Consider the following 68,899-nt stretch of genomic DNA (forward strand, 5'->3'; position numbering starts at 1 on the left):
TGCACAAAAGGCTAAAACAAGTTTACATAAGTTTACAGAGCTGATTACAATGCAAAAACTTGGCTTCCAGAATCTGTAAGTCAAACTGATGAAGCATGAAGCCATTAATATAATTATAAACTGTTAATTAGTAATTGTTTTTGTTATTTTCTATTCTTAAATATTTAATGTACAACAATACAGAATTATCCTCAAATGCACAAGAAGAGAAAGTTAACAGCTGTAACATCATCAGGATAAAAGTGATTCAACACCAGCCATTGGCAATGGTGGAAGAGAAAGCTGTAAGTTATTTTCTTGCTTTTCTTCCCCAAAAAAGTCACTTTGGGTGTGACTATCAAAAAAAAAAAAAAAGCATCAACACTGGCAATTGACAGTGTCTAATAAGAGAGGAACAGCTAGTACTGAGACTCAACACACTCACAGATTTTGAACCAACTCCAGGCTGGTTCTGTGGACTAAGTCTGCACCAGTGCTGGATAACACTCTTGGACTCTTCTAGGTGACTCTCATTAAAAAAGAATTCTGTTTAATTGCACCAAACTGCCTCAAGATATGAACTAAAGCGTGATAAGTAGGGATATTTGCAAGATTTAATTCAAATCACACTCTCACACTGATGCAAACTAAACCACTAATCATAACATACTTGACACATCATAACTGAGCTAAGTTAAACTCTGAAGTGTATCACAGAATCACAGAATGGTTTGGATTGGAAGGGACCTCAAAGACCATCCAGCTCCAACGCCCCCTGCCATGGGCAGGGACACTTTCCACTACACCAGGTTGCCCAAAGCCTCATCCAACCTGGTCTTGAACACTTCCAGGGATGGGTTATCTACAACTTCTCTGAGCAACCTAGTACAGTGTTTCACCACCCTCATTGAAAAAAATTTCTTCCTTATATCTAATCTAAATCTCCGCTCTTTCAGTTTAAAGCCATTGCCCCTTGTCCTATCACTACATGCCCTTGTAAAAAGTCCCTCTCCAGCTTTCCTGTAGGCCCTCTTTGGGTACTGGAAGACTGCTGTAAGATATCCCTGGAGCATTCTATGATAGATACTGACTGCCTTCTCAGAAGGCATGCGTGTTACAGAGCCATGTTTGGAATGTGCTGCTTTCAATGTTAAAACCATTTAATTCTTTGCCGACCAAATTAGTTACTAGCAATGTGGGGCCACAATAATGTCCATGTTTTCAGCAGACATTTTAAACTCTCCTCTCAGGTAACTCTCCATATAAAATTAACCAATTGAGAAATAAAATTGACAACTTGATCCACAGAAAACAAGACCACAGAAATGAAGTATTTTTCCAATATTAAAAAAAGTTTAGGAAGAACAGAAAGACTGTAACTATTAGCACTGTACAGCCAGACTTCCAATACCCAAATCCAGAAAATGTAAAGAAAGTATGTTTTTCAGGCATGTCTTTAGTCAAAATCACAAATTAAAGAAGAGTTAATTTAGAGTGTGAAATTAGATCATTCTAACCCTACAAACGTTAAGGGTCTAAGGACATAGACGTGATCATTACATCAGAGTCCTACCTGAATGAGTTCTCCTGTGCCTTTTCAGTTTATATGCATCTTTGCTAGCATAACTGCAAAGGTCACACGCATAGGGACGCTCTCCTGTATGTGAGCGAATATGTCGTTTCATTTTGCCTGCCTAGTACAAAAATCAGAAGTTTTCTGCAGTAACATTTACATTAGAGACATAATCAATTAAAATATAGGCAATTTTACAAAATACATTTATTGCAATTTTAAATATTGCATCAATCCCAGAATTAGTGCTCTCCTGCCCCTCACCTTTTTTCCTGTACAATCAGCCTGTTTTAGTTTTAGGTTACATTTCTGTACTCTTTCCCTAGACGATCTTCCTTTCATGTTTAGTGTCAACATAAACAAAAGGAGAAATTTTCTAAGAACATAAAAGCTGGAATTTTTAAACCAGCTGAAGAGGATACCTACTACCTTTAGGCTACTGGATATGTCCAACAAAATTCTTTGAAAATACTCAGGAAAATAAATGAAAGACTAAACTCATTAACCAAAGGCTTTATTCAATTTCAAGTCCCAATGAAGCACTTCAATTGCAAAAGTTTAATTCATTCTACTTTTTTATACTGTTCTTGTGGTATGTTCTACATAAATATTGTAGGTATGCAAGCTAAAATGAGGAGTTACCTAATGTTCTATTCCTCATTTATAAACATACTTAATGCATTAATTGCTAGATCAATTAAAATCTACACTGTTCACTTAAATAAAATTAAACATGATTGCCAATCTTTGCTATACAAAAGTCAAATTATATGCGTGGTATTACTAGGGGGGCTCCTTCAGTTCTCCTCATTCAGGTAGAGCTTACAGCAATATTAGGAAGAGTTCTGTAACAGCAATGAGTTAAGGAACTGAATACCTCCTTATCGAAACAAGGAAAATAACAGGATACTTGAATATAAAGTGACAAGGCTTTTAAAGATATAAGCTATCCAAAATCTAGTAAGATAAGGTGCATGGAATAAAGTTCAGGCTTGCTTACAGCTTTAGATCTGGACATAGCACATAAAAAATTTAGATACTGAATATCCACTAAACTGTGACAGTGATTCAATCATAGGTGCATGATTGAAAGCCTATTTTTTCCAAGTGAACCCTTAAGGCAGTCTCTAACGTTTTTATTTCTAGATTAAGAAAATTTCAATCCTGTTTAAAAAAAAAATCAATCATCATCAAGCATATGAACACAATACACAAGCTTCATTTCAGACATTAGCCAGTCTTGTCCTACAGTATCACAGAACGTTAGGGATTGGAAGGGACCTCAAAGGATCATCTAGTCCAATCCCCCTGCCGGAGCAGATCAAATCACACAAGAACGCGTTCAGGTGGGTTTTGAACATCTCCAGAGAAGGAGACTCCACAACCTCTCTGGGCAGCCTGTTCCAGTGTTCTGTTACCCTTACGGGGAAGAAGTTCTTCCTCATGTTTAAGTGGAACCTCCTATGTTCCAGCTTATATCCATTTCCCCTTGTCCTGCCATTGGAAGCCACTGAGAAGAGCCTGGCTCCATCCTCATGACAGTCACCCTTTACATATTTATAAACATTAATGAGGTTCCCCCTCAGTCTCCTCTTCTTCAAGCTAAAGAGACCCAGCTCCCTCAGCCTTTCATAGATTTCATAGATTTTCTAGGTTGGAAAAGACCTTAGAGATCGTCCAGCCCAACTGTCTCTAATCTCCCATTAAACCATATCCCTAAGTAGTTCATCCACCCTTTTCTTAAACACATCCAGGGATGGGGACTCAACCACCTCCCTGGGCAGCCTATTCCAGTGGCTGACAACCCTTTCAGAGAAGAAATTCTTTCTAACATCCAATCTGAATCTCCCCTGACTAAGCTTATACCCATTTCCTCTTGTCCTATCACCCATCACTAATGTAAAGAGCCCTTCCCCCACCTCCCCACCATCCCTTCTCAAGTATTTGTAGGCCATAATCAGGTCTCCCCTCAGCCTCCTCTTCTCCAGGCTAAACAGCCCCAACTCCCTCAGCCGCTCCCAGTAAGTTTTATTTTCCAGCCCCTTGACCAGTTTAGTCGCCCTTCTTCTTTCCTCATAAGGGAGATGCTCCACTCCCTTAATCATCTTTGTGGCCCTGCGCTGGACTTGGAGGACCAAGCATGCTTTTGTAGGATCGAATTCACGCAAACACATTGCATAGCAGCAATTTTAGTATCATTAAAAACACCCTTAAAATGTAACTAGTTTTAAAAACCTAAATAATTGTATAAATATTAATTTGAAGCAACTAATTTATAAATATTACATGGACAAAGTAAGGATTCAAGGAATTGAGATTACTTGTTCCTTTTTTGAGGAGCGATGGGGACGAGAAGATGCGCATACAAATGAAATGCACATCATCACAAAGTTTTAGTGATCAGCTATCTCACAGTAACACTGAAGTAACACAGCAGACAAATTCAACCCACCAGCGTGGTCCGAGGCCATTAGCAGAGCCTGGTGGTCCTTGCTTCGATGCTGTTATACACAGGCCACTGATTCCTGGGATCCAGCAGATCTCCCTACCTTCATAGTCTCTATAGTCCTCTTGCACAGCATTGCAGTATGATGGCAACCACAAGTTTGACCATTTCTCCCAGTTCAGAAAGCATATATACATCTGCATCACGAGCCAAGTATTAACACTGTAGCTTGACATCTGCATCTACCACTGTAATGGTTGAGCTGATCTCCCATAGAAATCTGACAATAACCAAGGATGATACAGACAGCACGATAACGCACAGGTAGGTCTCAATTTAGCAGAAACTTCTCAAGGCTAAAAATCTGTGCAAAAATGTTGTAACTTGACAGTCCATTAAAATTTTAGTATGTGAAAGCCTACGAACCCTTCCAAAAGATTCGGTAAGGCTGTACTTACTTCTACACTAGAATATTTACACACTGGACACTTGAAAGGTTTTTCTAAAGTATGCTTGTAACGCCGATGTCGTGAAAGCTCACCGCTGGTCACAAATGCCTTATCACAGTCACTGCATTTATAGGGTCTGGTCCCTGTAGGAATACACTGTTAGAATTTTATTTAACAATACAATGGTATGATTTGTCTGCCTTAAATCAACATGTGCATTTTTTTAATAGAACCCTTTCTGAGATTCTGGATTTTTATATTCAATAAAAATACCATAAGTTTATTATAAACATGATTTATCAGTTTGCTTCATATGGTCATACAGCAAAATGACAACATCACAAAAAATTCTATTATGCACGTAGGAATCAGACACAACTGAAACCAATATTCAGTTGACAAAACTTTTAGAATGGTGTTTAACAACATAAATTAATACATAAACAGAGTTACTAACTATAGACCATGTCTTTTCTGCGTGGAACTCCAAACAAAATCAGAGAAACTTCTGAGCACAAAATGATCACAGAACATAGCTCTAAGACAAAGTCATTTATTAATTAAATTTTGCAGACAATATGTAAAATCAAGTATTTTCACACATTAGATACCTGTATGTGTATTCAGATGGTTATGCAGGAGAGTAGTCGTACGAAAAGCCTTAAGGCAGAGGTGACACACATGAGGTTTCTCATCAGAATGGGTTTTCACATGACGATTAAGATTTGATATTCTGAGGGAGGTGAACGTGCACAAACCACAGCTGAAAACTGCTTTTCCTCCTGTGGGAACAAAGACACATTTAACTCATACAAGCCACAAAATAATGACTTTATTTTTTCAAGAAATAGAACCAATTTCAATGTAGCTCCTCTACTTTGGGTAAAACTACTTCATTCTTCTGCATAAAAGAACTTCAAAATACATTACAAAAAAATCAAGCTGTCAGACAGGAATTATTGTTACCTATTTAAGACTGAAGTGATTTGCCCAAAAACAATGCCATGGGTTAGTGATACAGTTTAGAACCTATTCCCAGGAAACCAAACCACTAGCCTAGCTCTCACCTCCAAGATAGGGTGAAACTTCCTCTCTCAATAACTTCATTAAGACATGGTTCACCAAGGCACTTGGCCTGTGCAACACACTTCTTGATGACAACTGTATGATTAGTACTAAGTAAGCTTGTTCAAAGATTTGGAAATGGCAGGTTAAGCTATTCTCAGCTTTCTGGTAGTCCTGAATCCATAATGTGTATGTAAAAAACATGGTGATGTAAAAGCCTCTTTAAAATTATTAGTTGAATTTGAGGGAAGATAGACCCATTCCTTGAAGAAGTCATAGAATAAAGTTATGCTTTCTGAATTACATAACATTTACAAGTTCATGGCACAGCAGTAATGAATTTCTTTTGAGCTTAACAAGTTAAATGTGCAACACTTTCAGTTTTGAAGATTTGAAACTGTGAAATGGCAAATACATCATATTTGAAGAGCCTTTCCAGAACAGTTGTCTCAGCTCCCAAGTGCACTCTCTGTAACGATTTTCATGCTGAGACCAAAAGGTATTTTATACAATGCTTTATACCACACAGAGATGTGCAGCTAACACTTCACTTCAATAACAGCAAACAAAACCACTTTACTGTTATTTATTCATTGTGGATTCATGCCCACACAAAAGAACAGTGTTAGCTTTGTTAAAGCTGCTCAGATGTGCTTCCTATAAACACAGTAACTAAAACAAGGGACATTAACAATTTGTACAACATCCATAGCTTAAACAACCTCGGCCAAGAAATTTTAATTACTGCAACACGCACATTTACACTCCGATTACTGATATCATCCAGCTTTTACAGTACATACATACAGTTTCTAGGGAAACAGTTGCTTATCCATTCCCTTCTAAGTCAGTCCTTAACTTCTACAACATACTTTTACATTCCTAAAATCTAAAATCAGCCATTTTCTGTGCTTTACTTAGGTTCTGGGAGATGCCTTGCTGACAGACATGGACACTTGCCCACCACCTTCAGCCAGCAACTTGGAACCACTCTGAACTCATCCAAAAGCCCCTGAACAAGCACATCTTGAAGCTGAATGAGGGAACTAAGAAAGATTAAGTAAATTAATAGATTTATTCAAAGGCATTTACACAATACTAACTTTGAAATCTCCCTGGAGGTTTCAAATACCACATACTGTTCAAAAGACCATTAATTTCTAAATGCCATCCAAAACGTCTCTCCTGAACACAACACAGATGACATCAGCCTGAACAAGTATTTTTTATCACTTAAGGCTGAGGGGTTTTATTGCTTCTTCCAAATTTCCACAGAATGTTAGACTTAACCTAATCTAAATGTAATAATTAACACTGTGAATATTTAATATGAAATTTCAATCTCACTTCAAAATCTAACTAAACATATGTTATCCAAAAATGAACTACAAAGATTATTAACTTTTTACCCTTTTTCCGATGTGGAGCACAGATCTGAAATTTTAGATTCTTGGGACTTCTTACAACTGTTTGTTCTGATGGAGTTGCATATTCCTGCTCTTTACCTTCATCACAGGAGTCTGGAAAATTGTCACTGGCTTTGCAGCTCCGGTTCTTTGTTTCTCCAAGACTAAAAAAAAGTTCCTTTCCTCCCCTCTTTTCAGATGGGGTCAGTTGTTGGACCTTATTTTCAAACACAACGACATCATTATCTCTGTCGATCTATTTAAAAAGAATAAGTTTTAAAACTTCCCTAATCTAAGGTAGTCACTAGCAGCAAAACAACTGAGCTATCAACAAGATGCAAGCTACTAACTCATTTTCAGCTTTAAATGTGATGGATAAAACCGCAACAAAAAATTTGCATTTAACACACATCAGCCTAACTGGGAAGCGAACAATTACTAAAACTGAGCCCTAGCTCCTCAAAATTTTAGATGAAATTTCACAGCGTCATTTTAAGATTACAGCACTGAGAACACAGAAACTTGTATCCTCATTTTTAAAAAATATAAATTTAATTTCATTACATTTACCTTTTAAAAGGTAACAACAAGAAAGTATGTTCTCAATTTTTTACTAAACTAATACAGGACTTTTGCAGCCTAATTGTAATGCTTTCTTTGTCATACGGCAATTAACAAGGTCATAATACTTTTTGCATTACATAAACTTAAATATGACCATACCTGAGAAATTATCTAGAGTGGCATATGAGTTTTAAAGGGGAAAAAAAAATTATTATAAAACCATTATAACAAGCAAAGGATAAATACCAATGTTTGCATGTCCTTTTAATAAAATGCATTTCAAATGAGACCATATTACACATGTAGCTTTAACGACAACTGCTGTATTGTACTAATGCAAGAGAAGAAAGGAAATTGTCTAATGCTACTTAAGAGATCCAAGCTGTCAAACCAAATACCAGCAAACCAGAGAACTGAATTAGAAGCTTGTCTGAATTTCAACAGGTTGGTTAGTCATCTAGAAAGGTTCAATTTTTAAGTTTACCATTTTAAACATGGCATGAGATTCTAAAAAGCTATACAAACGGTTAGATACTTAAGTCCAACAAATTTGAATGCCTCAAAAAAAAAAATATTGAAGTCAGCACTGACTCAGTGTGATAGTACAAGGTAACAGCTAACATGCTGCAATCTTCACCACACCCAGAACTTGTACCTCAGTCAGTAGTGTATCTGGTGGTTTCTCCATTGGCTTGCTTTCTGAACTCTTTGCTTGCCCTTTTTCTGGCAAAACGTTAATCTGCGTCAGCCCTAAGTCATAAAAATCACAGAGACCTTCCCGCACGCTCACCGCCATGCCTGCTGGCACATTGTGCAGCACACCCTGCCCGTGCTGCACCACCACTGCCCCGGCCACCACTGCCATCGCCACCCCATCCTGCGGGTGGGCGGCCATCTGGCAGACTCTCTCCCAGTCCTCTTCCTCTGCCCTCAGACACACCGTCTGTAGTGTCAGCAAGTGTTTTTCACCCTCTTCAGGAGAAAGGGACCACTCTGGGGGAACACCTGCCGCCATTCGCGTGTCGAGTCCAGCACTGCAGTCACTGGCGCTGCTCCTCTCCTTCACTTGGGCCATCTTGTCCTCGTCACACTCTTCTCCTCTCCTGTCCCTGTTTTCTTCTGCACCTTTGATTTTAGTGAAAGGCTCCAGCAGCCCTAAGGCCACGCACACTGCTGAATGAACCTGTTCAAAAGAGGAGGTTAAAAACAAGGGCAAACCACAGTCTTCCAGGACAATCCCCTGGCCTTGCTCGGCACTCCATTCCTGAACCGCCTCGCGGGCCTGCTGCAGCCCACGCTGCAGCCCACGCTGCCTACCGCGGCACACCGGCTGCCCCTGAGCCCGCCGCCTCACCGACAGCCGCCGCCCAAGCCTGCCAGCCAGCCTCACCCTCCCCACCCCACTCCCTCACACTCTCCCTGCTCCTTGGCCAGGGGCTCTCCCCACCCCAATCCGCCTCACGGCCCCGCAGCTCAAAGGCTCCCACCTCCCGGCTGCCACTCTCTGTGCCCCATCCATGCCCACACCCGCGGCAGGGGGCTGAGCCCCGGGGTGCGGCAGGCTGGGCAGTGCCGGCAGCCCGTTGGCAATGGCGTGAAGAAGACCCCGTCTCCTCCCAGTGACAGCGCGGCAGACCCCGGCTGCTTGCGGCAAGGCTGCCTGTGAAAGCAGCCCGCCGTCTTGTCGAGGGTCTCTCAGCCTTAATTGTAAGCCCTTAACCTTCTGCTCCCATTTGGCTGGAGACTCAATCGGTGTCGCCGCTTGTGAACTATGTGAAGCACTTCCCATGTTTCTGACGGAAAGGCTCCAGCCCGAGTGCGGTGCAGCCGGAGTGCTGCTGGGGAGCGGGCGGGCGGCGGGAACCATGGCGTCTCTGACCCTGGGAGCTGAAGGGCTTCACAGAATGGCTGAAGCGTGTTTGCAGAGGCAGTGCAGCCATACATAAGAACCGTTACACTCAACTTTAGGCCAGAATTGGTTATTCAAAGAGAACAAGAGGTTTTAGACTTAAGAGTTCTCCAAAGACATTGTAAAAATGCCTTTGAGGTAAACTTGTATGATTTGAGAGACTTAACGTTTAATCTTGTGTACCCTTCTAGACTAGCAATTTCCAACCGTCAGACATTTTAAGGCTCACTTACTATTAATACTCTATTATACACCAGAGCAAAGGACGGATTTGGAGCTTTATCTCTAAATATTAGTTCAGCACGTTGCAAAGTACAGTACATTGCAAAGTGACTATAGCCCAGCATGGTCCAGGTCCTGCCAAATGGCATACTGAACTTTAAACAAAACGAGATCCCTAACCGATTTGTAGCTTTCCTTCCCTGTGTAAGTAACCCATTAAAACTGGCATTTGTGAAATATCCGCAGCACAAAACAGCAGCAAATGCCGCTGACCTGTTTAGCTGTACCGTTCCATCAGACGAGGTGGTGTTTTGCACAAAGCCAATATTATACAGTGTGTTTCTGAGTACAGTTAACACTGCTGGATTCCCAGGAACCACACATCCACTTTTCCACTGAATTTGGCAGGGACGTTATTACTATTTCTGGGGTTTAGGTGCCTGCGATAACAGGTGCTATGCAGTGCTATTGGAAAAGCCAGTAATTCTGATTACTGTATAAAGGATGTAGCTGAGAAAAGAACATCGGTGGGACCACTGTAACAAGTTGTAAGAATGAAAGATTAAAACCTTCACATCTTGAAAAATGAATCTCATTACAAGCCTGATTTTAGGTCATTGACCTTACTGGGCCTTATCTTCAGAGACAGCAAGTTCCTGTAACTCCCATAAATACCTTTGACAACAGCTACTCCTATGCACAAATCTGCAGAATCCTAAATGTAAAAATAATTTTTTTACATTTATTAACTGCAAATTAGTCATAACTATTATGTTACTTGGAATCGACACAAATCTAAAGCAATTGTTTAAGGTTGAATATGTATTCCAGCAATTTAAGGCTGATATTTTACTTAGATACCACATTATTCATCATCCACAGAATCTGTGGGCTCTCAAAACCAAAGAACAGGATGCAGAATACACAATATATTCATATAATTATGCTACTGGTGACTGTAGCCAGAGATCAGACTTCTTACACATTTCCAAATCTTTTCAAGTTGCTACATATACTGTGCAATTATGATAGTTGAAGGGCACTGAGGAAGAAAGTTGTTATAATAATATATCCTCCCTTAGGTCCTTTTAATGAGTTTTTCTGCACTTGAACAGTCATCAGCATCCAAGAGCTGTCCTGCCTTGTACTTCTGCATTATTAATACCAGCACCATCCATGCAGCTACAGTTAAAGGTCTGTCATTATTTCCATTATAAACTGATGTTTTCAAGGATTTATAACTCAAATGCAGAATAGCCCTTCAGTTCAATTTTGTTGAATTTAAAGGAACCACTTGGATCAGCAATCTACAAATTCAACCACTTTCTGATTACATTTTGACACAATAGAGGTTAACAGCTCCATAATGGCCGTTATGGTCTATTGTGTATACAATCTCCAGTTACCACTACTGCATCATCTATCTCTAACTGCAATCAAGCTTCTACCCACCCCTCTACAGAGTCTATTTCTTTCTACAAGATCAACAGTCTGCATGAAAAATCTATCATGAAAAGAATAGAGGACCTTTTAGGGTTTTTAAGTCACATTTTGGGGGGTAAACATACTCAATAGGAATTCCTGTTGATTAGAAGTATTTTATAAGATGTATAAGAATTTAATGTTATGCACATTCTCTTGTGCTAAAGTAATGTTACATAAAGAAACAAAATTCAGTTACAGAAGTACAGATAAATTGCTGATAAGAATCTACCAGTGCATCAAAGTGAATACACAGATAACTAAAATCCTAAATCAGCGTGGTAAAATCTACCCTTGGCTGCACTAAGGAAACAGCAAACTTTGCTCTGATTGGCATTTTCCCCTCGAGTATAAATAGTGCAGGTGACTTTCTTGATGAGTAAAATATTGAATTCTCTGTTCGGATTGTCAGTTTTAAATCTGAATAATGTCTTTTATAATATTTGAGATGCTTAATGCTTGTTAGATGAAGCTGACTTTTTTAAAAGCTCCATTACCATGTAACATAAAGCATACTTGACCTTGAAGGTAGTTCAAAGTCTTCAATTTCATTCCCTTCCTGTGTTTTAGAAAATCACCTTAGATGACTGCAGAGGCTGCAATAACCAGCCTTTACTGTGTATGCCTTGCATCTCCATCTTCCTATCACAGGACTGATTTAAATGGGTTTGAATTTAGGCCCAGGATAGATAACTATGTGAAGCAATAACAGCGTGATTTATTTACACACATTTGACCTGTCCACAAAACTCAGAGTAAACGAGGACAGTTGCAGTACATGGGGTGAGGGGGGAGAGCTCAAACAAAAAAGCCAAACAAATAAGCCCCAATTTAACCTCCAATTGTTTCAGTTTCATTTATGATATTCTGTCTTGTAGTTGAAAACTCTGTTCTTTTCCAGAACATGGCTCCTGTTAGTCTATGAGAAAACCCAGTCTTTGTTGTGACTTATTTTGACAGCTTTAATACCATTTTCCACCTGGCATCTGGAAAGTTTTCCATTTTCACTTTCCTCCAATGTCTCACTTTTGTTTCCAAGTATATGTCGTATTCACACTGCACCTGTCATAGTGGTATCTACATGCCTTAACGCTGGTCTGAAAACATACATGCCTTTACTTTTGCTCTTACACCAGGGACAATTGCTACCTTCATCACCTGTTTTGCAGTGAGATCTTACCCCTCTTAATAATGACAGCAGTAGATAACCTCCTTCGCACCATCACCTGTTTCAGAGAAAGCAAGTATATTTTATAAACTTCTAATTCATGGGCTCCTCTAAATATTTTTCAGTTTATGAAGTCCTTTCAAGTCTTTTTGTTGTACTTTCTGGTGCTGTTGTCAGCTTGTTCTTTTAGGGTCCCACTTTCACACAGATAAAGTGCTTCTTCAGAGACGACCAAAAACCTTAACTGGAAAAAAGAAAACAAAAAAGAAAACATGTCAGCTAATAAGTGAGATAAAAAAAAAAAAAAAGATTATATTCTTTTCGATGCTGTTCTAAGCAACTGAAGGTTGCAGATTCAGAATTAGCTTAGTGCTTCAGTGCTGGCCTAGAAGATTCTTACGAGAAATTATACAGTCTGAATTTCAGAAAAGATACTGATCACTTGGAAAGAAGAATTATTAAAATATTTTTGTTTCCCCCTTTCTGAGATGAGAGCTGCAGCTTATTTTAGCAGCCATCATTCGGGATTCAGATCTGACTTGGATTTCTTGTCTACCCAAAAGAACACAGTTCTCCGGTCCCCATCTCTACAGTCATATAAAAGCTAGTCAGACCCAGGATCTTGAGAATATACAGTCCTACTTGTTTCCTTACTTACTCCCCAAAGCAAAGGGAAGATGGGAGCATGCAAAGCAAAGGCAGATGAGAGTCATCCTGGAGGGTATTGATTGACTAGAGTCTAGCCTGACTATAAATTTCCACTTCTCTTTTGCAGTACAAAGACAAGGGTGAGGAGAGCTGCAGAGCTGTCTCGGAGGCACAGTGCTCGCTGGGACTGCGCGGTTCGTGCACCATTGGCTAGATGTGGGCTGTGCCTAAGGTGTGGGGGAAATTCTTACTTTGCTCGCTCTCCAGTGCTTCTCTTGATTTTGAGAAGACAAATAAGCTCTTTAAATAGGAGTGGTTCTTGTAGAAGAACCAGAGCAACTTCTATCAAGTTAAAACACTTTATGCTTTTAAAATCCTGCTCCGTACTGTTAATGATTATAATTATATAGCATGACGAGAAAACAGGGCATAATACTGTACAGATGTGGGATATATAAAAGGGGAAGTATTTAACATAAGCTTACTGGAGCTGAAAGTACCAGGAATGATTGATTGCTCAGACACAAGTCAGGGAAGTGGCCTAAAAAATATTAACCGTAATTGTAATTTATCTATTAACAGTTCCATCTAACATCATGATATATTTAGAAACAGTTCTGCCATCCAGTAAGGCACCGTTGGCTGCTTGTGGCAGCTTGCATGCCTGGTTCTGCTTGGAAAAAGGATGTTTACTTGAGAAGCCTATTACTTCTTCCATTTCAAAAGACATTAGCATGGTTATACAGTTAAATACACCTCAGTGACTTCCACTGTTTTTACAGAATACTCTTTAATCCAAGAGATAGCAAAGAAAGTTTTAAAGACAGTTCCCCTTAGTTAGCTAGTAAAGGTTTCTGCTGGTGTTTGTACAAGGGTCAAAGAGTTAAAAGTTTAAAAGGCAGAAAGTTTTCCTCTTGTTTTGACTAAACTGGAGGAAACGTGCTAGAGCTGTGCAGATTTTGGTTGCCAAACACAAAGTGAAGATACACAGTGAGAAAAGATAGTAAAGGTTTAACCCAACTGATGTAAGAAACAAACTCCAAGGATGCCTGTGTTTCCTTGCTTTTATTGCATTGTTAATCTTTAATCAGGAAAACAGCTCTGAGAACAGCTCTTTGCACACAGCTAAACAGGCACCATTGCTTGGAAGTTAATAGGATCACCAGAGAATGAGACTATTAAATCATTGTCCTAATAAATCAATGAGTGAGATGTACAAACCAAAGGAGTTCAAATTCTGCTTCCACGTGGATATGCAGCAAGTGCACATTAAACTTTGGAAAACCAGTGGTAAGGAGTTTGTTGGTGGGTTCAGAAAAGCAGTGTCTTGATGCGCAATTTTTTTCCAGCTCAGATCACAAATTAGCATGGGTGCTAAAGATTCCGAGGAGTCTGAATCAAGGTTCTCAATGCAAAAATCCAAAGAAATCAAGAATGAGCTACAAAATTTAAGGACATGTTTAAAGACACATGTATTAGTGTGACTTCACTGACAGCAGGTGATCTAGTCCTTGATATTTATCAGCAGAGATACCTTAAATCTTAGTCTTCCTCCCTGCTACAGTGACAAATCATCACTTTTAAGATCGAAACCACATAGCCTCATGCCTCTCCATCAGGAACTGGTAAGAGAAATACGGTATAGCGGGCGTAGTTGTACACCTTTTATGCTCCTATAAGAATAAACAAAGTCAGCCTTGTAATCCTCAGTCTTTTTAAACAGCAAGATGATGAAATGGCTAGAGAGCAAATGAGAATAGCTAAGTGATTTGTTTTGTGAATAATAGTTGTTACTCTGTTCAGAGCTGCCTCTACAAACTTACAGTCTCTTGATCTGCCGTTCACACACTTCTTTTGCTCTGTCTTAAACAGTAAGATCTGGGCAGAACGCATTTTTACTTCACCTAAAATAACAAGGTACTGCCTTAGCACTATTGCAACGCAAATACCTCAACTATACAAGACTAAAAAGTGGGTTATTGTTTTATTTTATTTACAGAATGCCAGTTGGTTGCTATTCCTTTGTACATATTAGTTTAAGCTCATGTATAAGAGGTTCCTCTTTAAGTAAACAGTATTCATATGGGTATGAATCACCCTGAATCAGTAAATTTGGAGACAGGTACAGATGGTCAGTCAACAGAAGCACGGTCAGCAGAGTCAGAATTCTGTCTTCCTAAAAGCGTAAGAAAAAAGTATGATCTCCATGGCCCAGTTGAACCTCTGACCTCTTTACTGAGTGTTGTTTGTAGCAATAATCATACTTGTGGCACTTGTCTGGTAGGAACAGTTTACACTGGCAAAACAAAAATGCTTTTACATTGAAAAAATCCCATTGTGGTCCACCTATGTTGTCTTCTTCCTATTAGAAACGTGCTAAGCATATGCATACAGTATGTAGGATTTCACCTGACCTGTTAACACTTACATCAGGGTTTTCCAGTAAACATAGAATCTGTTACAGAGGTAACTGTTTTTTTGTAATGCTGGTTTTCCTACACTGGTCAGGTTCAAAAACCGAAAGGTATGTAGTGCTTGACATAGGCACATTTGCCTTCTGACCTTTAGATGTAGCCTGGATTTTATTTCTGCCAAGTCAGCTTCTCTATCCTGTTGTTGTCACTTCCAGTGTTACAAAATGCTTGAAATATTCATCAAAGCTATTTTCCTGGGGAAAAAAAAACAACATAGAACAAATCTCACTTGAAAGAGAAAACATGGTTCAGCCCAAGTTGGTGCTTTGTGTTGCTATCAAAGGAGAAAACAGGTTACAGTAAATGCTTTTCATTTCAAATAAGACTGTACTATTTGCATTGCATTAATCCAGAGAGAACCAGAAAGGACTATCTATGGCACAGATATAAAGATGAGAAGAGATAGTAATCTTGTCTAACTAGATTTTAAACTCTTCCAGCCAGGAACTATCAACAAAACTCAGAAGAATGCATAAGAAAAGAGGGAACTTGGCATTATCGCCTCCCAGCCCCCTTCCCATGGAGAGGATAAAGGCCTGGGGGTGTAAAGTTACACGTCCAAAGTCAAATGGGAAATCCATAGCAGAGGAAGAAACAGAACTTAAACCTTCTGAATCTGCACCCATGCTTACTGGTTAAAGCCATCCCCTTTAAAGAAGACAGCTTATGGAAGACATATAGAACTGTGTCCAGTGGGTCAGAGTGCATGTAATCAGAGATAAAAATGATGAGAGGCACAAAAGATAAATGAAAGCATTTAAATAAATGAGAAAAAAACACCTTGCCAGTCAGATAGACAGAGCTGTGTAACCCTGAAATGACAACTGGCAACAGAGTGCTGTTAGCAAGCAAAGGATCACAGAAATAACAAATGATGTACAAAAGGAAGGAGCAAGAGGAGCCAGGGTTATCTCATCCTAGAAAAAGTTAAACAAGTTTAAATTTTAAAAGGTGCTGCCATGTCATTTCTTAAGGCCTGAGGAGGTGATGTCTCTGTAAAAGGGCACAGCTAGCAGGACCCTAGTTATCAGCAGGGAGCTAGAAGATTGCTCTTGAACAAGAGCTTGAAACATCTCCTGCTGCTTGAACCTGTGTGCCAGGATTTGTCATTTACCCCCTCCACAGGTAGGAAGCAGGGAGCCCTTGACAGCTGCAAACACACAGCTCTGTGGTAAACAGCTTTCGCTCCAGTAAGGGTTACCTTTTTTATTTGCAAAGCTGAATGTTGGTGCCATCTGGGCTTTGTATAACTCAGCAGAGCAGATGCTGCATAGGTGAAGGGAAATACACAACCTTATGCTGACTGTTTTCCACTCTGCTTAGTACAGTTTGTCCCTTCTCTCCTGGCTGTGGTTCCACTGTGTGTCCAGTCAAAAAAATACAGTAATCATGCAAAAATCATAGTCATGTTCTTACGAATCTTGTGCTGGCTAAGGTAAAGTCAGTTGAAGTCTTGGTGGGCCCAAACTCCTCTTGTGCATATTAGACCTTCAACAGTAGGTAAGAAGAGCTCCTGAGCTTACATTTGACAGGATTATACATACTCGGCCACTGGTCAGGTACCAGAGGCTACAGAGCCCATTACTCACATATTCACACTGACCCCTGATACAGGTTTTCCAAAAGAGAGGAGAGTGTTCCTTCGGGGAAGAGTTCCCAGTTTGGAGCCACAGCTCAAGAAATGGCTCCAAAAGAGCAACTACTTATCAAGATTAAGAGGACATGTATCAATCCCATCTCCAGAGCTAACGAGATGGTGCAAGAGAAGGATGAACAGTGAATAACACGCTGCTCAGAGCCACTAACTGAGCAAACACCGTCAATGGGAAGCCACTTGCTGCTCTGCCATCTCTCACGGGAGATTCAGGGGAAAATTCGGAGTCCAAACTAAGTGTCTTGTGTTGCTGAGAAGTTACAGGTGTGACAGAAGGGAATTAGGCCCTTAGTATCCTTCACAGGCAATGTGTGGAGTTACCAAGATACCTCTCTAGCCAAGACTCTGGGTTTTTATTCCTTACAAGACAAAACGGAAGAGAAACCCTCACCTTCCCTGATGATTATAACAATGTCTCAGAGCCTGTAAAAGTGAGCTTAAAAATAAAAAAATAATAAAAAGAATAAATAGTTTTTCTGCCAAAGCAGAAGAATAACAAGCAAGAAACCAGTGTGCCCATGGTATAACGTCACCCTTGGCATGTACTGTGGCACAACCAGGACTTTCCCTAAAATACAACTCAAGATTGAGCTCTTGAGCTGATACTACACTAAGCATCAAAGGTTGGTGATTTTGTTCAGAGACCATAAACATGCACTAAATGCATGTTCCCATCTGCTGAGTTTTACTTCCATTTGTTTTGAGAAGTTTTAGCATGTCGGTTGTCAAGATGAACATGCTGGACAGGCTAATGAAAGTGCAGTCTAATCATGATAAATCTGGGTAATTTTGTCCCCTTTCTCATTCTTCTGTCATCAGAACAAGCCACTTAACTTTGAAGACAAGCTAAAAAGTCACATCACCTTAGTGATCCACAAACATTATATCTTATGATCTGCTCAAGACAAATACTATATATATCATTTTGAGTTGGAAAGAAGGAGGTAAGAAAGCACGCACTGCGCTCCCAGTTTGCTGCTACCTGTTCTGCCTGGTCCCAGAGGCTCAGTCTCATGGTTCACTCGGCACACGAGGAGAGGAGCGTGCAGCACGTGTGGCCAGAGCCCCCAGCCCTCCTGCAGCTGGGTCAGTGCCAAAGAACTGCCTGCAAGAAAAAGGGCTGTGAAGTGGAAACATCACACAGGGCTGTACGAGGTCTGGAATAAACACTTGGCTCAGTTACAGACTCTTTTGCAACTGCAGGCAATTTGCATGGTTCATGTTTTCTTCTCGAGATTGAGGGAGCAGTCCCTGCCCTGGTCTCTGTGAGCTGTAAGCTTGCAAGGGTTGCCCTTGGACCTGGGCTTGTGCAGCACCCAGTCCAGCAGCAATCTGAGCACAACTTCACAGCAAAAATAACAATCAAGAAGCAAAGTTCTTCCATTAGTAGAATAGCTCAGAGAATCTTTAAAAAAAAGCTACAATTTTATAACAAAAAACCCAAGTGACAAACTCTTTAGAGGTGACAATATGCAGGATAATTAGCAATGAGAGGGGAGGAGAATTTCTGAATAATATTACATGTCATTAACAATTTTCAGATCTCATTGAGAGTGCTGTGTTGCACATCAGTTTGTAGTGATGAGTTAAGCTTTCTTATGACACTTTTCTGAGCATCTAAGAACCTTTACATTTATTGCATTGAGTTCCAGTAAGTCAGTAGAAGTTGAAGCACTCAAAACCTCTATTTTGAACAGCCTGAATAGTGTCCATCAAAGAAAACATCCTGAAAACACTCCTTTCAAGGCACTTGTTGAACACTATCATCTCAAAATGTCAGATTCACACTCATTTAAATAATTTGACAGCTTCTAAGACGACACCTGATGAGCGTCACATTCAAGTGTCAAGAAGTACAGAGAAAAAATGCCAAAAAAAGTTCAATCCAAAGAAATTGTATTAGGTAATAGATGAGTATTATAATACAGTTACTACCAAAAAAAATTCTCATTTAAATGGAAAATAAATTTTACATTCAGGACTTTTTTTTTTGTAATGACCTTACACTGCCCCCATACCACCTCTCATGTTTCTCACTAGTGAAATTTCCAAATCCAGAAAACAGACACATACATGGAAAACAGCAGTATACACAGGTATTGAGTGAACACCTCAAACCCACTGTCACTGAACCATTGGGAGATGCTACTTTTGGGGTGTTTTTGTGGGAGGCACTGAGAGTTTAAGAATTCAGTATCTTCAGATTAAATCTTTAATGCCTTCTGTTGGGTATTTAAAAGATGATTCTCTAAACGAGAAGATTCTTGAAAAAAAATCTTTGCCCTGATTTGCATATGCTCCACTTATTCATTGCACCAAATACTATGTATGTTTTATATAGGGGCTTGAGGCTTACTGTGTGATTGTGATATGCTTTGAGATCCTCTGATGGGAGGTGTTACCTAAATACAAGTAATTTGATGCTAAAGTGTCTAGAATTCCCAGTGGACATCTGCACTTGAGCCCTGCTGCCATCACAAATGAAAAACATTTGGAATCCTTACTGTGATTTTTAATGGACATATGTTCATAACACAGTGCCACCAATTTGGCATATTTAGTGTCTTCTCAAGAGAAGCCCACAGTTTGTATAGCAAGATTGTGGGAGGTTAGGATTGCAGTGTGAGAAAATTTGCACAACACCTGCCTGACTATAATTTAATTGGCAGAAACTAATGCTCCGGGTTTGGGGATTTTTTCCTCGCTCAAAACTGAAGAAGCACTAGGACTAATCTTGCTGTCTTACACTGTCAATTTTAAGCTTTTATTCTGACTGTACTTGTACTGCAATATGATCATTTTCTGGTCCAGTCTCTTTTTCCTGACAACTGAAGCATTACTGTTTTACTCAGTTGTTATTTCTATGTATAATGACTTATCTGGCCAGCAGGAAGGACTCAGTATTTTTGTACTTCACAGAAAAAGGGGTCTGCTTAGTATTACTGGAGATTATGCCACATTTTATTTTTAATCAAGTACTTAATATTATGTTCTAAAAGGAAAACAGTTGGCTGAAATTTCTAATCAGCTCCACCGACAACATGGTATGTGGACTCCAAAGACAAACACCACCACTGTCATTATTAAATTGTCTTTGATTTTACCTTTGCTTACGGCAGAGCCCTGTCTGGAGCAATGTTTAGCACCCCTTATCCTCCTAGATTTTTGTTTTCCTTTTCAGGAATGTTTGGCCTTGCAGCACATCAAGGACAACTCCTCTTACTTCAGTATTTTCTTCCCTTCGCATTTACAAAACATAATAAAAAGCTTTGTGGGAGAGATAGAGGATACAGTCCCAGGGGAAGTGTCCCTGCAGTGCGAGTTTCAGCTCCGCGGTATTTCAGACTTGCAGGGCAGTAAGGTGACCTGCAATCCTGATCCACGCTGCTCTGCCAGACCGGCTTGCAAGTCACTGACTGCCTCGACAAAAGCCTTGCTAAAAACATCTCATTGACTGCTCGAACCTGAGCACGTGGTGTTTATGAACATCCTTTATATAGGATACTCACGTCAGTTTTGTTGCTTTAAAGAACTCCCTGAAACTTAGCTGGGATTCCCAGATTCCTGTTCTGCAAGCTACGATGGACAATATTTACAAGCATGGTGGAAGCCCCATCAATACAAAAAATGACAGGTTGGCATGAAAGCATTGCCTCATCCAGGCCCCGATGCTTTGGTAGGACTGGGTGTAAGCAGAGGGAGATGAAATGGCAGCAGGGTTATTTCTACAGTTTTATTGGTCTGAAATACTTCATTCTTCACATACCCAGACTGCATGGACAAACGGAAGTGAAGATCAGCCTTTATGGGCATGATGGTCTAAAATGGAGTAGGGGAAGGTAAAGAGCTGCAAGACAGACAGGCAGGCAGGAACAGTTAGAGGCAAGAGTTATTGGCTCCAGGGTGACCTTATAGTGGTCTTCCAGTACCTCAAGGGGGCCTACAAGAAAGATGGGGAGAGGCTGTTCAGGAGGGCCTGTTGTGATAGGACAAGGGGTAATGGTTTTAAAATAGAGGGAGGTAGATTCAGATTGGATATTAGGAAAAAATTTTTACCATGAGAGTTGTAGAACACTGGAACAGGTTGCCCAGAGAGGTGGTGGATGCTCCATCCCTGGAGACGTTCAAGGCCAGGTTGGATGAGGCCCTGAGCAACCTGATCTAGTTGGAGATATCCCTGTTCCTTGCAGGGGGGTTGGACTAGATGACCTTTGAAGGTCCCTTCCAGCCCTAACCATTCTATGATTCTATGATAAGACCTCAAAATGTCTCAGGTCACATTCTAATTCTCAGAACTATAAGACTAGTAGTGACTGTTAATATTGTGTACTGCCACCACAGATACAGTTACGTACACATATGTATATGTACATATGCATACAGTGCACTTTACATATATAACAAAGTGTGCAGCCACATTCCTGAGCAGTTTTGTGCCTTCTTTGAGTACTAATTTAAAGAGAGATTAATATTTTATGACCTCCATATGACTCCCAGTAAAATAAAGTATAACATTTGAAGGAGGGGTTTAGTTACTGAGACAGTTGCTGATCTGCCTTTTATGAGTTTGTAGCAATAGAAAAATGATTGTTCAGTTTGCAAGAGCCTAAAACAAGCCATAAGCAAAAACTTTCTGTCCCACACTGTAGGAAACCCAATATTTAGATTTATATGGCTTGTTTTTTTTAGAATTGTGTGGACAAAAATAAGGCCTCCAGGCAGGTGCATGAGTGGTTATTCACGCCTGTCAGTGCTCGCTGCTGAACTTTATCCCCAGATCAGGCAATGTTCCCAAGGTGAGTAAACACCACTTGGACAAGCCTCCACTTCACAGCCAACTAGCGAGCATCTGCCTACAAAATGTGCCAACTGTGCTTTGCCTGAACGACCTCCGTGTTCCCGGTTCCAGATACTCTTTGTACTCAACCTTTCCCACACACTGAGAAGTTATGACGCTTTTGGTTTCAAAGCCAAACTGGATCAAAGTTTGGTTAAACTGATAAATTTTGTAACTGCTTCAAAACAATAAACCCAGGGGCTAAGAATCACCGCTTTCAGCATTCATTAATGAAAGCTGTTAAATGATTACCTCGTCAGGGCTGCTTTGTTGACAACTCTGCATGATGGCAATGTCAGTGGCGCTGTCCCATGTGGCACTGTCCCAAGACACAACCAGTGGTGACGTAAAGGACAAGCCTCCCTCACCTCACCTAGTGGGATGGACACGACCATGAAGAATATTTAAAGAAGGAGAATGCTTCCTTGGAAAGCAGTGATCTCAAGAGTACTCCAAAGCAAGCGAAACGGGCTCAACTGAAAGGGACAGCAAAATCCCCTCTGACATCCAACTCAACCTTATAAAGACAGTAAGTAGAATGGTCTCTATTTTTTTTCAGCTTGAAATTACCAGTGATCCACGTTCTCTATATTAATTTTAAAGCGGAAGTATATGACCAAGTCTATTACAAATTCTACCTTTGCATCATGTGTTAGGAAGGCTTATTGACACTGGTTAGAATGTCATAGTATGCTAACACACCCAATATATTTGATTTTAGATTGCAATCCATATTTCAAAGCCATCAACAAGATCCACTACAGGTTCAATAATGCCTCCACAGTTGAAAGGTGTTTTAAACATCATGCCCAAGGTTGTCCAGGGGGATTTGCAGAGTCTGCCTCCAGAAGTGAGAGATTTCATTGAAAGTAACGCCAAGCTATGCCAGCCTGAGAGCATTCATATTTGCGATGGCTCAGAAGAAGAAAACAAAAAAATTCTGGACATCATGGTAGAACAAGGCATGATCAAGAAGCTGAGCAAGTATGAGAACTGGTGAGTAGCCTTAAGGAAGCCGAGTATCATCTCAGAATTGCAATATGCGTTTTTTATCTTGCTTGCTTTTAAAACTGCTTATAACCCTTGAATATTTGCTTTTCATGAATATTTTGGCACTGCAGCTTACACAGGTGAAATAGTCAGGAAAAGCAAACTTTTTCCTCTAAAAATTAACATAAAGCATATTATTCAATTGGACTATCAACTGAACATTGTCTCTCTTCGTTAGTTGCATGAGAGAACTGAAATAATGTCATGAGACTTAATGTAACTAACCATTAGCAATGGCTAAATATTATTTAGCAAATACATATTTTGAAAAATACTATTTTAGTCAATTAGTTTATTTATCAAATACTTTTTCTGTGGCATTCAAATAGCTCTGTGGGTGTTCAAATATTATTCAGAACAGGCATTATTCATATCGTGCCGATGAGCTTTGACTGTAATGTATTCAGCAAATACTTTTTTCAAATATTTCATCATCTCTCCCAACTAACCCAACATGAAAGGAGAATACTAACAACAAGTACATACTCAGAAATTACGTGCCGACCAAGAGATCTTCATGGAAGAAATCTGCAAAGACTTTTGAATAACTAAGTGCAGGAATCTGGCAATCTGTTTGCAGACTATTTGGGAGAGAAAAGGGCAAGATTCACCAGATAAATTATTCATTGTTAATTATATGCTTAGCTATAGTGATGATGGTTATGACAGCCCAACTAGAACATTTTTATACTCGTGGAAAATTTCTATGCACAGAGGTGAAAATGTAGAACAATCCTCTCTATTGTAAATAGATGGCAAAAATTCTTTAGAGGGGAAACAGAATCCCCTTTAATACACTCATTCCCTTTTTATCTTCATGCTTATACTCAGTATTTCTTTCTGCAATGCCTGTAACATAGAGGACTGCCAATCCACTAAGCTGGATTCTGATCCCGCAGGCACTTACACCAACACTTAAAGTGCTTGTTTGGCATCCACTTCGCTTGAGGCATCACTTTGTGGTCCCTATGCAAAACAACTTCACACTGATGAGAATGAGAATTAAACGAGATTAACTTTTTCCTGGAAGTTAGCAACAGAGAGTAAGACTGAGATAAGATGCAAAGGAGTATTAACATGTAACCAGAATTTCCTAGGCCATATAATTTGCTATTCGTACTGCAAAGTCTTGAAACAATTTGTATGAGAGAATATATCTGGCTGAGATTGTCTGTTATACTGGCTCTGTCACTGTAGCTTTGGCCTTACAAAGCATTGTACCCTTCAGTGCTAAACTGGTCTCACAGAAGGGTAAAAAGTGCTATATTGATAATTAAAGTCTAATTTCCTGATTTTTGGTGAAATGCAGCTGGTTGGCTCTCACTGATCCAAGAGATGTGGCGAGAATTGAGAGCAAAACTGTCATCATCACTCAAGAGCAGAGAGATACCATTTCGATTCCTAAAACTGGAACTAGCCAGCTGGGTCGCTGGATGTCTGAAGAAGATTTTGAGAAAGCCTTCAATACCAGGTTCCCAGGCTGCATGCAAGGTAGGCAAGAAAACGACTGTTGACATTGAACTTCCAAGATTACAGAGACACTACTACTAGTTACCATAATACTTTAAGAAAAAAAATGTAGCTGGAAGTTTAGGTTTATAGCCCTGATATTAGTCAAATTGTTGGTTTCATCCAGATCTTTACCGTAATCCAAATGCCCATGCACGGATAGTCATCAGTCACTTTCCAGCATTCTTCTCTTCATAAAGAGGGGCAAAGCAAGGTAGGAAAATTTGGGTGACTTTTTTCAGGAAGTCGCACAGCAACTAAGCAGCAGAGAGAGAATGAGGCGAGAATGGAGAACCCACATCCCCAGTAATAATTTCAGGTTCAGCAATTTACACCAGAAGAGAACTCGGCCTCCACCCACCTTTACTACCAACTAGACAATTTGTCTGAACAGCTGCTTTCAGCATTTAAGATAAAACTTCTTGCTACATAATTAGACAAACAGAAAGTTACAGCTCTTTAAACATTGTCAGAAACACCCACAAGACAAAGAGCTTTTAAAGGAGTGAGGAACAACCTCCATGTTAATAAAGATTATTTCAAAAGTTCCTTGTTTTGCTCTTTGCCCCATCTTGCTGCTCCCTGTTTTCCAGGACGTACAATGTATGTCATCCCCTTCAGCATGGGGCCTATTGGGTCTCCTTTATCCAAGATTGGGATCGAGCTGACAGATTCACCGTACGTAGTGGCCAGCATGAGGATCATGACACGGATGGGAACAGATGTTTTGAAAGCCCTGAGCAATGGGGAGTTTGTAAAATGCCTTCACTCAGTTGGATGTCCTCTACCACTAAAAGGTAAGAGACATTAAAAAGTGTCACCCCTGGAAATTCCCAGGGGCATGTTTTAGAGCTGACTGCAGGTTCTCAGCACATGGGAGACGCTGACCATAGAAGACCAGGGTGGTTTGTGTAACAGCACTAAGTTCAGAACTCAATTAAAGGAATCAAAGCTCAATGAGGGTTTCATGGAAAGGAGATGATTATCTCTAGTACTTACCAGGGGATTTCCTTTGAAGCATCTGCTATGGGTTGCTGTCAGAGGCTCAATGCTGATGAAACAACAGTGTGATCCAGCATGGAAATTGCTGCATTCATGAGTACAACATTCTGTTCTGCAGAACCATTAATCAACAACTGGCCATGCAACCCGGAGTTAACGCTGATTGCTCATCTCCCGGATCGCAGAGAGATCATTTCATTTGGCAGCGGTTACGGAGGAAACTCCTTACTGGGGAAAAAATGCTTCGCGCTCAGAATTGCCAGCAGAATCGCCAAACAGGAGGGCTGGCTAGCTGAGCACATGCTGGTAAGAGCTATTAAATCATGTGTGTTTGAACAGCCATCAAACCCTAAATTAGGGCAACATAAATACATCATATCTTGCTATCAATTAAATCAATCTCATACGGATAGCCCTGTAACATTAGATATGAATTTATCACATGGCAAGCTTATGAGAAATAGGAAACTGCTTGCAAGGTTAAGTACCAACATTTTAAAATAGTATCTGTAAAGTCAAAAACCAGGAAAGATTCGGAACTTCTGACAGTGGCTGCTTGTAGACAGACCCAGGTACTTGAGCAGAGCCTACACATCATCACTGAACATCCACATTTCCCCTACAAGTCTAACAGCAAAAGATTAATGCAAGTTTTAAAAATTGTCTTTCATGCTATAAAGAAGTCTAGGCACTCAAAAATGTGCAAATATTAGATTTTCTAAATGAGTTCTGCTTGGTACTCCTTCTGCTGTCTTTTAAACATTCTGGTACCATAAAATACCACTGAAAGAAAGAATTTCAAAGTGCATGAGAGAACAGTCTCCAAACAATATCTATGGGCTCGGAGAAGTGCAAAAGTATTGATACGTGAAGTGGTTTCACTTCACTCCAGTCGTTCAGCCAAAAGATTATTGCCTGGTTTTCTTCTGTCTCACCTGAGAAACACAGCTGTATATAGTCTGTGTATCTTTAATCAGCAAAATAAAAATAATGTTTGGATTATATACATACTTGACTTTTTTTTTAAATAAGAACTCATTACAGACATTTTAAGGGCAAGAAGAGTAGACTTTTTGATTGATAAAGTATAGTTTGAATTATTTGTCAACTATATTAGGTGGTGCTTCTTCTGTAGGAAGAAGTTTGCATAATTAAATATTTTGTCATTACCACTTGCTGAGAGACAATCTTCAAAATGAAAAGTGCGAGAAAAAAGACCATGTTTAAGAGTTGCATTATTTTTTCAATAGATCCTGGGCATTACCAATCCAGAAGGTGAAAAGAAGTATTTTGCTGCAGCATTCCCTAGTGCATGTGGAAAAACTAACTTGGCCATGATGAACCCAAGCCTGCCAGGATGGAAAATTGAGTGTGTGGGTGACGACATTGCCTGGATGAAATTTGATGAACAAGGTATGCAACTGAGATTGGATTGTTTTACAGTACAGTACAGGTTGCTTTTAGGTGCAGCAAGAAATGCTACAAAATTCTGGATAGAATTAAACCAGTTTGATTTACTTATATTTTGTCATTTATCTTCCAGGCAACTTAAGAGCAATCAATCCAGAAAATGGCTTTTTTGGTGTCGCCCCTGGAACCTCAGTCAAAACAAACCCCAATGCTATTAAAACCATATTCAAGAATACCATCTTTACCAATGTAGCAGAAACCAGTGATGGAGGTGTCTATTGGGAAGGCATTGATGAGCCATTACCACCAGGAGTGACACTGACTTCGTGGAAGAACAAGGATTGGACCCCAGATAATGGTAACCTGGTCCACTCCGCAGTCTCTCTTGGCTTTCTCTGCTGAATTCAAGTTAATTCTGGCATTATGACCTTTTTATTGTATTCTGTACAGGGGAACCTTGTGCTCATCCCAACTCACGATTCTGCAGTCCAGCCAGCCAGTGCCCCATCATAGACCCTGCATGGGAATCACCCGAAGGCGTGCCCATCGAAGGGATAATATTTGGAGGCCGCAGACCTACTGGTAAGAGATGCAGCAGCCACGTACCAAGGCTGAACTGCTGACCACAGAAGGGTTGAAACACAACTGGGCATAGGCACAGGTTTTGCTTTCGCAGCTGCAAAAGCAAGGAAATAACCATGTTAGTCTAACTTCTCCATGTTAGCCTTTGGCACGCACACTTACAGCCACTGATATTTCAATGTCTGAATTGTTAGACATTAACACAAAACATGTAATAATAATAAAAGTCTGGAGAGAGATCAGGACCCGCTAACCTGGGTAATACATAGACACACAGCGAATTGGTATACTCATCTCAATTTGCTTGCAATTTAACTAGTTCAGACAGGAAACGGTTAGAGAAATGAACCAGTTGTAGACAGTTTACAGAAAAGGAAGTAAAATAAATTGATCTGCTAAAGGTCATCTAAAGTTGGAAAAAGAAACAGAAATAATGCTAGGTCTGAGTCTAATATCATGACCACAGGGGCCAGATTCTATTTCCAGTAAAACCTGCTAGGGGTTCTGAGGTCCCAGATATCTCCTATTGAGCAACTAAACATGCCTGTGTTCAATAATCAGTAACCAGTTTTGAAAACATTCATATAAACTTCTTTGCTGAAAGAGGGCAGGAAATGAACCGATTAAAAAAACAGGAAAAATTAAAGTACATTTTACTGTAACATGCATTTGGCAGTATCTCAGGTAGCAAAACCTGTTACAAAAATGTTTCTGAATCTCTAATTACTGAAGTGATCTTGTCCTTTACAGGTGTGCCTCTTGTATATGAGGCCTTTAACTGGCAGCATGGAGTATTTATAGGAGCAGCTATGAGATCTGAAGCAACAGCAGCTGCTGAACACAAAGGTAAATCAGAATTTAGTCTGCCTATCTGGGTTAAAAGCAATCCTCCCTGGAGTGCCTGCTCTGTCCTCCCCTCTGCTCTTTCACATTTCAGTCTTGGCAGCTAATTTTGCAACCTGTGCATTTTCACAATGGAAAATATTTGTACTGGAATTAAAAGCCAAATTTTCTGTAAAAGTCAAATTAAGCAAAATAATCCCCTAGATGGCAAGCATACAGAACAGGGTGCAGGCATGGGGTTGCCAGAAGCCTTGATATAGAGTTCTTGTTATAGTCTGGGATAAATAAACTTAAATTTTCTCTTCAGCTAGAGCTCAACATAAATACGTGAACGATGAAAGCCAGCTCTTGAGGATCTCCATTTAAGCTGCTTGACCTGAGATTCAAGAAATTTCATTTCCACTGATTATAAAAATTAATTTAATTTGTACTTTTTTTGTACATCAAGGATAATGCTTGTATAGTTTCTTAAAGCTCTTTGGTTCAAACACAGAAGGGTGGTTAAGGGACCATGAGTACTAAATCCTGTGAGGATCTGAATCTTTGTGCTTTAGAATAAAAGTACTGTTTATTACTTTACATTCTCCATTTGTGTTTTGAACAGGCAAAATCATTATGCACGATCCATTTGCCATGAGACCTTTCTTTGGCTACAACTTCGGCAAATACTTGGCCCACTGGCTCAGCATGGCACATCGTCCAGCTGCAACACTACCAAGGATCTTTCATGTTAACTGGTTCCAGAAAGACAGCCAAGGGAAATTCCTGTGGCCTGGCTATGGAGAGAATTCCCGTGTGCTGGAGTGGATATTCAACAGAATTGAAGGGAAAGCCTCTGCCAAGCCAACTGCCATAGGTTACATCCCTGCTGACACCGCTTTGAACTTGAAGGGTTTAGAAGATGTCAACTTGACCGAACTGTTTGATATTTCCAAAGAGTTCTGGGAAAAGGAGGTAGAAGAAATCAAACAATACTTTGAAGTGCAAGTTAATGCTGATCTTCCCTATGAAATAGAAAGGGAAATGCTTGCCTTAGAGATGAGGATAAAGCAGTTGTAGCTGATGAAAACCACAATTATTTATCAATCCACACGTACTAAGACAGGACAAACACATTTTACCAAATCACCACTGGAAGCATAACAGCACACTGATGGGCAGGAGGTTATAATGAAAGTAGGTCTTAGTTTAATCAGAATATAGATAGGGCATTCTAGAAGTAACTCCAGACCTAAAGATTTATAACTACATCAGTTGTTGTGACCAGGTGAGCAGCTGTGGGAATGTGCATTCACATGGTCCTTAAAACCCTGATCTGTCACTTACATGCACATATAGCCATGATGTGTGTAAATTATTTGCTTAGTTCTGCATATACAATCCAAACCAATCCAGCTTTCAAGGTGTAGCACATTGTTTCTATCACACAAACCTCTAGAGTCTCAGATGCCACAGGAAAGAAGACAATTAGATGTGTATATATGTATTACCTGAATGCATTTCATGGCTTAAATATTTTTTAGAAAAATGAAGTTATAACTTTTATCAGAGTGAAAGATTACTTTGTATTACTAATGCATATTTAAGATATTGCTATTATATATGACTCATGTTCCTGTGATTTCCAGATGTTTTGAATGGCTTGTTCTTTAAACTATTGAAATAAATGTTTATACAAAATAAGATCTCGTTTCCAGTATTCTCACTGTTTATAAACTACATGCATATAAATTGGGCCTCCTGTCAATACCACAGCACAGGGACAAGTTCATATCTGGAGGTTAGATGCTGACTAGCACTCATCTGCTACTCCTAAACCAATCAATTTAAGCCATATACTGTCTTTGCAACTTTTATTCAAGCCAAAGGAATGATTCGGAAATTATGATACCAGCTGCAAGCAGTCATCCAGCTAGTGATGTGCTCTCCATAACTGGGCATTGTTAGTTACTTCAGGCATTCATAAAATAAACTACCCTTTAGGAAAGTCCCATATTAGGACCTTGCTCATTTGCTAAAGTCATAGGATTTGTCTCTGTTTGACAGTACCTTGGCTTTTTCAAGAACTAGTGGAACTGTTGAAGTAAAGACAGCTTGGGAAGGGTTTTCTGGATTTGTTGAGATGCCTAAAGCCTTACACCTCAATGAAAATAGGGGTAGGAGCCTGTATTGGCTTCCTTGTAGATCCAAGATACTAAAATCATCCCATATTCTCCCAATTAAAGGTGTCCTTTACATGCTTCCCATATCCCTGGCAGGTATCCTGCTTTTTCACTTTGAATGCTCAGTCTCCCCAAATATATCACAAATATTTGCTTAGCAAAAAGAAAATCACTTACATTGTGTAATAAGCCCTTTTATAGAGCCTGCTTCCTTGCAAAACAAACAGTACCAGGGCTGGTCAACAGATGCCCTTTGAATTTTGCTAGGAGAGGTCACATAGCCTGAAAAGCCTCTAGCTACCTCCTGACTCCATGTTTAGGATTTAACACAAACATTATCAATTCTGAAATGAATAATACAGCATAAGTCAATAGACAGATCACACAAAAACCAGACAATATAAGGCTATGATGAAAGCAGGGGAGAGAAGTGCAGCTTCCATAGAGGGATGATCATCGGTTGACCTGCTTGCTGGTTTAAAAGCACATCTGCATGGATGCAGGTCTCTTATAGGGTCATCTTTAGCTTGCGTACCCTTGAGTGGGCTCCAAATTGAAAAAAAAATCAAGGTGGAAGACAGTAAATAAGTCAGAGGAAGCAAGCCAAGAGAGATTAGTATATGCACTCCTCAGATTCATAGAATCATAAAATGGTTTGGGTTGGAAGAGACCTCAAAGATTATCTAGTTCCAACCCCTCCTGCCATGGGCAGGGACACCCATGGATTCATGGACTACTATCACGCATAGAAAATAAACTAGTTTATAAAGTAATTTTATGAATGGTTGATGAAAGGCTTGGGCCGTTCCCAAAGTGATGAGTGTATTGGACCTGATATTTGGGTAATAACAAGGAGATCTAAGAAAATTTGTTGTGCTGATATCAGAGAGTTACGGGCAGTTACAGTCTCAGAGTTTCTTATGGGCCTCATGAGAGGATCCCAGACCTGAGCAGTGTAAACATGTTCCAAGCACATATTGCAATGCTGCCCAGGAGGTGTATAGAAGCTCGGGACTTTCCAGAGATCTCTGAGCAGCTCCACTGTGCTGTTCTGCCTTTTCAAACGCAACCAGGCTCAATATTCTGAATATTGCAAAAGAAACAACTTGTACTTCATGCCACAGGAACCTGCCAAAGGCCCAAGCCCAGTAGGCACATGGACATGGGAGAACCAAGTGATGCTTGTCCCGTAAAACACTACTCAATGAGGAGATACATACCATCACTGTGGGCCAACATAACTGTGATCTTACAGCACACACCCAGCTAGCAAGACTGGTGTTTTAGGTGCCAACTGCCTTGAGAACACCATACCCCAGCCCAAAACACTGGATTTTATATTCTGACTAAACCCTCGCTTTCTCCTCCTCACCCCAAGAAGTTGGCAGACTTTCCTTCCCTTGACCGCTGCTGCCCTCGGGGTTCTCCTCTGGGTATTCTTTCCATGTAACATAACGCAACTCGTGGGAAGCAGCAATCATGAGCACTTCTGGCAAAAACATTTAAACCATTTGCAGTTCTCCCACTCCACACATTTTAACCACATGCACCTTTTCAAACGCTGCTCAGAGACTGATGGGCACGCAAATCATTCCAGAAACTACAGAAAATGGGGGGAAAAATATTGCTGTACTGTTAAGGCTGAGAACAAGAAAATAACTTTTTGCATGAGTCATTCAACAGCTTCTTTGTATGTAAATATATCCACAACCCATCCGCATCTATGGGGAGTACAATTTACATTCTGAATGATCAAAATGTTTAGTATTGGCAGAGGAAATGTTTAAAAAGAGAGAAGGCGGCGTTTTAAAATTTAGAAACTTAGTCAACCGTGCCAGATTATGATCTCAATTTCTCTCCCTCCAACAAATACTATGCTCCATAAAAACAAAATGAATTAGAACAAAATGCTTTTAAATTGAAATTTGGAAGTTCCCCTGATTTTCAAAAGAAAGGGGGAAAGGCAACAAATGCAATAAATTTCAACAAATTAGTAGAGAAATATAAAACTTGGCCTATTAAATGTGATTCAAAGGAGGGAAGTGCATGAAAGACTAACACATGAAGTGTACGGAGCCATAACATTTGCAACAGCTGTGTTATGAAATGCACTCGGTATATTCTGGGAAGCGAGAAACAAAATACTTTGTTAAAACACTTGTGGATGTACCGATGGCTGAAAAGAAGGGAGACAAAATCAAAATCACAGTTTAACCATTAACACTATTGAGGATACGGTCCCTGGTGCCTTGTTTATGCCGTGATTCACTGAACAGAACAGAGATGGAGGCACCACATCCAGGGGAGGCTGTGTTCGACTCCCTTAAAGTTAGTGCAGTCCCTCTAAACGACCTCTGTCTACTCGGGCACGAAGTGTGGTGTCAGTGCCCAGTACTCCTGTTAGCACAGATAAATCCGCAGGGCTCAGACCCAGGCCTTGGTCCAATCTTTGCACAGGTTGAGAAGTTTCTAAGCCTGATGCCACCCTTTGGACTCATTTCTAATGTTTCAAGGTCAAATTCTGACTGTGTTTTGTCTTGTTCCTACAAATCCCTTTCTCAGGTGTCAGCCTCAGTAGTAATTAGCTTGAGCATATAAGATATCCACACACCTGTATTCTGTCAACATGGTGAAGGTTAAACTAAATAAATAAAACAAAACTGAAAAGCAACATCCAGCTTGCTGCAGAACTCTTATTGGAAAAAGGTGAAACCCAACTTCAAATCTCTCACAATTCTGTGATGATAGGGCTATTTTCAGGGAAAAGTAAAATTCAGAGAAATGGCATTTGTGCTCTGGGAAAAATTATTTTCCAAAAACCTTGGCTACCATAGCAACATGATCTATTCTATACTTGCTGTAGTATAGTCAATTAGCTCCCTAACTGAAAGACAATTATCATAACTGGAGATGTACCTGGCTGGAAGACTACTGAAACGCTGCTTAGGAATGGCAAAGCAGAGTGCTCTACATTCCAAATCAGTAATCATTATTGTTGATCATGGAGGACATTTCTGGCAGTGGTTTAACCTCAGCGATACAAAAAGGGCACATTTATCAAACGGCTGCTGGCAAACCCCGGTCACCGAGATTCCAAAACATGTCCTGCCACATCTGTGAATCTGTATGCAAAACAGCTAGGTGGAAAGAGAGAGAAAAGAAAGAAAAAACCCAAATTACTGTGGTGTGCCTTCACTGCATTCTACAGCCATCGCAAATGTAACTTTTGACTGAAAAATCTTTAAGACAGAAGGATTTTGTGAGAAAATTGCAGAAATATATGCAATTTGCATATGTTAATATGCAAGATTCAGGCTATATCTAATTGTTGCAAGCCCAAACATCTCTTTACGGTGTCTTTATCGTAAAAGCCCATGCAGAAGACCTCAGAGCTGTCCCTACCCAGCACGAAGGGTTTTATGCTGCCTCCGTTACTATCAGGGAAATTGGTCACCTCAGCATTCATTTTGCTCCCCCTTACACTGGCTCCATTGGCCCTGCTGTGGCTTTTCTCCAGCATAAGTACGACCAGATGTATATTCTGAGATTATTCGACTTCAGCTTTTATTCAAGGCGATAAGCTGCTAGCAGAACTTTTTCTAACACACATCCCAGAAATGTTTAGTGTCTTCTTTCGAAATGTCAGATACTGGCCATTGGAAAAGAGAAAACATCTGTTTTAATCCTCCCAAAGGAACATATCAAAGTTTTGGGCTGTTTTCATGAAGCTTCAAAGCCTTTTATTCAGCTAAAAAAACCCCTTTGTAAAACTGCTGGGTTTTTTTTGTTGTTGTTGTTTTGTTGTTCTTTTTGGTTTTAAACCAAGCTACTAGCTTTTGTTGTTTTTCTTGTAAAGCATCACAACACCATTTCCCAGGTTGAGATGGCAAAGGAACAGCCCATCCCAGAAATTTGCTCCTGATAAACAGCTGTGCTCCAGAACAAACCAAGCCCATCCTGCATGGAAAACAGCTTGTAGACTCACAGTTAATAGATCTTACCCCTGCTTTGTATAGTTTGGGGGGCTTTAAACTAGTTAAACCAACAGTCTGAATGCTTCATCCTTCTCCCTGTCTCCCCATCTTGTCAGCGAAATCCTAGGAAGGGCCTGTCACCATGGTGGAGGCTGGCACAGCCACAGCATGTGCGTATGAATGGCATCGCAGCTATGAATATGAAGAGCAAAACAAAACCTCATTTTACCCACCGGAAACCATCACTATATTTATCTGTGTCTTCCTGAACAGACGAGAAACTTCCCATGGTGTTCTGGAGCTCCAGATCCTGAGAGCAGCTACGAATAGCAGCTTTAAATTTAACCAAGGTTGGAAAGAGAGTGAAACCTAAATGCTACAAGATGATGCCAGTTCAGCTAGCTCAGAAACCAACAAAACCTCACTTGCAAGTGGGATGGAGATAAATTCCAGCCCACAGGGCGAACTGCATAGCCATTGGTATCCAGTAACTCTCCAGAAGTGGTATGACTTTGTATGATTTACGCACCACTAAGCCTAGAGTGGTACGACTCTCCCAGGAATTATTCCTGCTGGCAGAAGCCAGAAGGGTGGTGAGACCCAAGTGAACCTTCTGGAGGTGACAGCACATTGCACTGACTCCTGTTGAGCAATTTGGCTCCTGTGTTCCTTTTCCTATAGCTCGTTCAAGTCTGACCAAGCCAACGTAAGTGTGCCTGAATTTTTGTTCTGTTCCAGTCACTGGATTGCCTTAACGCTAAACAGCAAGTTCATGAAGACCCACATGGCAGTGACAGTGGAGCTGAACAGCAGCGAACTTCAGTCCCGCAGACTTCAGTGGCAACAAGAAGGATCTACAGGTTCTCTGCTGAGGTTTGTTTTTATATATTTGGTCTGGTTTTGCCTTTCAGTTTGGGATACTACCAACAGTTACTTAAAGCTCCAGAGGTAGCCAGTAGGAAAAAAAGCTACAAATTTAGCTAGGACAGCAGCTGGGAAAGCAAGGGGGGGGCTGTTTGAGAACTGTGAGTTGACTGGTGGTCTCAGGGTATGAAAACAATATCCTTCTGACACTAGTAAGTAGAAGCAGGCCTCAGATTCCATGGCATTTTCTTGGTCTTTCTAAAATAAAGACAGAAATCTGGCTCTATTTCATCATCGTTATCAGCACTGAGGCACCCCTCCACCTTTGAAGGAGATTAGTAGTGATAATGCATCTGGTACCTGCCCCAGCAATAACAGATCTATGTGGAGAAGATTACAAGAAATTGTTTGGACTTCTGCCCAGTCCTAGAAGTCCCACCAACCATTTCCAAAAGTCCCATCGGTTTTTATGGCTTGTCTCTCAAGAAGGCTGCTGAAACTGACATGAAGGAGAGACTTTAAAAAGAATTTTGCAGACATTTATTTCTGGCCAAATTATGATTGCTTGGAGGAAAAAGAAGCCACCATACAAATCTTGTTAGAGACTTCAGCAGGAACTCACAAACCCATGCAGAACTGAGATAAGCTAAAAAAAGCAATAGCATCCAGGAAGGAAAGACAGACCAGCCAGCCAAATGCAACTCTAATTCCAACCCGTGACAGACCCCTGGGGCAGCTCCAAAGCCACTTAGCACAAGCATGGAGCTGGGCCAGGAGAGACACTGGCACCAGAAGAGCAGCTCTAGCAAGTCCAGACTGTAATTTGGTGATTTGCTGAGGGGGACAGGCTCGAGCAGGCTTGTTACCCTCATACCAGCTCCCCACCTCCAAAGCCCTCCAAGTCAGACAGCTCCAGGGACACCGAGATCCCTGAGCTCCTTGAAGAGTGGAGCGTGTGCCGGGTGAGTGCATGGGAAAACAGAGTAACAGCACATCTGCTAACGACACAAACATGCTGGCAACACTCGGTGTGGCTTGGCAGGGGAACCTATATCAACTGTCTGCAGTCCAAGGTCTAAAGGGCAATCTGCCCTCGGAGATGCCTGCAACTCCAAGGAACCGTGTCCTTGAGCAAATTCAGTGCCTGTGCAGCACCCAGCCTGCACCAGGCCCCCAGTATGTGCCAAGCTGGCACTGTACCCACTCTGTGCCACACAGGAGGTGAATTTCCCAGGAGAGTTAAGGGAAAAAAGCACATATAGGGTCTCAATAGGCTAAAGGCTAATTAACAGCTGTGCCCCCTGGACTCCTCCAGCAGGCCTCACCAGAGGAGCAGCTCTGCCACTGCAGAGTATGTGGGACACCAGCACAGGATTACTGGGTGCTGGGAATATTTATTACAGCAGGGACTGGAAAATGCCTCTTTTTTTCCCCCCCAGGGATACAGTGCATAGAGCTGCCGGGAAGGTGACTGTGCTGACAAGCCTTGTGCAGGGCTGTGCAGCTGCTGACAACTGTCTGGCCTGGGGATCCCTGAGCAGCGCTTCAGTGCTGTAGGAGAAAGGTAAAGGAAGGGGACCAGGTACTTGGGGACCGGACGGTTTCTAGCAGTGACAGCTAGAAAACTCCCCACAGGCTGTGTCACACTGCCACAGTATCTCCAAACAAGCAGTTCTCCCACAGAGCTACACTGTTAGAAAGTAGAAGCTGGAAGCGGCTCCTGTTCCAGTTGCTGGAGAGCAGCTCTCAACCTCTGGGGTCCAGGTGAAAGTGTTAGCAGGATGCTGTTCCTGCTGCAGATGCAGGAGGAAGGCCAGGGAGGGCATCTGTTCCCAAGGCATTTATGGTGGTGACAGTTTTTTTGAACCATGAATTTGAACAGAAACCATGTTGCACCTTAAATGTCACTGCTAGGCAGAGGAAAATCATGAATCTTTAGCGATCTTCTCAACATCATGATTTTCAAGCAGAAAATGAATATACATTGGAAGAAACACTACAGCTGTGACTGCCTCAGTGAAGCCATTAACAAATGCAGCGTAACACATCCAAGCACAGCCAGCCCTGTCTGCAGGCTGCTGGGTCTTTCTCCCATCCTTCTTCTCTCCCCCCTCACTCTGCTTATTGTTTGCTTCATTGTTAATCCCACCTAATTTAAAAACAGGAAATTGATTTCTTATGTATCCATTACAAACCAAATCATTTCTTTATTAAAGCAAGGATCATATTTCATAAGCAAGTCATGGAAAATTAAAACCATGCCTGTTGCTTTGATGAAATAATGGAGAGAAGTGCTGGAGGGGAAGGCACAGACAGCTGGGGGCTGTCATGCAACCAGTAGTGCAAGTTAACTCTTTGCAGGCACCCAGGGCTCCCACAGCTGCCAGTTTTCCTCCCCCAGACTTCTGGTTATAGTGCTAAGTGTTCCCTTATCGCTAAAACTCAAAAGCATCTAAGAGGAGGAATGCAACCCCTCCAAAAAGCGTGTCAATGATTTTGGTGGTTGGAGATGATATCAACTGAAGATATGCCTGCCTGTGTGCAGACCCACATACCCCTCAATATTAACACTATGGAAATTAGCTGCCTGACAGTTGCTGTGGCAGAGTACACATGACACAGGAACCCGTAATACCAGCCACACGTTAGCCCAGAAGTCCTTGTAGCATAAATATTTCCAGGCCTTGGGCATATTAGACCATCAAGCTTTGCTACCAGGTGGGGAGATTTAGACCGAAGGAGAAGCCCGTTTATCTGGCGAGATACTCGGTGTACATTGCACACAGGTTATGTCGGCACAGCAGGCACCCGGCCAGGTCAGCAACTAGTTAGCTGTGTACTGTGACTGGGGACAGATTATAAATTAAAATGAAATCCATTGTGTGCATTACCGAGGATTTATGGACTGCTCTATGAACCTCTCTGTGAAACAGACAGGACACAGGTCCTCTGAGAAATAATCCAGATAAGTACTAGAGCTCACAGGACATTGCGGCATCCAGCCCAAAGTTCATCGACGACTTCATTAACATGCTGATGTCCAGGAATTATAGCCAAACAAAACCTCTTCAGTTTCTCCATCAGAAGCAATAAGATCATTGAGTTATCACTTTGCAGAATGTTTTTTATAATGTATTATCTATAGATGTATCTATATAAAAATACCACGTCTGAGGACAGAATAAACAAAGCTGTCACAATAGACCACAAGCAGACAGACTCCAAGAGAGTGACGGGTAGCAGAAGAGATCATTTCAGAGCAGTAGTTCATCTCTAGTCTGTTAATCTCACTGAGCACTCCCTTTCAAGCAAGAAACTATTTGCCTTCACTTCTTTGAGATCAGAGTCTCCCATTTTTTTTAAAGACTCCATGTTACAATATCTTGGAAATCCGTGTTACTCAAAGTCTGCCATGGCTCAAGGACTTGCTGATCTTCTTTCTGGAAGTTAGGGCGAGAGACATTATCATGCTAAAGTAATTCTTACACCAGCTAAGAGGACTGCAAACACAGCCACCTTACCTAATCTTTCTCCTGCTCTGGGAAGGGGCCAGCCAGCAAGCAGCAGGCATTCACCAGTTCGCTGCAAAGACCTTCCTAACAAGTGAGCCAAAGAAAGGCCTCTTAAAACTCTTTATGGTCCTTTTGCGCTGATGATTCTCAGAAAACAAGTTTTGTAACTCAGTGGGAGCGAAGGAAACAGGCTCCTTCCAGGAACATCCTGCATCATCTCTGCTGCCACCTCCAAAGGGCTTGTCTAAAGCTGTGTTGCTGGGAGATACTGTGCTCCTTTCTGCTGCTTTTCTCTATTGGCTGCTACTATGTTGAACCAACTTATTTATGCAAGAAAGATCCCAAGAAACAATCTGTGTAAACTACTGCAAATTACCACCAAGCAGCTACAAGATCAGCTAAAATGGTCAAAGCTTTCTCAGCCTCTGTGGAGTTCTGCTACATAAGAGGCATTTCAGTTCTCTCTCACAGGACATGCTTTATACACTGCTGTGTTGCTCCCTCATCCAACTTTGCCAGAAACTCAGTTCTCTATAATTTCTATCAGCATTTTAATCAAATACATTATACAAATTATTTTCAAGAAGTTTCTTCTCTGGCAAATACCCTCCAGGAGGTCTAACAAGTATTTGTTTTGATGATACATTTGACAAGACAAACACCCCAAAAAATTCAGAAATACAGAAACATTCATTTGCACTTGCACAACAGAGCCGATTCACCATGCTAATATTTTAATGAACCACTGGATGTTTTCATTAGCTGCGTTTGCCACTATGACAGCAACAATAACTCCCAGACAGAAGTCGAGACAAGACATAGTAATTAGGTCAAACCTTCGGGACAGAGCTGTCATCACTAAACATAAATGTAAGTTACTCTCCCACTGCCCGAGCTCTGCGAGCTGAGCTATTGCTATGGGTTGTCTAAGCAGGATAAAGAAGTGGAAGAAATGAGGGTCATTCAGCCTTTTGCTGTTCTTCATAAAATCACCCTGTGTTTAATTGATCTTGATTAATTATTTAAGGTAAACGGATCTTTCCTGACCTGACGGCAACGTGTAAACTGATTAACTTTACAAAGCCAGCAAAATGATCTGCACCACGACATCAGCTTTTGTAATGTATTATTTAGGCCCAGTTATCCTGTGTCACCACCACCAAACACAAGACAGCGATGGTGAAGGTGCCATGTGGGTCCCCTCAGGGCGAGGGTTAGACCCCCCCCCAGCCCCTCAACGCCGGTGGGAGGGAGGAGGAAAAGCAAAGGAAGGTGGCGGCTCCTGGGGCAGCATCCACAGGGGACGGGGGAAGGAAGGAAAAGAAGGTGAGCACTTGTGGGGTGGGATGAGGGCTGGGAGCACACAGGGCATTCGAGAGAGACAGCAGAGCGGAGATGAGGAACGAGGCACCTTGGAAGGCAGGTTCGGGCAGCCCAGCAGGGCCAGGCTGTGGTTTGGGGAGCACAGGCAGACACTGCTGCTCGCACAGCCCAGCCCCGAGAACCAAATGCAAAGCGGCTCTTTGTCTGGCTCAGTTCTGACAGTATTGTCATGGTCTCCCATCTGTAACATCACTAGAGGTTACGGGCAAAAAAGGTTTATTTTGTGCAGAATGTGCCTATCTTTGCTAGAAATCAAAACGTAGATAAAAGGTTTCCAAGAGATTCTGCTAAGATTTGGGTCTGAGCCCTGGCCAGGCTAATAAGCAATGTGGTAAAATTGATTCCTGGAGTAACTTATGCACATCAGAAGAAAGTGATTTGTTTAGATACCTCCGGTATTCACCATCTCTTCTGGCCAATGGCTAAGGCAGGTACACAGATAAATGAGAAGAGAACACTCCTCACCACTCTGGCCTCAGTGGAGAAGCAGATAAGGCTGATAAGGCTGTAAGTGAAATTCTCCTCCAGGCTCCATGCAAATACAGACTTGGGCAAAGGCTGCTCAGCTACAGCACAAATACCGCTGCGGTTGTTTGACATAACAGCACTCCCCAGGCACAAACAGGCAATAACCTCCTGTCTCCATCAAAAGCTCCTTGTCCAGAGAACTCATGGTCCAAACAGGCGAGACAGAGCAGCTGGGAGGAAAAAGAGGCACCCAGAGCCCTCCTTGGAGGGACAGGGATGGCTGGGAGACCCAGCAGGAGGTAGATCTTTAGACACAAGCCAAGGCCACCACCCCTGGGGAAGCAGCCTCCCCCCAGGCTGGTTCTAAGTGTGAAGATGTTGTTGGCTTACAAAATAAATACAGAAGTGAGACAGATACAGGCACCAGAAGCCAGCTTACAAGCCAGCACCACCAGTGAGGTCCCCATCACTGCAGGTTGAAGGGGACAACACCCTCTGAAACTGTCCCGTGCTGCTGCCACCAGCAAGCAGGAAAAGTACAGAAGACAGGAGCATCTGCAACTCGCAGGATGGACTAACCTCCTTCAGCTGTGCACAGAAACCCAAAAATCCTTCAGTCAGCAGGAACTTTCTTAATGACCTGGCCATGCCACTAGAGGCTTTGAAACCATCTCCTTCCTTTTTAAACAGAGATTCATAAAGTCTCATGAGCCATATTACAAAAAAAATGATAGAGGCTTTCCGCCAAATCGCTGAGACTTCAGGGTTTTCCCCCCACCCCCAGTTTCTTTTACATCCCAGCAATTCCTTCTCTGTATTTATTTCTACTCGGTTTTCTACCTCTGGGACCCGAACAAGCCATCGAACCTGGATTAAACATGCCACAAAAGAATTTAAGCCTTGATGTGGCCAAAATATTGGTTTCCAATGAAACAAAACAGAAGGCTAAGGATGAAGTAACTATTTCAGCAGCTTGTGCAGCCATGTAAATAGATGTTGCCAAGGGAAACTGAAGAGAGATAAGACTCCACCACCCCTCTGGAGCTCACGGAGGAAACCTTCAGATCCAAACCCCATTTCCCAGCAGCGTTCACCTCTTCAGTTGAAAGAGTGGATAGGTCGTAGTTAAAAGACAAATGTTTTAAAAAGGGATAGCAAGATTCAAGTTTCCCAGCTGGGCACCAGGAATGCATTTCCTCTTGCAGCTGGTTTCATTCCTGAGCCATAGGACATCTGTAGTCTCCGACCCATGAGGAAGGGACTGAGCAGAACTCAGGCCTGACCCAGGCCAGCAGCAAGAACAAGAGCACTCAGTGTCTGTTTTTATCAAAAAATATGTTTATCTTTGGATGATAATCCTGACTGGCAACCCCCAGACCTACCAGGCTGCCTTATTCCAACAACTCCAAAGGTAGAAACCAGGTAGAAGAGGCTGGCAAGGCTGGAGGAGCAGAGTCCCATGTCCTGCAATGCCAGGAATGTGCCAAGGGGCCATAGACAGCACCTGGGGAAGTTCAGGTTGAACATCAGGAAAGGTGCTCCTGGAAGGCTGGTGCTATGCAGTGAGGCTCAAGAGGCCAAGGATTCTCTGTCCTTGGAAGTTTCCAGGCCAAGATACAGCTGACCCAGACCAGCCCTGGCAACAGCTCAGAGACCAAACTAGAGCCCTTCTGAGGTCCCTCTCACCCGATGCTTCCATGAACACAAAGGGAATCTGTGCAGAAGGAAATGCATATAAGATTGATCACAAAAATACAACCTGCACTACAGGAAAGAGGCAGCTCTAAAATAAGTGGATTTACACCTGTGTGTTATTAACACTGAACCCAATAAAGCCTAACTACACATTTGTTTTAATTAAGAGAAGAGGCCACTTGGCAACTCCCCCACCAGCTCATCTATACCAGGGACACCCACTTCAGGCAAAAACACTCAGGAATGCAGCTCCAGCTCACCCACTGGCGTAACATGTTTGTCCTCCAGCGTGTTGGATTCCTGCTTGCAGCCGGCTGGATCGGCTGTACTTTGGCCCAGGAACGTTTCACCTGGATGGATGAACCTGGTGCTGCAGCCACCAGTGCAAACATTGTATTTTCAGAGGACAACACTCACACCACTTTAAGTAAACCAATGGACGTATCGACTTTATTTGTATTCAGCCTTTTTGGCAAATTTGCAGGGCAGACTGTGCCAGTTTTGCAGAAATCACAAGAAACATGCTGGCCCGGGGGTCTTTGCTTTCCAGGGAGGGGGCTGGCAGAGCAGTTACAGGGAAGCTGGAGACCCAAAGCATCGCAGCAGCCCAGGCTGCTGGGCTCACAGGCTCTCACTTCCACAGAAGCAAAACCAGTTGATTTTTGTGGTGGTCTGTGGGAGCAGGGGAGAAGGGAAGAGGCAGGGTGGCTCAGGCTGTGGTTAGGAGGGGCCAGCAGCCCAGGCTGTAAGCACAGTCTGGTTCTTGGGAATAAAGAAATTGAACCAGAGCCTGCAAATATGTATTAGCCTATACACTTAAGACACATTGGGAAATAATTCCTACCCCACTGCTTTCTTCCCAGGGTTGTTGCCTATGGGCGGACAGACAGTACAGACCTCGGGGAAGGCAGTCCCAAAGGAGACCCAACCCAAATACTTGCACACCACAACCACGGGTGCGTTTGGTGGTGTACAAAAGCATGCATGAAGGCTGCAAGGAGACCAAGGGCACCCCATGCTCCAGGCCAGTGGTTCAGGGCTCAGGTCAGGACAGGGAGATTAAACACACCGCTGCCTCGCTGGCTGGGTCACATCTCCCAGTTGCCCCATGCTTCATTGCCCATGTGGTGCCTCCTTCTCTACCCAGACCAGCAGCCTTGTCCTAAGGGAATCAGTTCTGGAGAGCCAGGCTGCTTCCTCCTACACAGGACCCCCACTAACACCAGCCACGGTGGGGGCTTGACACAGACCTCATCCCACACAAAGTCCCTTCCCCGAGGCTGGGTGCCCACCCAGCAGGGCAGGCTGGCTTGGGTCACTTAATTTCAGCGCTGTATGAAAGAAAGCAGGATTCGGGGTTTCCATAACTGGATGTTTCGTTTGTTTTAAAAGTACATCTTGTTTCAGAGAGTTTCAGGTAACCACTGAAGGGAAGTTCAACATGAATGACGCAATGAGTCCCCTGATGAATACACAAGTGTGCATCGGTTTAGGAGGGAGCATGCTGCCTGGAATTAGGTTGCCCCTCTCAGCTGAACAGCAGTCCCAGGCCACAAACACACTCTTAGCACAGGCTGCATTAGCCTAAACCTCTTTCACAGGAGGCTAAACTACCCCAGCATATGTGCTGAGGACCAATGGGCCAGTTTCTGTGGCTCATCTAACACAACCACTAAGCTACAGTGCCTTACCCATGTGTTAGAGCCCTTCGCTACAATCAATCAATGTTTAACCCCAGTAACCTAAAACGACCCAGAGAACGTGCCTCTTCTCTGGATACCTGCCAAAGGGTTTAGGCCAAGCCTGAACAAACATCACCTCCGATGGCAAGGTGAAGCTGGCAGCATCTGCACCCTTTCCAGCCAGCAACCTCCCCCCACCCCAGCACCCTCCCAAGATAAAGCTTCTGCTCCAACTAGGACCACTATCTCCAGTTTATCACATATTGTCTGATTGTTAACGTCATACAGTGCTTATCCGTTAACACAGAGAGAGAGCAGGGCAAAGTAACCCCTGTCTACTCACCTCCTATCTTAAAAGTACAAAGGAATCAGGAGTTTCTGTGCACTGAAAATAAAAACAATCAGGATACTCTGTACTGCCACAAGTTTTAACTACTGAACAGGTCCACAGGTCGAAGTATTATTGGAGGCATGCTAGCAGTGTGTCTATTAGATTACTAATTCCCATTACAAAACAGCTGTCATAACCACTCTCATTCATCTCAATAGGGTAGTAAAGCAATTGCTGCAATATTGAAAAATAAGGGGACTCTGATTCAGCACTGCACCGCCAGGATTCCGTTCTGGAGGTTACAACGCTGACTGTGCTCTGGTCCTTTCACAGCAGCCAGACTACTTCTCGCTTCTACACGGTGGTCATGTCAATGCCCTCAATCAGCAGCACTGGGGAAGCATTTAGACAGCTCACATACAAATTCTGTGTGTGCACATATTTAACAAAAAGGCCTTTCTGTTCCTGCAGACATCTTTTTCAGTGGAAGCGGGAGCTAGTATCCACCAGAAGCTCCTCCAGCAGAAAAACAACCAGGGGAAGTACCTTGGCTGCCCCTTCTGCAAACCAGGGCAGAGAGGGACCACTCCTACCCTGCATCACAGGGGACAGGCCCAAGCCCTCCTCCCAGGTCAGAGTCCCCAGGCAAGCACCAGGAGAAGACACAGAGCTTGACCAAGAATAGTACTCACGTGCAGGCCATGAGGTAGCCACAGAAATCTGGTAACTTCAAGGGAAAGCATCAGCTGAGCAAGACTTCAGCCCTACAGCTCATCAACACCATAGAGCAGGGCTCACTGAGAGCCTTCCCACCCCTGGGCCAGCCCCCATATATTGCCCTCTTTCACTGCACCCAGGAAAAGGCCCTTCTGCTGCTCCCCAGCACCTCAGAGCAGGGCTCCCGCTCCTCCAGCCTTTTATAGGGTCTCCCCACCCTCCAGGTGCCTCCATTAGCACTTAGGGAACTGCATTAACTCCCTCCTGCCCTGGCTCTGCTCCCACCCATCCCAGCTGTTGGGGAGGTGGGAAAGCACCAGGTTATCCGGGCAGTAATGGGGATGGAGAGGGGAAGCAGGGAGGCAGCCCTTCCCTTGTACATTTGGCTGGTGCAGAAAAGAGGGGGAGTCAGGGGGTACAAACGGCCACAGGTCATGCTGCCATGAACTCCCAAATCCCGCTCGGGTCATCTCAAACATCCTTATTCTTACCCAGCCTGGCCATGGGTGTCCCCAGACTTGACCCACTCCCTCCTGCCATCCCTCACCACGGAGAATCACGCTGAGACCCGTCCCACGCCGCCCGGAGCAGGGAGCCGGGAGCCCGGAGCCCCGAGCCGGGAGCCGGGAGCCCCGAGCCGCCCCGCAGCCGCTCCCTCTCTCGCCACCTCGCGGTGGCAGCAGCAGCCGCGTCCCGGACCCGGAGCTCGCTGGGGACGGGGCAGGGTGCGGGGCACCGCTGTGCCAGGAGGCACTGGGGACCAGTCAGGTCCCCCTTGTCTTCCCGGAGCAAGTGTGACCCAGCCGCAGCGGTGCCGGTGGGTTCATACCCGTGTAACCAGGGCACAGACCTGGCCCCGCGCCTGCGGGTCCTCTCTGCGGAGCGGCTCATGCTCAGGGCCCAGTCGTATCCCTGAAATTTCCCTCGACTTCAACAGGAGACGCATCGGGAGATTAAGAAGATGGGGGCGATGATGTGTCGCCCGTGCAAAGATTTCATGCACCCAGTCTTGTAACGTGTTTTATAAGATTGGCACTTCACACCTCCAGCACACCGGGTTTGGGGTGCTCACACTCAGGGAGCCCAAAACTGCTGTAGATGTCCCAGGTCGGGCACCCTTACCAGTGTGTGCGAGGGGAAGGGACGTGCCACAAGACGCCCCTCCGTGACAGGGGGCCATGAGGGCGGCAGGTGGGCTGCTTTGCACTGACACAGCTTTGCTGCCACCCGGCAGCGTGGTTGCAGAGCTCCAAAGGCAAAGCTCCTGCCTCCCACCCTTCTAGTATTTTTTTTTTTTTCTGGGCAGCCAATGCAAGACCCGGGGCTGAGCCCCGGTGAGCTTTGCCGTGGTGCCAGCCTGTGCCATGCCAGGGCTGCAGGGCCAGGCACTGCACCACTGATGTGCACGTGCTCAAATTGCAGGCTTGACTAAATGGTTTTCATTAAACCTACAAAGGGAAATTCTCCCCAGAAAAAAATGATGTCTGGAAGCTCTTCCAAGCCTGGATGCCAAAGCCACGGCTTCTGCCATGTGCCCCCTCAAGCAGGGTCCTCCAGGATCTGCTGTGCAGCCACAGCCCCTCTTCCAGCCTCCATCACCCTTCCCATCCCTGCAGCACTCCCGGTCCCCACCAGACTTACCCTTTTTCTTGCTTTCCCCTCTAATTTGGGATGATCAGCACAAAAGGAGCAATTTTGCTCCCCACTCCCTTCCCATCCTCTCTCCTCCCCTGTCTGGCAGGTCTGTGTTATTATTAAGACACTTGAGATTATGGTTGTCTGAAAGTCGAAGAATGACAGCAAAGAACCAGATGCTGTACACTGATAAATTACAAGGGCATTATGCAGAGGCAGCTGTACCATATAAAAGCCTAGTTTTTATACCACGCCATGATTTTCCATGTGGCATCATATGGTTCCAGCATCTGGGCGTCACCGTCGATGTCTCCCATATATTTTGCTGAGCACTGTTATTATGATAATGAAGAAATTGCAGCAGACGTTAATTGCAGTTCCCGCTGGCTATTGCGAGAACTCGAAGGCATCGGGGCGGGCTGGCAGGGCCTCTCTCATCTCACAGGGGGTTTCTTCGCTGTGTTGGCAGCAGATAAGAGAGGTCTGTGAGCAGCATCCAAGCCCCACTCTCCCAGTGGCCGGCCCCATTCGGGACTGGCCAGTGCTGGTCAGCACACAGAGATGAAGTCAAAAGGTCTCAGTTCAGTACTTTCTGCAGAGATTTATAAAATTGCTTCCTCCACTTGGTTTTCTCATAGTCTTAGCAGAAAGTGGCCACAAGTTGTGTGTGGGAAGGAGGTTCCCATGTCCCCATCTCTGTCCCCCACTTCCCATCCTGGCTGGGCAGCACACAGCAGAGAGGCATCGTGGAGGAGCAGGGCTGAGGCTCACAGCTCATGGATACAGCCCTGCAGCAGCTAAGCGATTCAGAGCCTGGAGGGAAGGCAAAAAAGGACTTTTAAAAGTTTATTCTCCATCTCTCTGCAGTGCATTTAGGGATGCCAAGGCCCTGAGCTAGAGCTGCCATGGCATGAGCTGCCCCGGGGCTGGCAGCACTGGAGGAAGGGACTCACCCGCGGTGCCCAGCTCCTGCTCCCGCTGCAGCAGTGGGTTCGTAGTGGCAGCAGCGTGGCTGCTCGTGTTGGGGAGGTGGGTTTCTTGCTCAAAAATGTGGCTGTAAGGTGCACAGGTGTCTGGGGATCTACTGGCAGGACAAAACATCTTCATTTTGCTAATTAGTTCAGAATTCACAAACGTTGAAATTATGGTCCTCTCTGGGCCTAAATATCAAGGCTCACCTCGGTGTTTGTCTTTTCTAACCCCCTCCACAGGCCAGGGAACCCCAGTTGCATGCAAAGATATTCAATTTGTATAGGCTGTATAGAAACAGTATGCCCAGAAATGCTCTACATAACAGGGACTTCAACAGGGACCAGGAACATTGGCTGCTTCGATGAGCAAGTGCCTTTGTACCCCCATAAATCTCTTTGTGGGACTGGCCTCGCCTGTTGGTGCTCACCAAGGGCCAGGAGACCTGCCTCGTCTTGGGCTGTGGCCTTCAGGCACCAGGGAGATTGCTAAAACCAGGTGGGACCTCAGTGCCGTAACCACACCGCAGGTGGCACCGGTGGCACGTTGGAGGATGGCTACCAGGTTGCCCGGAGACTGCAGGGCCAGGAAGACTTGAGCCTCTGGTCTGTCACCAGCTCGGCTCTCTGCACACAGCGGCTGGCAGAGCTGTTCTACTGCTCGTGGCCCAGCCCTGGGCGTGGGGACATGGGACACGGTGACAACCCCTCACGCTCTGATTCACAGTAATACCTGACAACCGTCCCTGGGCGGTGGTTTCGGTGTTACGCTGGAGGAGGTCATGGGGCGGGTGGCACGCAAAGCCTCAGGAATCCACCGTGGGTACGTCCTCGCTCAGTGGCAGCCAGGTGAGGATGGGCAGAACGGCCGCCCCGTGAGTCACTGCCACAGCCGCTGTCAGGCACAAACCCCTGCCGTGGAGCCGGGGCTTGTGTCAGTGGCATGACCCACGGGGTGTGCTGCACCGGTGTCGTGGGCTCCGGTAACTGCCTCCGGTTTGCTCTGGTGAACATCGAGGGCAATAGAGCATCGCACCCACCGGAAAGAAGAGCTGCAGACGTGCAGGGGGAGGAGGCAGCCCCCGTGCCCTGGAGCCTGCGGGTCGGACCAGGACGGCCTCAAAGCCTTCCCCCAGAACTCCGCCAAAGCTTTTATGAGTTTCCAAAGCCCATAAAAGCTGCTACCTTCACTTTCCACTTCTTGACCCCTGCCAGACACATGTGTTTCTTTCCCAACAGCTCTGTAAAGTCACAGGTGGGATTGATGCTCTGCCAGGGCATTGATGCTCTGACCAGCAGCAGCAAAGCCTGGGAAATCCTCACGTTTCCCTTCCAGCTCTCGGTTGAGAAGCGCAGGAGCTGCGGCAGCAGCATGTGCCTGGCACTGTGCCTCCGGCCAGGGACCCACGGTGGCCCAGGGCTCCTCCGGCACCCCCAGCATGTCACTGTCACCTGGAAGAGCTGGCCTCTCTGTCTTGTGCAGCTGAAGAGCTGACGAGGAATGAGCTCGCTCCCTTCCTCATCGCTCATGGTGGCCCATGCCTTCAGAAACCATCCCTCAGGGCAGCCCTGGGGCAGGAGGATCTTCATGCAGCACCCTCCACCTCACCTGCACCCAGAAAGGTCTTTGCTTGAAGGCAGTGCCAGACCCACTGGCACAGCATTAAACCTTTCCCTCTCCGAGGGCGGCACTGGCAGTCGTAACACTAACCTCTTTTTTTCCAACGGGCAGTGGAAAATATGATGAGTAAATGTATATGGCTGCAGCTTCAATGGAAAACTACTTTGGGTGCCACGAGACGCAGCGTGCCAGACTTTAACATAAACAAGGAGGATGTGGAGTGACTCAAGCAGGTTGTAAAAAGGGGGGATTTTTTCCCCTGCAAGGGGATGTTTTAGCTGCCTGCGCGTGGCTGTGGGTGCGTGGGCAGATGGGGGTGGCAGGGAGTTGAGCCCAGGGGCTGGTATCAGCACCTGCACTGCACAGCCACTGCCTGGGGCATGGGGATCACCCCCTCTGCCACGGACTGGGTGCCAGGCTCCTGACGGAGACGGTGCTGGGGTGCAGTTTTCATCAGGGAAGGTCCCAGTCAGGGGGAGCCTGGAGAGCTGGTTCAGGGAGCACGATATTAAAAGGGGTCCAAGAGGTGCAAGGGAGGTTGTCAGGAAAAGGACACAGGACTGTCAGGTGCTACTGACACCACCATACAACGAGAGGAAGGAAGCGTCATGGAGCTCAACCGAGTCACTAGACTCAAAAGCATTTCATATGACACCGAAACAAAAAGTAGAAGCCTTTGTAAAGATCAAACAGCATTTACATCAGTTATTGTCAAACCTCCAGCTACCGGGAAAGAAGAAAAGAAATGAGACGATCAGCAGGCATTGAGCCCATGGGGAGTCGGAGCAGGACAGGTGGGGACCCTCTCGCGGGGCAGTGACGCTGACCCAGTGCTGCTGGGGAATTAGCTCAGCGCTCAGGTATGGCTCAGCCACAAGCCTTCCCGGCTGCCGCGGGCCGGAGCCACAATCAGCAGTGATGCTCCGGCAGCTGCGTCGGGCACGTCTCCTTGGACTCGGTAAGGCAGGGTCTGACTGCCTGGCCATGCCTCTGCCCCGGCACACGGGGCCTTCGGAGGTGCCGCGGGGTGGTCCTCGGTGCTGAGCCCCACTCCTGCCTCTGTCTACGGATGCTTATCTTTAAAATCTCCCCCACCCACATTAAAATAAATAAATCAGCTCCTCACTCAGGTTTCCCTTTTCCCAGAGAGGAACCCTGGCTGGGAGAGGGGCAGCATCCTGCCCGTCCAGCACCCACAGCAGTGGCCGGATGTCACCCGTGGTCCCAGTGCTGCCCACATGCCTCTGCACGGTTGGGGAGTGTGCAGCAGCCCCACGGCACAGCCTCCCATGGTAGCCGTAGGCATGCAGAGAGGTGCCATGGGCTGCCTCGGAGGGGCTGGCACTGCAGGGTGTGGGGAGGTCAAGCGCAGTGCCAGGCGGGCAGCCCTGCACCAGGGCTCGGTGCTCCGTGGTGCCAGGAGCCAGCCCCACTGCCCATCACGTGGGGACATCGCAACAGAGACCCGGCCATGGAAGCGTTGGCATAGGTCCCCCTTTACTTCCCATTCTTGGCATTGTCTTCAATGGAAAGAAAAGGCCTGGGGGACACAGGGGAGGTTTTCCTGCAGGGAGGTGGAAAATAAAAAGGGAAAAAGGAGAAAGAAGAAAGAGGGAGGCTGCCCATCACAGCTCATCGCTGCCTGGCACCTGTGTCCCGGGGCAGGCGTCCAAGCATGCCAAGAGCAGGCGCGGTGCCACGGCAGCAGATGGGCACGAAGGCAGGCAGCCCCTGAGCCCACGATCCCGCCACAGCTCAGGGAGGGGGGTGGCTGTTTAGGGCAAATTTCCCAGCTGAGAATGTCAAAACAGCTGCCAGCCTGGAGTTTATACACCTATAATTAAGGGGGTATGTGATTTCTAATCCAGCTCAAACGGAGCTGGATTAATTGGCAAACCTAAAAATAGCATCCGTGACCATGTAAGGCGAGCTTTTGTGTGCGGTTTAAATTAGGAAAGTGGGCTCTGGCTGTTTGGAGGGAGCTGGGAGAGACAGCGGCATCCTGCTGCCTCTAGACAGCCTGCAAGGGCCTGATCCTGCTGCGGGACAGGAGGAGCTCACAGCACACAGCACCATCCAAAACCAACAGCCTGGAGCCAGCAGAAGGGCCCGGGCAGGAAGGCAGCACCCTCAGCCCCTGGAGATGTGTCCCAGGGCAGTGGGAGGCTGCTGTCCTCAGAGGTCACCCCTTGGCAGCCTCAGCTGGAGTCACTCTGCTTCCCTTCCCCATGCGCCAAAGACCCAACCACCCACGGTTTTACCCTGTCATGTCATTTGTAAGAGTCCACAGCAAATTTGCCCACTCAGTTTGTGATGCCCAGCAGCTTTACATGGTGGAAAGGGACTTTTTGAATTGCTGGAGCCTCCCTGCTCCCCCCAGGAGACACCTCCACTCTCCCACACCGCTCCCAGCCGGCATTGCACGGACACAGCCAACGGCAGAAGAACCCCCGTTGCCTTGTGCTCTGTGATCCACTCCCTTTCTCGAACGCTCATCTACCCGAAGCCAGACTGCAAGGTTAAATTGCTTTTAATTTTTGTTTAATTATCTGCAGTGGCACAAATAGCTAACAGCATCGATTTGAACTTGGCACACAAAGGCAGGTTCCAAATGGCAAAGCATATTATGAGATCGAATTATTAAACGTAGCTAATGAGCAAAATAATGATGTGGTGCCAAGCTATGAAAGGTTAGACTTTAAAGTTGTCACAGTTCATGAGCAAGAAAGATTTAATCGCATTCTTAATCAAATATTTATATGATAATGTGTTTTAATCAAAATAATAGCAATTAATTTGGAAAGGAATATAATTGTACACTTCCTGTTCTTTCTTTACGAAGGTTTTTTTTGTGGTGGAAAGCACATATTTCCTTACTCCATAATAAATCCCTCCCAGTTGTAAGGTATTCCAGCTGTCCGTGCCAGCGGACACACAGGTGGGGCAACAAACGGCAGGAACGATTCAAAACCCTTCACCCCCCACAGAGCCTGGTGCCCTCCTGGGTGCCATCACAGGGTCCGCGCTAGGTTCTGCTCTGTCCTGCCATGGGGCTGGGCAGCCCCGTTGCGAGAAGTGTGGGGCAGCGGGACCCACACTGGCACCCGCCGCCGAGCCAGGGCCCCTCGCTACGTCTTTGAAGCACTCGCTGTTCACAAATGATTTAGCTGCTACCTCTTTCCCTCTGAATCCTGCCAAATCTCATAACTCTCCTTGGCAGCTGATGCTGTCGCAATGATTTCCAGCTGTGCGAGAAGCAGCTTAAATGGTTTCTGTGCTGGAGCACCGATCCTCTCCTTCCTCTTCCTCCTCTCCTGGGCAGGGAGGCAAGAGGATGCATGGCCAGCTCTTGCCTGCTCCCATCCCATCCCACCCCATCCCATCCCATCCCATCCCATCCCATCCCATCCCATCCCCAGGGCCCTGCAGCCCCTTCTGACCTGCTCAGCAGAGCTCAGGTCTGCAGCTGGAGACGCAGTGAGTTTTACTCCGGGCTTTTAATCTGATATATTAAAAACAGGCAGTTTAAAGAAAAAACAGCACCCGCCAACACCAGGGTTGAATTCCGAGTGCCTGCAAAGCACGGAGGTGGCTGTCCTGTCCACACCTGCTGGGATATCATATGTGAATGCCATGAAGGAAGGGCCAGGGAGGCTGAAGAGGTTGGACATACGTAAACCAGCCAGGGTGAAGAAAACAATGGATCTAAAACTTTGACCAAAAACTTGAAATGAAACTTGTTTGAAATCCGAAAAAGCCTGGAGGACCATTTCTAGCAGGTGCTGCAAGTGCCAGAACACTGTGAGAAAACATCATCTCTTAAGGAGAGCATCGAAGTTCTTCCAACACATTTAGCTGAGGGAAGCGTCCAAACAATTCCAGGATTTCTTTTAATGGGACCTCCAAATCACCAGCATTTACTAAACACAGGGAAAGATCTTCAAAACACTGTGCCAAGCGAAACAGAGCCTACTGAAAGGGACCATCGCTCACCCCAAACCCCCAGTAAGAACACGCCGTTATTCCATGCGTAGCTCTGGCAAAGCTTTTGAAAAGCAGAGCTGGTGAAAGGGCTGCCAGGACGCTCGTGCAAACCAGCCCTGCTCACCCTCGAGATGCCCATGGGCAGGGGCACGCGGAGCAGCCGGTGGGTACCAGGGACTCACTAGGCAACTGCAGCACCATCCCATAATCGACCTCTGCAGTAACGTGTCATTCTCGGAGCCACACGTCTCCTGGGAGTTTGAGCAAAACCACCATGACGGTGCCGGAGCGCTGGCCCTGCCTCCGGGCCCCTGGCACACACCCCTGCCAACGCACAGCCCGGTACTTTCTCCGCTCCTCCGTTCAGCCTCTTGTGCTGGGTGGATGTATGTGCACTTTTCACTGTCTGACTTTTTAACACTTCATCAGAAAGCTGGAATTTTTTTCTTTTTCTTTAAGTGCTAAGTTTGCCGTTTCTGTTGGAGTCAAGATGAAAAGCTTTCAAGGAACCACCTTTGATTGGAATCACTTCTGTTGCCTTCGGTTTGGCCAGATGTTTCCTAATTACTTATCTGTCAACTTCTTTCATTTTTTTAATGCACAGACATTTCCTCTAAGTGAGAAATAGCGTAAGGGCCTTGTTTAGTGTCTTTGCCTGAGTGAAATAAGCCAGGCTAAGCTTCATCATCAAGGCTGGCTTTTTATGCTTGAACATGCAACTTAACATCAAAAGCTTGATCTTTTTTATTATTCAGCACAGTCTTTTTAGACCAACTTCAGCAGCAGCCAAATGGCACATTATAACTTGGGATTTAAAACTTTTATTTTTAAAGCTACATCTGAGTCATGCAGCTTGCTCCTGAGCCCAAGATGGTTTCGTGTAATAACTCAGGGCCAGAACCTGCCACCATTACTCACGTCAGCAGAAGCTTACTTACATGAATAGACTTATTGAACTGGTGCTGCTTGGGGTGAGTAATGGTTACAGAATCAGGTTTGGTCCTTCTCCCATCACAAAATTATTCCCACTGATCTAAGTCAGTCACTGGGTCCCACAAGGATGTCCCGTCCCTGACTCATGCAGCAATTTCTTTGGAGGTAGAAAGACAAAGGAGGAAACCTTGAAGGCTTTAATTCCCCAAACTGAGCACCGCTGGCAGGGAGCAGTGATCTGATCTAATGAGGCAGATGTCGTTACGCGTCAGTCATTTGAGACATTCGGCATCGATTTGCTATTTGGCTGCTGTCAGAAATCTTTTACTTTTGGGTAAGTGTCCCGGGGACCCCGACATTGCTGCAAAAGGAAGGGAAAACCAGCAGAACTGAGCCCTGAATGACCCCGAGGATGCTTTAAGGGTTTTGTTCTCTTCCCTCTCCAATCAGAGAAAACAAAAAACCAGTGCCAGTCAAAGTGTCTGTGGGTAATATACCAATACACCAGAAGGAGACTGAATTAACCAAAAATAAATCCATGTAACAATTTTTCAATAGCTTTAGCTGTCTTCAAAGCCAAGTAGCATTCTTCAGTGAAAGCAGGATCAGGCCAGTAAAGCTTTAAGAGTTCAAAGTTATTTGATAGCTAGTTATTTTTCTTCAAAAGAGACTAAGTAAGCCGCTGCCCGTAGCCTTCATCACTCCACCAGAAATGCTTTGTCAGTGTATTTGTGACAAATTAATTATAGCGATAGAAAAATCTCAGTAGAAATGAATATTCAAAAAAATTTTTTTTAGGTTGTTGACTTCAGGGAATGCGCTTCTGTTTCTAAAGCTGTGTGTTTTCCTCATTAGCTCTCGCCCTCCCCCAGTTCTTTTCAGAAACTTTCAGAAGTGATTAGAAATGGTTTTATTTTCAGCTCGCCTGGGGAATGGCATTAGCAGTGGAACAAACCAATGACGTTAGAGTCTTGCTGGCAACAAGAAATGGCCCATCAGCAAACTTTTCAGAGAAAACATCCTGAAATTACCGGATCGGTCCTGACTGCCTGATGCTAACATGCAGTAAGATGCTTACATGAGGTTATCTCACAAAGCTTTAACAGCGAAGGATCTCGTCCTCAAAGCTCCGGGGAGGAGCACAGCTCTGCAGCTCCATCCTCTGATGAGACATTGCCTGATCCTGCAAATGGAAGATGGAACAGAACTGGGCCAGACCACAGGTGGCTCTAACTCACCAGAAGAGAGATGTGACTCTACCTCGCCACAAAGGCTCCAGCAAAGCAGAGGACTCCTGTTTGTCTCTTGCTCTAATTACTGTCTGTAAATTGCAGATCTTTCTTGTCTTGGGCAAAAGTAATTTCAAGGAGCACAATTCCCATTTGTGTATCTCATTAAGGCTGATAAAAACTGGTGGCCACTGCTGCCCATCACCTCCCACACCTCCCAGTCATCCTCCGCACCTTCATCCCACGGTCACACTGGTCCTGTCCCAATGCTTACACAGCTTAGCCCTGTGTGAAGCCCTGAAACATTGGCCTGCAAGTCCTGGAGACTCTTCTTGACAGGTTGCTTTGGGCTGACAAAAGGACTAAACACGAATAAAACTTCTCCCAAGTTGCAACTGCACGACCCAGCTCAGGAAGCTCCCACGACCGATGGCCCTGTGAGGAGCCATGCTCTGGCTCTGCCAGGAACCAGGCAGAGATCCTCCTCTCCATCCTCACCTCCACCCAACAACTCAATTAAACTGCCTCATTAGCATCTTATACTTAATTAATAAGTTGAACTAATAAGTAGCCTAGGCTGCTTAATTAATCCTTGGTTAATAAGGACATTAGGAACTAGTTCATAAGGGAATAATTTCAATAGCTTAAGGTGAAATAAGGATCTAGGAGAAGGTGTTAAATGTCTGCATGGAGCTGGTGCCAGACCCCACCCCAAGACAAAGTGTGGGGTACCACCTAGCCTTCAAAGCTCTGGCCTGCCTCCTCCAGCCCCAAATCTTGATTGGAAATGTCCAAAATGCTCATTTGGTTCTTGCTTCTACTAGTGATGCTCTCCAGAGCTGCTGCTTGGTGGTTCCTAGCCAGAAGGTCCTTGTCCCAGCTGGAAAGGAGGAGCTGGGGCAGGTGTCTCACCCCTGGCCCTGCAGCAATGCAAATGAATGGTGTTACTTGATACAAGCAATACAAAAGGGAGGAATAAATAGAAAATACAAGCTAAACCCTGCAATGGCACATTATTTCCCTGCCCATGGTCCTTGAGCACAAGGCAGGTGCGAGCAGTGCTGAGGGTCCTGGTTCCAGGAGGAAACACTGTTCCCTTGGGCTCAGGCAGTGCTCAGCTCCATCATACCCAACTCAATATGTTGACAACATACAATATTTGGCATTTTCCAGAAGGAAAGTGTGAAGAATTATGTTGATGTTTCCTTCTCATTTTGATACAGCAAGTGTCTTGTTTCCATATTAATATTGATCTCAAGGTGTACATACATATATATACATACACACTGCATTAAAAAACATTCATATTATCATATAACATTTTAAATTTAGCTAAACAGAAGCAGTTATTTTTCCTGATGGTATTGGCTTGAAATTTCCCATCCACAAACCATTTTGAAATCCCAAACAAAACAAAAATCAGAGTTGTTATTTCCCACACAACAGATGCAGTGCAACAGTCTCTAGGAAAACAAATTTTTAGTTTATTGCTGCTTATGGTGACTTTGTTCATGGCTAGTTTCAAAGAAGATATCGAGTGTAGCAACAAAACACCTTTGCAGAGAGATAATTACCATTATTTTCAATTATAATGTTGTCATTTCCAATCCAAGTATTTCAAAACTGGGAAATACAAACATTATTGTTATTGCCCCATTGATAAATTATATGGTTGATTTATTCCAAGGACAACAATTAACGGTGCTTAGTTTTGTTCCAAAATTTGTTGGACAACCTTAAATAAAACGCAACATAAATTTATTACTAACAATCACAGCGAGGAGCGGGTTAGGGGAAAGGTGTTTATTGACAAAACACCCTAGACACAGAATCTATAGGCAAAATTGAACTCGAGATTCAGCTTCCTTGTAGAAAGATGTGAGATGGTATCACACTATTTTATATAGTGGAAATCAGTGCTCCTCACACTTCTTATTTAGCTTGTTTTGGTATCTCGTGTTTCTCTAATGTCTCAGACTGCCGTTTGCCCAAGTGTCAGTAGGAAGGAGCTGAAAGCAAGTGCAACTTATTTCATGACAGAAGGAAGGTCTAGTTAATTTTGGATTCTTTTTTCTTACATAAATCTGTATTTTCATAATGTCTCATCCCTATATAGCGCCAAAAATGCCTGGTGTCTCAGACTTAGCCCTGTTTTACAAAGGGTGGAAAGAAGAGGAGCTCAGTGGTTTCTCCATCTCCTTTCACCCGCTGCCCTCCTATCTGTCACAGCGCAAGCAGCTCAGACCCAGTCTCCCTAGTCCTGACCATAAAGGTTAAAGATAAATCCAGCAACAACCATCAGCATCAGTAACTCCAGAAAAGCATCAGAAAATTGAAGAGCAGTCAGTCATCTCTAACCCAAAAAGAACTTGGAAGGAACTTCTTGTTGGCTAATTGAAAATCTCAATAATTAAAAAGAAAGTTCCTTTGACTGTTACCCAACACCTGATGTAACAAAAAATAGATCTCAGAAAAATACCTGCTGCACAGTCCTTGACTGACTGCTTTGTGTTTGATCAGAATTCAAGACTCTTTCTCTGCAGTTTGTGTAATGGGGATTGACATCCTTCTGCATTGTCTTTCCAACCAGCAGCCCCTAAAGTCCTCTGAGGTCTGTTTTGATGTGGAAACACAGGCACTAATTTTTCCTGAGAAACAACATGAAGGTTCTTGACTTCTAGAGCTTGACAATACAGCATAGACTCTGTTCCAGCAGGTACAGGTCATGGTGTACTACTGTTCTAGTGGCTTGAAGCCATTCAGGGTTGCAAACACTTTTCAGGTGGCAACTAAGTTATTATCTCTAGTAAGCTTCATGGGACTAGGATGTAGTGCGTGAATTTCCTCCATTATTTTCAAAACATACGAGAAAGAGACCCATGAAGCCACCTGCTTGAGACGTCTAGCAGCCAGCAGCAAAGCAGATGTGGAGCCTATCCAGCAGGACATTTCTAATGTAGGACTTGCCTCTGCTGGCTGTGGCTCTGCAGAGCCCAGAGGGTTCCTCTGCCTCTTCTGCAGATCCTGTACAACACTGTTAGGGCAAAACCCAAGCACTGAATGAGATTTGAGTCTTAGCCAAGTTTCAGCTCTGCCATACAGCAAGCAAGAAAGGATGGGAAGAAAGAAGAGAAAGAAAGAAGCAGTTTACTTCATCCCCACTGGACTCCAAATAACAAACGCAACTAATTGAGGTCAAGGACTCGTCGAGTCAGCAGCATGGTTATAGTCTTGAGAACAAAAGCCTGCTCCCAAATGCTTCCCATGGTCAATGTTGCAGTAACAACTACAGAAGGTTTTCGAAGTATTTACCAGTTGCTGTGTCTGTCGCCTGGCATGGAAGTTCCCACTCTGTTGTCTGCACAAATCCACTTGCATTTCTCCGCTTGCTTTACCTGCTTTTCATTTCATAGCACATATAACACTGCAAGCTTCTGGCTTTGCAATGCAAACAGCAGCAGCAATCTGGATGGCCTTTGGGGCAGTTTTGACTATTCTCAGATGGTCCAAAATCCAGTGGTCATGCTAAAGACAAGCAAATACCTATCTACCCCTGAAGGCAACTTCAGAATATTATCTGTAGTGATTATTGCAGCCAGAGATTCCCCTGTTTCCTAACCACCCTCATCCTGAATTTTGCCTTTGTGTGGTTATATAACAATGATTGCAGATTTGGGAGGGAGTTGCAGTCAGAAAAGGCACAAAGTAGAGCGCACGCACCACTCCCATCCCTCAGAGCAGCTGGGAATTGCAAACATAACTACAAATTCCTGTCCAGTGAAAACTCTGTTTACTCATCCAAAAGAAATCCACGTACGTCACCATTGCCAAGGGCTCTAGGTCTTATTTTGAACCACAATGGACCACACCGATTCATGTGCCTCCTAGATGCCTTGCCAGAAGCCTGGGCTTGCTGTGAGTGACTGGCGCTGGCCTTGGAAAGACACAAGCTGACTTAATTTCAGAGAGCAAGCAGGAAACTTTGCACATGTCCAGGAGGGAAGCCCTGAGCCTCCTGGCTGGGACTGCCCAGGAAAGCCCAGAGTTGCAGCTCCATCTCTCATCCGCGATCTGTACCGTCGCAGCTAACGAATCGGCACTACTGCGCAAAAACAAATCAGGAAAGGACTAGATCTCACAGGTCTTCCTGCAAAAATATTTCTTCCAGAACGTTATATCCTGTGTAGTCACACTATCTTGTGCAAGCTAGATCGGCTTTGAACTCGAGGACACACAGAAGAAGATCCCATCCTGCTTCTCACAGCTGAGCTCCATCTGTTCCCTGTGGCCCCATCCAGAGCTGCCAGCCCTTCTCCAGCAGCTGGATTCCCTGTGATCACATGGAAGGGTAACTTTTGCTAGTGAATCCCAGGATCAATGCATCATCTTCTCTGAGGCTGGAGTCCCTGATCCCAAGACTCCTGCCTTTGGGCCAGACGTGATGTGTTTTACCCCAACTTAACTCCCAATGGTGCAGCAGATCATGTGATAAGGTCTGCAGATTGATTTTTAACATTCTTGTTCTTCCCAGGCTTATCCCAACACTATTTTTCCCTACCTATTTTTCATGATATCCAGGCCAGCAAGGAGGAGGAGAGAGTTCAGTGCATCTGTTCACCACTAACATTGACAAACAGCACAGAAAAGCTTTGCTAACCTGAAACGTATTGGCATATCTAACCAAAACCCACTTGATTTCCCCTGGAAAGCAAAAGCTGTGAAAGGCCATTACTAGCAAGTTGCCCTTGCATGTAAAGTAATTGAATCAGGAAATGGGAGATGTGAGGCAGGAGAGCTTAGCTGTCATTTTACAAAAACAATTAAATGCATGAAATGTATCTTAATGATATAATTAAGGCAAAATTCCAATCCACCATTAGTAGTGGCATTAATTATTGCACGCACATTACATTCAGTATCGCTGGAATGATGACATCCTTTGTTATGCAGCTTTGTTAACAAAAAAAAAAAAAAACCAACAAAAAACCCCCAACAGATTCTCTGCTCCTCAAGAGAAGGCCTAATGCAAAATTACTTTTGAACAAACTTTGATTACTTTTGTCTGTTCAGGCTGATGGTAAGAGAGGTCAAAGCAAGACAGGGAACTACTGCAAAATACTAAATGGCTGCTAGGACCCATCATGGGCTGTTACTGAAGGTGTGCAGCAAGAATTGTACAAAGCAAAGTTGCTTAGTACCGTCCTGGATGTGGTAAGCTACTGCTGTACACTTGCAAGAGGTATATCCATCCCACGTGTAGCCCCGGACACCGGACAGCTGTTGGCACAACGTGCAGCCCAGTTTGCAAGTCCTCCCTGCCTGCAGCCACCAGGCAGCTGGGACACTCACACTGAGCTGCCCCAGGCTGTGGTCTCACTTTCTCTGCACTCCTGGATTTCAGCATTTCCAAGGCTCAGACCTCAGTGATCAGTAAATGTCTGGGAAGTTGCTCCATGTAATCCACAGTTTTCAAAAGGGCCAAAAACTGTGTTTGTGTAGTTATTCCTGGTGCAAGCTGAGTCCTGTAATCTCATGCACACTGAGAAATCTCATATAGGTAGAATCTGGCCTTCAAGCAGCCACTAAATACAACCACATCATCCAATGCTCCATCCCATCTGAGCACGCTTTCAGCAGCCTCTTAATTCCTGGATTTCACAGCACCTTTCACAAAGAGCCCCAAACATCTTGTGACCTTTTCCATCACACTAGAAGTTAAACCCAGCTCATGTAAACCACTGACTTCCCCACGTGCCAACCCTGCTGTCCAAATTGAGCCAGCCAGGTGCCATTCTGGTGGGGTCTTTTTTTGCCGCAAGCCCCTCAGGAAGGGCCAAGCTCCCTGGGAGCTGCTCTCTCTCCTGCAGAGACATGTCAAAGCCAATTTTCTCCTTTTGACTCTCCTCCCTCCTCAGTTGGGCTTTCCTGCCTTCCCCTCGGTATCTACAGACTGCAAAATGAAGCGTAGCTCTAGCACTTTGACCATTTCCTGCACTTCCTAGAGTAAACTCCTCTCCTCTGGCAGAAGAGTTTCATGCATGACTGGGCTAAGGCACCCAACCCAGCAAAGGGAGCTGAGGGATGCTCCTGGCAGGACACTGACCCTGCAGCATTCCTTTAACACACCGATCTACGCACCAGCTGTGTGCAGGATTTGCTTTTACATTCCTAAAGAAAGTGAAATCTCTTGTCACCTTTGAGACCCAATCTGCAGCAGGGCAAGACCTCACCTGTTTGATTTGAGAGGCAATGAATTACAACTTCTCAGTTTTACAACTTATTTTACACTTGTTTTTATACTCTGCTCCCACTGGCTCACTGTCTGTTCTCTGTGTCAGGTTTCTGGAGTTTTGAGGCAGTTGGTTTGGCACAGCAGAGACAAGGGCTTTAGAGCCGAGTACCTTTGCTGCGGAGGAGCCACCGATCAGCTGCTAAAAGGCCCTTGGATGTTGCTCAAAACTGTTTTAAACACTGGGAAAAAGGGTAGATTTACCGATCTCAGAGGTGTGAAGGCATCTCCAAGCAAGGGAGGAAGTCATCAATAACATTTCCCCTATGGGTGCATTTATTTGAGATTATAAGCAAACTTATTACACACGGAAGCCTGTTTATAGTGATTTTCAACACTTAATTCATTCAAGAAACAAAAATTAGAAAAATTAACCCCCTCCAGACAGCCATGTGACTCCTAGGTGATAATTGCCAGAGGACAAGCAAAGGCAGCAGTTGAGTGATTATGTGGATACCTGCTGAAAGAGGAGGATTTTCAGTTATAGGCAGTTGGTTTTCTACATGTGCGACTCCCGTTATACAGGGAAAATCAATTAGCAAGAGTCATTTGCTTCCGAACGCATTGGCTGGAGAGAAACATTAGTTCAGAAACATTAATTTCTGGACAAATGTTTACAATTAAAATGCCATTTTAATTCCACTCAAGTTCTGTACTACCACCCCTTATCTCAGCCAGATCTGGAGAGAAAAGAGAGTCTCCAGGAAAGGCAGATAGAGGGTTGCAGCAGTGGGAAGTGCCGTCCATTGGTTTGCTGAGAGGACACTGAGATGCATCGAAGGACAGGGCTGGGCTGTTTCTGCAGCTGAACCTTGTTCCTCAACAGTGAAAAGTCCTGGGTTAATGGGAACCCAGAAGGAGAGAGGACAGCACACACAGAGAGCACGTGGGGATGGAGGACAACACGATGCAGTCCCTGAGGGGTTGGGTTTTTTTCTGTGTAGGACTGATAATGCAGAATTTCTTTAAAAGCAACACATACCTGTCCTGGATGACATTTGTGCCATTTTCCCAAGTCCTAAAGTCAGCCCAGAAGCTGAAGACCAAGACTGAGGGATGGGCAGAGTCACCTGGGGGTGTCAGAAACCCCCGTGCTGAGCAGCACACGCAGCAGCAGCGACTCGTGGCTTTGCTGTTACCCACATATGGTGCTGAGAGCCAGAGCAGGAGCGAAACCAATGCCTTTTCCCATAAACCAAAACTTTAAGAGAAAAGACAAAACCAGTTTTCCAAACTCACATTCGGTTCCAGCAATTACTCACCACTAGTTGCATTTGCTTGTGACTCAGTCCGAGACGACCTCAATTCAGGGCAGAAACCTCGCCGAGGAGTCGGGCATCTTCTGACGAATCGGAAGAGCTGAGTAAACCATTACACATTTTTTAAAGTTAAGTCTACTTCCTTAAAGCTTTGTTTCGTACTGTGCTTTCCTACACCACAAGGAGCCTCGATTATATTCCTTGATACTGTCCCTTTGTTCTCCGACACAGCTACTCAAACACCACGTGCTCCAAAACAGAAGAGTTTCCTTTGAAGCATCGCCAGGCTATAGGCAACAGCGACCACATCCTTATGTGTATGTAAAGGCCACGTGTGCTGGACATGCCTCACCTTCCTCGAGATCCATTGCACGCAAAGTACCTGACTGCATCGCCTCCACAGGGGTTTTCTGCAACAGAAGTTGCTCTTCTGCCACAGGTTACTCATAGGATCTAAATTCTCAGCAGCAGGGTGCAAGCGCATCCAGGCGCTGTGCAAATTTGCAGAAATTGTTTATATAAACAGTTTATTTGGGCATTTACAGTAAAATCTGGCCTGGAGAGGGTAAATGGAGTTCCAGTTTCATGCCACTCCTATAACATTACTGTAAATCTGGTCATATTTAGTATTTTTTCCTTCAAGTGAAGGAATTATGCACCCAGCTGACTTTGCACTGGCACAGGAGGAAAGGAAGCTTTCCAGACCTACTGTTTGCAAAGCAATAAAACATAACGGCTCAGAGATCAGAGGGAAAAATAAACAGATCCTCTCACTCACTCTCCCCCCTTCCTCTTCCCCCCCCCCCCCCCTCCATCTTATATTTAGCTGCGGCTCCTCCATGCCCACAGGAGGGCTGCCCTGGGTGCAGGAAGGCAGGGCATCAAGGCCAGGCTCTTGGGGAACCTCAAGGTTTCCTCCTCGGAACAGAAAATCGACAGCCCTGCTCAGCAGAGCAGAGGGAAATGGCAGCTCTCATCAGAGAAAAATAGAGATGAGAACAAGAAAGCAGTGGGGCCCATCAGGGTCATGTATCATTTGGTTTTTAACATGATTCTACTCTTCTGAACCCTGCAGAACCTTGGTTTGAGATTCAAGGGGAAAAAAAAAAAAAGATCTGTCTGTGTGTGCACTGTGATAGACGAGTACATTAATAAGTTGTCTGGAATGAACACGTGCTTACAGCTCATCATCTTCCCCAAGAAAGCTATCAGCGTGCACTCACCCCGGGTTGAAACCATCCCAGCTCCCTCCTCGTGCTGACACCAGCTCTGCTGATTACCCCAGACCTACACAGACTCTCCTCAAAACACCCCAAAGGGGTTGGTCTTGCACAACTGCAACTGCACACTTGCATGACTATTTTAAAGCTCCTGAAGTGTTTTGGATGCCTAATTCTTACCCATCTTAATGGGCCCAAGCAGTAAAATGCTACAAACACCTCTTGCAAAAAGGTAACTGGCTGCACTTGGCACTGGAGATATTAACTCAACAGTACAATATCGGGGCAGGAGCTGTGGCCACCGCCCATCCTCCACTGGTAACATAAAGGGGACATAAGGTGGCAAACTGAGAACGTCCAACCGTGACACTACAGTGACCACCTGGGACTTGCAGCCATCGCCATGTCCTCTGATGAGCGACTCAGCAGAGCTGCTGGTCCCCAGGACGGCGCAGCCATCCCCCCGGCTCAGGTAAACCCATCTTACGGCTCTTTTGAAGTAGCCCGGTAGGTTCTGTGCTATTGGGAAACAGGGTCTGACACTGGTGCCAAGCTTCCAACACAGCAAAAGCCACCTTCTTCTCTTTGGTATGCTCTGGCAATAGCGAGGCTGCAGCAGAAAGGAGAAGGTGGGAGCCTGGTGCAAAGCCACCTGCCGCGGCGCAGCGCGCTGCCGGGTGAGCAATGTGTCGGAGGTGTGTTATACTTCAGTCTTCAGTCTCCTTTTTTTAAACCCAAGTTGCTTATTAGCCATGCATGTCAAGACCAAAGCAATAGCTTTGTACTTCAGAGTTACTCTCTTAATCAAATGCAACTTCACAAAGCCACGCTGATCTAATTGTTCAACGACCACGTTTCCTGCCTTTGCAGGAGATACATACTCCGAGGAGCTGCATTTTGACTGGCATCCAAAACTCACCCCTGGCTGCTGTGGGTGTGATTTATTGCTGCTGCTAACAGTCCATCTCAAGGCAACTGCGTGCGTTTGAGCTGAGAGTCAGGACTGCGCGAGGGGGAGGGAACAGACACCCACCAAGAGCTGACAATGAACGAATCCTGACCGGCAGTCAACGCTCTCCCACATTCCTGCACTGCAAAACCCACTCCAAGAACACTGCGTAGTGTAGCATGCTTCATGTCACCTCTGCCCTGCCCACCCCAGAGCCATCGATCTGGTCAGCCAGGGCTCTGCATTTCCTTTAGACACCTTTTAATCTCACCTGATGACAGGCTCTCCATACGCAAAGCCAGGGAGGACGATGGGGAGCGGCGCAACCACCAACCCAATGCGCTAGGCAACAGCGGCCAGGAGTCGGGGGATGCTCTCGGAGGGACATTCCCTGGGGGATGCTCCCCAGCTGGCAGCACACCCTGCTCCCACAGGGATCAGCAGGTCATGTCGCCCGAGGCGAGCAGGTAGCCAGGGAGGAGGCCCCAGAGCTGCAGCAGTAGATGCGTTTTCAGCCACGGAGGGAGAAGCGCATCTACAGCTTCTGCAGCACGTGGTTCCAGGACACCTTGAAGCCCAGTTTTGGGTACCCTAAAAAACCACCATAAATCTCAGTCTCACCTTAAAAAGAGTAAGCACTGAAGCGGCTGCTGGTTCAGAGGATTTGTCTTTCCTTTGCATCACCCAGGCAGCTTCAGAAACCAGGGACATCACTGAACCAAAACCCAGTCCCACCTCATGCAGTGGCAAAGGGTGGTCAGGAAACACCCTCTCACCCTTTTCAAAACTTCCTGTAGCTCCTACTCAGCAGAAGAGCAGAGAAAACCCCACAGACAACCACCACCCTCTCTGGAGCTGCTTTGCTTTGCCTCCTGGGCCATGGCAGAATTGTGCCCACCTGAGGCAAAGCTCCCAGCTGGGCCAGCTGCCCCTAACTGCCCCCAGCTGCCCCTAACTGCCCCCAGCTGCCCCTAACTGCCCCCAGCTGCCCCTAACTGCCCCTGCCCACTCCCTGAGCAAAACCCATGAGTCTTCCTGCATTGGGTTCCAAGGAGGGAGGTGAGCTGTCCGCAGGGCTCCTGAGAAGGTGGAACAGGGAGGGGGAGGCAGTTTTAACCCCATCAGACCGTAAATGAAGTGAATCCTGAGCAGTGCCTTTCAGCCCGATCATGTCCAGGAGCACAAGGCAGGAATTATTTCCTCTTTTCTCCTGTGCAGTCTTTGTATTTACTACTAACGCTGTTACACAGTCCTGTTTTATGTCAAAGCACTGGGAATTTCTGGACTTCTTATTTAAAGGGAAAAAAAAAGGACAGCAGCAAGTGTTTGGAGTAAATTCCCATCACAGCCAGGAGCCTTGTGAGAGCACATTGCTTGTTTAATGAATCTCAGTGTAACCCATCACTGCGACACTCACCAGGAGGGAGGATTTGTGTTCCCAGCAGCCGTACTCGAGAGCTTCTGCCCCTGGTCAAGGCTCCCCCTCCATCGACAGCGAGGCAGGTCTCAGCCTGCGCGGGGGCTTCGGGGCCAGCAGCATGGCAAAAAAATCCCTCCAATAAATCAACCTGAAGGAAAAGCAGCCTGAGCCATTTAAAGAGCAGGAGGCTGACTCCAGATATCACACCTTCCCCGCCTCGAAGCACCCTGAGCCACCTCCTCCCTGTTTGCTGGGAGGGAATCACTGGTGGGACCATCTCAGAGCACCAGGACTGGAGCTGAACAAGGCCGGGATGGGGGTTTTGCTTCGTGCCCTCCAGGTGCAAACGGGACTAAAGGCAGGCGAAGGCGCAGGCAGCGATGCTGCGTGAGCTGCTGCCGAGACCATGTGAGAAACAAATCATCTGTTGGAGCGGGGATTAATGCGGCTCCTGAGGAGGGTGATGGTGGAGGAAGGCACCGGCAGACGGAGGGGAAGAGTTTGGCTAGGACAAGCAGATAAAATACAGAAACAAAAAGCAAAAAAATAAAATAAAGCTGCTGTGAAGTTCAGATACTTTGAAGTTGGAATTTACACCTTCCAGCGAGCGCAGGCAGGGAGGGCCAGGAGCACTGCAAAAAGGCCTTCGATGCTGGAAGCACAGGGGAAAGCTGAATCTGATTTCTTAAGTCCTATTCAATTTGCAGCACAGAAATCTGTTTAAAATCAAAGGCTTCACCACTTGTGGTTTCCAAAAGTCACAAAATTGTTTCTTCCACTGAGTTGCAAAAAAAATTTAAAAAATAAAAAGGGTTAAAAATAATCTTTTGCCAATCAGCCGTGCTGCAGTGTCCCCAGATCACCTCATTAGCTGTGGAAAGGTAGCTTAGTAACAATATTTCTCTGTCTATTCCCACGCACAGCAACGATTGAACTTGGCTTTTTTTTTTTTTTTTCATTTAAAAAAAGTCCCTTTTGGAAAATGTGGTTTCGGTTGAGTTCCCAATTTCTATGGGAAGATGTTGGTTTTAGCCATGGATCCGAAAACGAAAGAAGTAATTTCGAAATAGTGATTCAAACCAAACCCTGCCCTTTTCCCCGCCTTGCTGCACTTGGAGCAAGCTGGATGTTTCCCACTTGGATACTCGTGATCCTGAGGTCGGGGCAGGGGCATCGCTCCCCCTCTCTCAAATGTGGCATTTTGGTGCTTCTTTGCATTTGGGATGGAAAAGTGGGTTTGGAGCTACTCAAGCCAATGCTGGGGCCGTTGGCATCCTGCCAGAGTCACTGAGCATCTCATCCCGCCCGGGCCGTGCTGCCCCTGCAAGCCCACGGCATCGCGTTCGTTAATCAAAGCGCTGTGTCGGTAACGCAAATCGACTCATCCCTGCCGCGGGTTTTCACCTTGTTTCTTCCTGCCGGCCCCAACCCCACGAGACTCCCGTGCGTGGTGTTATACGCTGAGTTGGCCATTTGAATTTTTATCTGTGTTATTCGCAGTGCATGAACTGAGACATCTGTGTCTTTTCAGGACAGGATCCTGGGTTTCCACGAGCCGTGACGACTCCTGCGGAGCTCCCATCATATCGAGGGTTAATCCCGGCCGCAGTCGCATGCGTGCGGCAGCTGAGGCAGGAACGGGGCTAATGAAGATCCCAATGAAGACAAAATTCACGTCTTCATTCCCTGCTCGAGGAGTCACTTGCTCTGGTCCATGCACTCAGGCTGAAACACGGACTTTGCATTCTAACGGCGATCCCATAGCACAGCCCCAGGAGCTGCCACCCACCTCCTTGCAGGGCTGTGTGGGCTACTGAGGTACTGTCCCAAAAGGAAACGAGAAATCCAGCCCTGGAGAGCCCAGCTTTGGGATAAAGCATCACTGTTCATCGCAAATGGGTTAAAAATTTTAGCTCCAAATGCTCATGTGGAAGTTGGTCAGTCGCTAAAACGAAGCGAGCAGGGTTCTGCTCATTTAAAACATGATTCAGAGGAAAAAAGGCTTCCTGGCTCACAGCTGGTGGCTTGTAAATGGACTGGAAGACCCCAAACACTGGCAGCCCTGAGCAGGACTGCGCACAGAACACTCTCCAGTACCTCCAATACACCATCTTGAGCTCTCTGTGGTGCCTCGGGAAGCCCACTTGCACCTCCAAATCATCATCGCTCACCAACCCATCCTGGGGCCCAGACTGCTGGGGCCAGTGTCCTACAGTCTAAAATGGCAATGAGAGCAAGTTAACCCACAGTGCTGCTCATGACCCTCGCCCCATGGTCACCCACCTCTTCCTCCAAGTGGCACCCCAGCTCTTTGGGAACCTCTGGCTCCCTC

The 68,899-nt window shown here is 44.8% G+C and overlaps 2 protein-coding genes across 2 annotated transcripts in view; one reads left to right on the top strand and one right to left on the bottom strand.

Moving 5' to 3' along the window:
- CTCFL (CCCTC-binding factor like) overlaps nucleotides 1-9,349 on the bottom strand; it is a 13,164-nt gene extending 3,815 nt beyond the window's left edge. The window contains 6 exon segments of the mRNA XM_086623161.1: nucleotides 1,553-1,673; nucleotides 4,457-4,590; nucleotides 5,059-5,229; nucleotides 7,018-7,174; nucleotides 8,138-8,665; nucleotides 8,930-9,349. Coding sequence (XP_086479287.1) covers nucleotides 1,553-1,673; nucleotides 4,457-4,590; nucleotides 5,059-5,229; nucleotides 7,018-7,174; nucleotides 8,138-8,665; nucleotides 8,930-9,349 — 1,531 coding nt within the window.
- A 13,038-nt stretch (nucleotides 9,350-22,387) lies between these two features.
- On the top strand, nucleotides 22,388-29,331 carry PCK1 (phosphoenolpyruvate carboxykinase 1). The gene is made up of 10 exons (XM_009992742.2): nucleotides 22,388-22,405; nucleotides 22,598-22,872; nucleotides 24,236-24,417; nucleotides 25,029-25,232; nucleotides 25,556-25,743; nucleotides 26,688-26,850; nucleotides 26,981-27,205; nucleotides 27,298-27,429; nucleotides 28,180-28,275; nucleotides 28,877-29,331. The coding sequence occupies exons 2-10, from the start codon at nucleotides 22,649-22,651 to the stop codon at nucleotides 29,329-29,331; spliced, it is 1,869 nt and encodes a 622-aa protein (XP_009991044.1). The 5' UTR covers nucleotides 22,388-22,405; nucleotides 22,598-22,648.
- Nucleotides 29,332-68,899: the final 39,568 nt, after the last annotated feature.

This window comes from Tauraco erythrolophus, chromosome 18, assembly GCF_009769465.1.
Source record: "Tauraco erythrolophus isolate bTauEry1 chromosome 18, bTauEry1.pri, whole genome shotgun sequence".
Lineage (NCBI taxonomy): Eukaryota > Metazoa > Chordata > Aves > Musophagiformes > Musophagidae > Tauraco > Tauraco erythrolophus.

What these genes read in the sequence shown, in the direction of transcription:
- PCK1 (XM_009992742.2), top strand. Translation starts at nt 22,649, where the DNA reads ATGCCTCCACAGTTGAAAGGTGTTTTAAACATCATGCCCAAGGTTGTC. An exon ending in CTGAGCAAGTATGAGAACTG is followed by an intron (nt 22,873 to 24,235) that starts GTGAGTAGCCTT and finishes GGTGAAATGCAG; the next exon opens with CTGGTTGGCTCTCACTGATC. An exon ending in ATGTCCTCTACCACTAAAAG is followed by an intron (nt 25,233 to 25,555) that starts GTAAGAGACATT and finishes TCTGTTCTGCAG; the next exon opens with AACCATTAATCAACAACTGG.